Genomic DNA, 72089 nt, shown 5'->3' with positions numbered 1-72089 from the left:
TCGCCAAGGCCTTTGACACCATCCCCCACTCTGGAATCATAGATAAACTTACTAAGCTGGGCATTAATCCCTACATCACTGGATGGGTTGCCAACTGGCTTACTGACAGAACCCACACTGTAAAAGTAGCTGACTCTAAATCCAGCTCCAGACAAGTGACAAGTGGAGTACCTCAGGGTTCAGTCCTGGGACCACTCTTGTTTGGCATCTACTTCTCTGAGGTACAGGCCAATACTAAGGAACTCTGGCTAACAAAGTTTGCAGATGACTGCAAACTGGGAGCCATTATTGAATCTCCAAATTATGTGGATACTCTACAAAAGGGCCTTACAGAAACAGATGCTTGGTGCCAGAGCCATGGGCTCAAGCTCAATGCCAAGAAATGTATAGTTATACCCTTTGGGAAAAAACATGTACCCGTGAATTACCACATAGGTGGCAGTACACTAAACACCGAAAGTGTGATAAGAGACTTAGGGACACAGGTGGACAGTGGCCTCACATTCGATAACCACATCGCCACAACAGTCAGGAAATCCTTCTATGTGGCACACCTCATCACTAAGGGCTTTTCATCCAGAAAAAAGGAGGTCATTGTCCCACTGTACTCAGCCCTCATTAGACCCATTATAGAATACAATGTCCCATTTGGTATGTACCTCTCAAGACACCTGCAACAACTGGAAAGGCCGCAGAAATACCTTACTAAAAGAATCACAGGCCTAAAGCAGATACCCTGTGCTGACTGCCTTAAAAAACTCCAGCTATACTCTGTCACATATCGTCTACTCAGAGACGATCTCTGCTTAACATACAAGGCCATGTCAAACCAGGAGTTGTTGGACATGCTACATTTAAAGAAATCCCAACCCCTCAGAGCCACACGCTCCAGGGATCTAAACCTTGTCATCACAATAAACAAAACATGCTGGAGGGATAGGTTCCTGACCCAGAGTCTCCCCAGACTCTGGAATAGACTGCCCATACATGTCAAGCAGAGTGCCTCTTTGGCCCTCTTCAAAAGGAACCTTGATGATTGGATGAGAGAAAGGAAATTCACCCCGGGGATCACGTCAGTCGCCCTGCTAGACAGGGGTCCAGGAAGTAAATAGTGTGGGAAGAAATAGCCAGAGAATTATTATGGTTAGGCTTGTATAGGCCCTAGGGCCGATAGCCTAGTACCAACCTATGAACCTATGAACCTATGTTTTAGGGATCATCCTTTTGATTATTTATTTTTTTCTTTTATCAAAGCTTGTCAAAGATGTGTAGACTTTTAATATTCACAGATGTCTCACTGTTTGTATAAGACCACCGTGTGCAGTTTAAGTCCCAGTTTTAACCATACCTCTCAACCTGGAAACATCAAACATATGGAAAAAGGCCCGTGAAAAGTAGGTATGATGAGCCAAAAATCTGTACACTGATCAACATAAAATTTGCATACATGATTATGTAACCTCGCACACTCCAACTTTAGTAACAATGAAGGGTTACTAAGGCATATTATGTAAATGGTATATCATCAAGTGAATAAAAAATACTTCATACTAAAACTGGTGTTTATGCTGTGATTAGCTATAAATGGTCCTCTGGGAGGAAATAAAGGCATTGTGCAGCCTTGAGATGAAAAGCATTTTACAGCTTGTGACTTTTTAACAATATTTATGGATTTAAAAAAAGAATGAATGAGTTTATGGATGGTCTGTAAGTTATTCCACATTTAACTATGGATCATAAGATTAAAGAGATATTAAGAATGTAAGCACATGAGGCTGGCAAAGTGCTTCCATAAATCTAATTAGTGAACAGCTGACAAAAGCAATTTACTTTATTAATGCTCAGAAGGCACCAATATTAACAGCAGTCCTGAAGACATTAACAAAGCACCAACCAGATGATCATTTCAGGGCTGTTTTCCCTCTACATGACAGTTTGTGGCATTGAACTGTGGAATTTTGAGGGGTTACCATTCATATAATCGAAAGGCCAAACGTCGACTCCCGGAACATCAAGATGAAAATGTTGCAAATTCACAACAGCAAAATCCCAGAACATTGAGTTCCGCCTCTGGGAAAGTAATCACTTAGCCACCACTGTCGACCTTTGCCTTTTTCTCCACTGTAGTGCAAACTTGGAGTTGGAATATTTAAGTAGGGGAGTGTAGGGCGGCGAAGCCTCCCACTACATTGGATTTCATTTATGCAAGTTGTTTTAGGGAGTTCTGGCTAAGTTGTTGCTTTCCTGGAGGCGGGACTCGATGTTCTGGGATGTCGCTGTTGTGAATTTGCAACATTGTCATCTTGATGTTCCAGAAGTTGATGTTCTGGCCATTATATTATATGAATGGTTACCATTTCGAGGCACCTGTGGCCGTGATTACTGCCAAGTATGTAGTTCAGTGACCAATACAATGCATTGAGTCACAGTGGCTTAAGCAGCTGCACCATTTGAGCCATGCATGGAATCAGGCTGTCAAAACAGACAGCAGACACACATGCACACACACACACACACACACACACACACACACACACACACACACACACACACACACACACACACACACACACACACACACACACACACACACACATTGATGCGGGATTGATAGAATAATGTGACTACTAGATCTGATCCATAAATATAGTCTGGAACAGGGTGAAATAGCTGCAAATCTATGCCTGATGCCTGGAGTATGCAATTTATCAAAAGAGTATGTAGGATAATAATGTATATATGGAGGGAGAGTGGCAAACAGCATCAGCAGTGGCGCCAGAAATAAGGAATACAGGCACAAATAATTTTATTTTGATCACCAGACTACCATTCTTCCAGAAAAGGAAGAAACTTGAAAGTTAGGACACACATATATTACAAAGTCAGTAGGACTGTTAGGCAGTAATGACAAATAAATTGAGAAATGTCACACACTTTTTGTCATTTACAGTGCACCAAAAAAAACCCACTAAATTCAGAGCTAAACATAATTCAGGCCAGGGTCATTGAGTCATTGAATACACCAGAATTACCAGATGTAGTGCAAAAAAAGTTGTTTCTGTGTTTTATTTATTTATCCCCCCAGCTGCACATAGCCCCATGTTGTTTCCTTGATTTATCTGCTCACCCATCCCTGGATCTCATAATTGCTCCTACTGGATTTTCTGTAAGCATTAGCATATCAGTTTTTCTTCTTCATGTAAAAAGCACATAGATGATTTGTTTCATTCAGATCTCTCTGTCCATTATTTATGAATACAGTGGATCAATGTAGGAATGAAAGTAGCAGTACAGAACTTTAAGTGCTTGAAGCTGAAAACTGTAATGGACAGCACTAGTGAAGATATTACTGATATTGTTTGAGTGATATTCGGACTCCTACAGGTTTTAAACTTATCTACTGATCACGCACACACACACACACACACACACACACACACACACACACACACACACACACACACACACACACACACACACACACACACACACATACTAGGAAACTTCTCTTATCACCAGCACATTCAAGTAAAATAGACATCTCTGGAACCATGAGCAACTGGTAATGAAGAGGTTTATTGGACTCAAACAACTTCATTCAACAAGCAACAGATAGTTTCATCTCCTGTCTGGTTTATAAATTTGACATGAATGATAATACATACTCGAGCTAGGAAGACACGAATCACTTAAGCAGTCCATGGTGTATTGCTTAATAGTTGGTTGGTAATGAAAATGAATTGTGCATTTGTATATTTTTACAGCAGCGTTCATATTTTTCATATTTTTCATTTGCATATGAAGTATTTATGTGCATTAAATCAAACGTTTTAATGAAAAGAGTATTGGAAGGGGGATTTGGTTGTTGCCTTTAGAAACAGATCCATTTTCGTTAGCAAATTAAAAAAAATCCCTTGCCCAGATTCAGTGCCCATTACATAGTGATTTGGACTCATAGTAAATAGTGCTTTTTTTGTAGTATGGGGGCGGTGTTTTGTGACCTAACCAAGAGATCTGCCAGTGGTACTTGTAGTAGTGGCTGTTTTGTACGTACAGTTCTGATTTGCCACTTTTCAAACTAATCCTTGAATGTTTTAATAAAACAGAGAAAACTGGAACCTTGTCACAAAACAGGGTTAAAGGCCTACCAGCATGCAACACCACATTCAGTTTACGTTGTATTTTAAGTTTTGTGTTCTGCATGACTTTTGCTTGGTAGAGTTTAGTGAAATGTATTAGGTTTTGTTTACTGAGGTGGTTCTGAACTTCTGAAACTGGTATAGTGTGCTAATTTAGTGACGAGCAAAATGACCAACTTTCAGATGTCATCATATAAGAAGCATTTTGTAAAGATCTTTTATTTGTTGTGCAACATTTTGAAATGCGCAAAGAGATTTAAGCCTAAAGTCTTATGGGAGAGAGAGTTTTGAAAAATAGGAGGACATTGTACAAATATGTGGTCCAGTCCAGGCAGCTACTGATCACACACTCACTCACACACATCACATCATTCACACGAAAGCACTGCTATACTATAACTATTACTTTAGTTTACAAACAAAGAAGTTCAAGTGAAGATTCCTTTGCTGCACTTTCTGTTAGCTGCTAGTGCACTTGGCATATGTACGCTATGCACTTTTTAAAATTATTTTTACTTACCTGGAGGTCATGCCACAGGAAGTGCCAGAGAAAGTAAATTTTATTATCCTGCTGCATGCGAACATGGGACTGGGTGGTGGTGGGTGCTGAGTGGACTGTCTAGCAAACTTTGCTGCAGTAGAAGTTGAAGACAAGTTGAACTTAATTAAATTGTTATAATGTGCTGCTGTCTGACTGCCTGATTGCTGGTATTTCAGTTAATAATAGTTTAACCGAGTCTGATAAGCTGCAGTCTGCCTCACTACACTGATGTCATTACACACACCCCTGCACATTGCAAGATGAGTGGTGATGTCAGCCATAAGTTTAAAGTTGTATTAAAAAAAAAATTGGGAATTAAAGGGGCCACCCATGAATTCATGGCACCCCATTATTTTCCCCACAAAACTGGTAAATACTGAGGAATTTGGTATGGTTGAGAGGTATGGTTTTCACTCTTCTAACTGTTGTGTGACCATGCAGTTAGTATATGTAAATAATGGGGTAGGGGGTTAAAGTTCCCTAAATGGGGCTGCAGGGAACTTGCTCTCCTGCAAAAATGCTTTTTTGGTATAATTTTCGTTATGTTCAAATAATGGTGTATTTAATTTAGAGAACTCTACAAAATTATGCTTATCTGACAGTGATTCAGATGAACATGCAGAAAGCACAGAATGTTGTATGTACCATAAAAACACATATAATTGTTTTCACTGATAGATGTGTTAATAAATGCCTAATTAGCTCATTCTTCTATGGTATTCATTCTAATTACATTTAGCTGTTTCACGCTCACCATTAATAACACAAATGTTGACAAGAACCTTTCTCTCACCTAATCTGCTATTCATTTAATATTTTAAATCTGTATATATTGTAAATAATATAGGCTCATGTGTTCATAGGTGTTTACTAGGTTAATGACCACAGGGGCCTTTTTAAGCCTAGCCATACATCCCAAATCTCTGACAAGTTCTGATACCCTTGATAAGTGTAAGCATGGGCCTGGGAGATGAATCATTTACAGGTTATTTGTTTACATCAGAGACACCAGGTGCCAAACCAGTTATGAATTTCTGGTTTCCCATCCAACTGTCCAAGTTGCACTTGAATTGCATTAGGGAGGAACTCTGCTTCACATGGATGGGGAGCCTGTTCCATACATGGGGTAGTCTCTGGGATACATTCCTATCTCTCCAGCAGGTTCTAGTTATATCACAAGCAAGGTTTAAGTCTTTTGAATGGGTAATTCCTGTACTGTTTGTTTTGTGGATATGCAGGTGGTCTATCAGAGTGGGGTCTGACAATGCCCTGTATGCCAGGTATAGATCTCCCTACAAAAGCATGTAGGAGACAGAATACAGGGATAGGACCTTGAGACGGTCTGCATAGGACATATTGCTTAAGCCCTGTATTCTTTTAGTGAGGAACCTCTGTGGGCATTCCAGTTGATGGATATGCCTGGTTGGGTACATGCTAAAGGGGGGCATTGTACTCAATGATAGGTCTGATGAATACCAAATACAGTGAAACAATGACTTCCTTGGACTTAGATTCCATACCTTTGTTTATAAGTTGTGCAACATAGAGTGATTTCCTCACCACTGTAGACATGTGATGATCGAAGGCTAGATTACTATCTGTGTGTGTCCCTAAGTCCCTGACTACTGGGTCAACTCTAAGGGATGTGTTGTCAATATGATAGTTATCAGGGATGGATGACTTCCCAAAGGATACTATTATGCATTTCTTGGAATTCAGTTTTAGTCCATGACTCTGACACCAGTTGTTTGTCTGTGACAGCCCCTCCTGGAGAACATTTGTGTCAGTGTGAGATTCAATGACAGCTCCTAATTTGCAATCATCTGCAAATTTAGTCAGCCAAAGATCACTGACATTGGCCTTGACTTCTGAGAAGTAAATGCCAAAAAGTAGCGGTCCAAGGACTGATCCCTGAGGGACTCCACTTGTGATTGGCCTCTTTGTAGAGGTGGACTCCCCAATTCTAACTTCCTGGGTCTTGTCTTTGAGCCAGTTGGCTATCCATCGGGTAACATATGGGTTTGTATCTAACTTCCTGAGTTTGTCAACAATGTCAGAGTGGGGTATTGTGTCAAATACCTTGGCCAGGTCAAGGTAGGCAGTGTGAATGACTTTGCCCTCATCCATTGCTTTTGTGACCCTCTCAAAGAAGTCCACCAGGTTAAGTAGGCATGATCTGCCCTTGACAAAACCAAACTGGGTTGGGTCCAGTGTCTGGAGGTTTACTGTATCTCTATTGATTATCTCCATGATAATTCTTTCCATGGCTTTACATATAAGACTAGTGAGACTTATGGGTCTGTAGTTTGCCCACCTTTGTGCAGAGGGATGACTGTTGCCTCTCTCCATTCATGAGGCATGAAGCCTGTTTGGAGGCTATAGTTAAATAGTAATTCCAGAGGCCCTGATAGGTCATGTTTCATGCTATTTAGAAGGCATCCTGGGATATTGTCTGGGCCCATTGATGCAGTGTTCTTGGTCTTAGAGAGAGCATTTAGGACCAGTTCCCTAATGATAGTAGGGGGAGTTATATTTGATGATATTTCCTGAGGGAAGATTGATGGAGACAGAGTAGTAAAGTTGGAGCTGAATTTATCAGCTAGGAGGTTTGCTATATCTTCTGGCTCAGTATAGGTAGCTCCATTTACAATGAACTTTGCACACAATTGTGTATTGCCTTTGAGGTTGCGGACATAGCTAAAGAATGCTTTCTGGTTGTCCTTGGCCTGGGAGGCCAAACTTACCTCAAATTTGGCTTTGGTCAAATTTATTTGTCCTCTAGCTTGTTGATTTAGTTTAATGAGAGTGCTTTTATCCTGTTGGGTGCTGCACCTCCTAATTTTTGCCATGATTTTCTCCCTCCTGTTATACAGCCTGTTGATTTTGTGATTCAACCAAGGTGGCTTGTTTTTTGAGTTTGTTCTGTACTTCTTCCTGGTGGGTCCAGCTGCCTCTATGCAGCCATTAACATGCTTGTACAGGGTTTCTGTGAACAGTTCTGCATAGGCGGAAGTGTTCTCAGGGTTTATAGGGGCTTGAAACTTTTGCCAGTTTCTCACTTAATAGCAGGAGGTTAGCCTTAGAGTAGTTCCTGAATATTCCAGGTTATAGCTGGGGGTCCAGGTTTTAGTTTTACTTCAAAGGAGACCATTTTGTGGTTTGACCTTACCAGGGAAGGCATTACAGTAGGGGGTGTGCAGCATTCTCCCTTATTACTAAGGGCCAGATCCAGTATAGTTGAGCGCCGCCCCTGGTTGGTGTATTGACTATCTGATCCAGGGAGTTTGTGTTTACAAAATCCAGGAATCTCTGTGCATGTCCTCTTCATATTTCTGTAGTTATTTTACCCCAACACCCTCTGTCTCCCAGCGAATGCATTCTTTGTAGTAAATCCATTTCTCCATTTTGTTCACCTTCTCTCCTAGCAGCTGTCTAGTTTTGTATTCTATTCAGACCATGTGTGTAGTAAGTTTTCTTAATGCCCCTCGATCTCTGCCTTATCCTTTACATTTTGCCTCTTTCCGCTCTTAAAATCCACTTGTAGAAGCAGTACCACTGTCAACAGGTTTTGCAACTTTCTCTTGCAATGGAGCAAACATAAGCACATATCTCTCAACAAGCACTATGATTTTTTACCTCATATTTAACTGTGTTCCTTTTAGATATACTGGTTTTCTTCACAGAGTTATACCTGTTTAGGACCGCATACTGTATTAAATAATGGTATTAAGCCTGTACAAAGATTTCTTATCAGAATTGTATGATACTGAGTAACTGAATACCTCCTGTCCTGAAAAATAAAAGATTGATCCTCTTTCTGACCCTCGGCTATGCCTTTTAATGGATAGTATTATGATTTTTAATGATCAAAGCTTGAGAGGTATGTATAAGCAGCCTGACAAAATACCCCCCCAAGAGTCATTTTTCATCTTATCACTCTAGCTGAACTCAGCTGTACTCTGTCTGATTGACTGTCTCCATCTGGAAACATTGAGACATAATTTGCATCCTCCCATCCCCACAATGTACTCTTAAGCTAATCAGTCATGTATACTCCCTGCCCTCTACCCCACCTTCCCCATCAACCTCTAACTATAACTCATGTATACTCCCTCCCTTCTACCCCAACTACCCCATCAACCTCTAACTATAACTCATGTATACTTCCCTTCCACCCCACCTACCCCATCAACTATGCATCACCATACAGACACTTACAAACAGTGGTCCTGCAGACTTTGACACAACATGAATGTTGCCAGGTTATATTACACCTATTATTAGAAAGGTACAGTGTCTATAACTGCACTCCCCCATAAACACACAAAGAAATTGTGAGGAGTATGGTAGCTTGGCCATTAATGGGGTGCCAGAATCAGGGTATCATGTCATTTTTGTGCACATTGGATATTGTTATGATTTGTGATGTGTGTTGTCTGATAACTGCTTTTCAGTAATAGCACAGACTCCTTGCACTAATATGAGGAATACTGCACTACACATAGAGTGCACTGTGATTTACTAATAAACTGGATGCAAACAATACCTGCAAATGCCTGTTACTTAAAACGCCAATACAGTGTGGGGAAGTGCAATGCAAATGAGACCAGAAATGGTGCTATTTTAAATTTGAGATAAGTATAAGGTATGTCATGACACATGTGCCACATACCTTTCAAAATACTTATAACATTTAGATAACAAAATGAATCAAAGATGTGCAAAATGTTGCATGTAACCAGCTCTGAAACAATCCTAACACTTAATTATCAGGGGCAAATGTGATGCCACTCGCTGCTGCCTCCAACAAAAACAGTAGTGCTGAAATTCCAATTAACTGAGATTTCTATTAACTGGTCTTAATCAAAAGGTCATTACATCACTGGTTTTAATGGGAAATATGGGAAGCTGGCCTCTAGATCTGCTAATAGTTTAGGAAGTGACCGTACTCTAATGAACTGCAAAAAGGTATTACCACCTTCTTTCTTCTGCTGTTGGTTGCTCTCTCTTTGCTCAAAATCCTAGTGACCCCCCTAAATGTCTTGGCAGTCTGCTTGCTGGAATTCAGATAATCAGATATGGGTGCACTTAGTTACCCCAACTGCATAATGACCATTATATTATCTCTTGTCCTGCCTGGTAACTTTTCTATGTGGTTTCTGCAAATAAAATGATTAACTGCACATTTTTATACAGAAACTTAACATACTTTGGCTAAAACAGGAACTTATTCACAGAACAGGTGGACAATGTATGAAAAATACTATCATCAGATGTGGTGACAGTAGTCAGGAAGTCTTTCTACGTGGCACACCTCATTATAAAAGGGTTCTCATCTACTCGGCACCCATTAGACCCACTATAGAGTACAACGCCCCTTTTGGAATGTACCTCACAAGACATCTGCAGCAGCTGGAAAGGCCACAGAAGTACCTCACAAAGAGGATTACTGGACTCAAACAAATGCCCTACACTGACCGCCTCAAAAAACTCCAGCTTTACTCCATAGCATATCGCCTACTCAGAGGTGATCTCTGCCTAACATATAAATCTATGTCAAACCCAGAGCTGTTGGACATGCTACACCTAAAGAAATCCCAATCCCTCCGAGCTACACGCTCTAAGGGACCTAAACCTTGTCACCACAATAAACAGGACATGCTGGAGGGATAGATTCCTATCCCAGAGACTTCCCATACTCTGGAACAGGCTACCCATCTATGTCAAGCAAAGTTCTTCATTAGCACTCTTCAAGAAAGATCTTGATGAGTGGATGGGAAATAGGAAATACACCCCGGGGATCACTTCTGTGTCTCTGCTCAACAGTGGCACAGGAAAATAACTTTCTTGGGTGGCGTAAGCCAGGGAACCTTGTTGGCTAGGCTTACGTAGGCCCTTGGGCCGATAGCCTAGTACCTACCTATGAACCTATGAACCTATGAACCTATGAAGAAACAACATTGAGGTAGTTAAAAGTGTATAGTAGCTAAAGATAAAACAGCCTCAGTAACATGAAGAAGGTAAAGGCAGCTAAAAAAGTCACAATTTTTATGGCAAATAAGAAAATGAAAAATGTTATATATCAGTTGTCATTATGTTCTGCCACTGGCCAAATTTTGGTGTCTGTATAGAAACCCTCTTTATAAAACCATATAGTGAAATAAGAACCCTCTGTTAGCACATATGAGCCACAGCAAGTCTAATTCATAATACTGATTGGTGATGAATGTGCATTGTCCTTTGTTCAGATTAGTATTTAATGCTGGTAACCATTAAGTGCAAATAGTGTGAAGAATTTAATGGCAGAAGTAAGAAATAGAAGTCAGAAATGTCCTTAATATTTAATATTTTCTCCAAGAGAAGTCCGTTGTGGGGCATTTCTGAATACTATGGCCAATGAATTACTGAATCTTTTGTGACCTTGTTAAGATGAAGAGTTTGCACACCCTTATAATCCTGACAGCAGTCTTGTCTGGAGCATTATATTTATGTTAGGATCTCATTTGGTAACTTGGTCTGAGATGAGAGACCATACAAGCAGCAATAAAAATGTTCCCCGCAGTTGGTTCAGTTACAGAATCAGAAAAAACGACCCTTAATTGGAAGATCAATAGCAGAACCCATCCTCTGAGCCAGGATTGGGGATGGTGTCCATCGATAAGAGCCTGGTGATAGGTGACTCATGCAACCTGGCTGGGCTGTGCCTGTAAAATCTGTGTGGTCCACCGTGTGAGCTCACCACCCAAAAGGCAAAGGTTGGGAGTAGATGCAATGCCAGCCAAGTGTCAGGTAAAAGCAGGAAGGATTAAAATGGGCTATACCTGGGCAATGGAAAATGGCTGTTGGGACATGGAATGTCACCTCTGCAGAGAAAGATGAAACATTTGTTGCAGGATGAAAAGCTTTAGTTATTCTTATATCTGTACATAGCACTGGTTCTGGAACCGGACTTCTCAGTGGTCTTTTTCCTACTCTTGAGCCACTCTTGGTAGAGGCCCTTAGTAGGTATGACAGTACACATAACTTTCTACTGTGTGCTGTACAGCTGTGCTTTGTACCATTAAATGAAATGGTCATCCCAATACAACCCTGAGTTGCAGAAAGCAACCCTATCTGCAGTTTGAACATAGGCACCTAAGAGTTTTCTGTCATGTTCAATCTCCATAGAGACTCTGGGTGAGTGTTCAGTAGGGTCCCACGTACTGACTCTGTAGGTCTGCTGAAAGACTCCAATGCTCACAGATTCTTAAGATACCTGGAGGGGCATGACTGGGAGGAATGGGTTGTGTGATCTGAGCCTGAGTGGTGAATTGTTTTATGACATCTGTGCTACTTATGGATTGCCCATAAGAAATAACATGTTCAAACAGTAAGATACTCATAAATGAACTTGGTGCCAGAGCGCCTTGAGTCAAAAGTGGCTGATCAACTTTGTAGTCATGTCATCCGACCCGGAGCCACTTGTTATGGTACTAGGATCAGGAAAGTTGCTGAGCTGCAAACTGATCACCATTTGATATTAAATTGGGTCAGACAGCTGGTCAGCAGTTGGACAGAGCCAGGAAACCTAAATGCATAATGAGGGTGTCCAAAAATGTCTAGATAATATTTCTGGATGGGATGAGTTCTACTTCCACCATCAGAATGTCTTCTTCTGTATGCATTGCGAAGCTATAGATATGGAGTCTGAATGCATCTTGTTCTAGACTTTAGTAACTGAGGTGACAGAGAGGAGCTGTGGCCAAAAGGTAGCCAATTCTTTTCAAAGTGGCAACTCTGGGACCTACTGATGGACATCAGGAATGAGGGAAGCTGCCAAGTTAAATAAAAGGGACTTCCATGAAACTGACGGGAGAGTTTCTGCATATATTCAGTAGATTCTGAAAGTCTGGGAAGACAGCAGCTGTGTCAGTCACTAATGAGAAGACATGAGTCAAAGGTTATGTGGTATGACTTTTGGAAGGCCTCAAATAAATTCTGAAAAAAACATCCGCTGCCTCAAGAGGATGAAGCAGGACATTGTCCATGGTGTTTTCAGGAGGGGCAAAAATAAAGTGACCTTGAATGGGGGCAATGTTGGCAGATGAGAAGGAACTCCTTGAAGAACTCCTGAACCTGGTAGATGTGCCCTCCTATAAGAAGACTGTGCTAGAAGCAACCAGAGGGACTGGATCTGTTTTTGTAGAAGAGAGCACTGTGGTCACTAAACAGTTCTGCTGTGGCTGGACTGTGGGCGTGGATGAGATTTGGCCAGAAATGCTGAAGGCACTGGCAAATGCTAGGGGGTGTCATGATTAATACCCTTTTTCAATGGTGAATTTAAGAAGGGAAGGGATACTTCCTACTAGCAAACCAGGAAATTTTAGTACCCTGGTAGAGGAGATTGGGACAGTGACCATCAATCGGGTGCATCAGCTGCAGTACTGCAGTTATTGTACAGGACTGTGCTGCTGAAGGAAGAACTGAGTCAAACAATGATGGTCAGAGATTGTTAGTCAATTTATCATAGTTGTCAGCTTTGGAGGTGTGAGTTGACAGGGTTATTCATATGCAAAATATAAGGGCTGAAAACTACCATGGGAATGTAAGTCTAGACATCTTAAGTTTCTCACAGACCAATAGTCTAGTAAGTACCTATGAACCTATGATAGAAAGCATGAAGTCAAGTATACAAGCAACAGAAATGAGATTCCTTCACAGGCTGGGTGTCTCACACAGTATGATGATCTGAAGAATTCAGTAATCTGGAAGGATCATGGAGTATTCTCACTGTTGCTCTAAGCTAAGAGGAATCAGTTGAACTGGTTTAGACACATAGTGAGAATACCTTTATGGCCTTTCATGGCTCACTTGTATGAGGCCTCAGGATAAACCCAGGACATGCTGGAGGGATTATATATTTCAGTATACCAGAGCTTACCTAGGATGAGTTGTCTGCTATTGCTGGAGACAGGGAAGTCTGGGCTAATCTGCTAATTTTGCTGTCACCATACCCTCATCAGGACAAGTAGTTAAGAACATAGTTGGGTAAAAGGGTCTAAGTATTTTCCTCTTCCTTTGACTCAGCACCCAAAATAATGACACTGTTTTCACAAGAGTTGCCACATCCAGTATGCCAGTACAGTGCATACTTCTACCAGACAACGTAAATTAGTGGTGTGCACACAGACCTTGTTTCTGAGCTTAATCTTGAAGTTTGATCATTATTTCCTTATGCCAGCACATGACAGCATTGGGTATTAGCCACATCAGAGAAATAGTACATTGTTAAGAACTTGGCAAACAAGTTTGTCACTGAAGTCTACTTCCTTTTCAATGATTACAAGTGATTACTGTGTATTAAACAAATGCATTTGCAGTGTGCCAACAAAGAACACATTAAGAATAGTTAATCCGATGGGTATAAATATCTACATTTGCCAGAAGGCAGCACAGTTTGCAGAAGTAAGAATCAAGCACCTTCTACTGGTCTTATCAATAGCCTTCTGTTTAACTAAGCTATGGCCTTGTCTGATGCTGAGATCCAGAGTGCCCGTGGTGCCTGGGCAAAGCTCTATGCAAATGCTGAGGACAATGGAGCGACTGTGCTTGCTAGGTAAGGGCAAAATGTGTGTGTGTGTGTGTGTGTGTGTGTGTGTGTGTGTGTGTGTGTGTGTGTGTGTGTGTGTGTGTGTGTGTGTGTGTGTGTGAGAGAGATGTCTTATGTCATGTGCCATGGGATGCTCTTTCCAACTACACATTATAACTAAACATTTTAAGCAGGGTCCAGAGTTTCAACAATTTTTTTTTTCTGTGTTATTTAGCCCCAGCAATTTTACAGCATTGTATCTCAAGCCACAGTGGTTGCACTGTCCTGGAACTGGTTGAAAGTCAGTTATGATACTTGAACCTTTCCAGAATTCCAGTATAAGTTATATCATTTGTTGCCTATATCATTCAAAAGAAGTCATGATACAGGATATAAGAAGAAATGCATCAGTAATTTTTAGAATAAGAACCATTTTGGTCTTTTATTGAATGACCAGTATGACAGTGGGAAATGGCTGAGTTTTAGATCCCAGTCTTAGATTTTCCTTCTGCTGATGAACTAAATTAGTTCATGTTACTTGTTTTCTTAGATGCAGAAGAATTATAAAAACTTGTTATGGCTTCACACTCTTGCTACTCCAATAAGAAAGTCAGTTATCATGATCAATTTTGCATTATCTTGTGTATTTAGACTGCATAACCCTGCTTCTTCTGTTGATGAGGAACTCAAATTATATTGCTCTACATAATGCTGAACTGTCTTAGGTATTTGCTGAACTGAACTATTTGTATTAAGTACCAAGTCCTACTGCAACATCACTTTTTATGGTTGCCTTGCCTATAAGCCTGTGAACTATTTATCATCCTAGCAAATATCCATAATAGTCATTTTCTGATCATTGGACTAACAAGGAAGTATATACGCCAGCCCCAGATGCTGCCTATAAAACCATGTGACACCATTGTCACAGGAATTTCTCATATTATGTGATACTGCAAAAATAGTATAGTGCACTTAATAAAATAAAAGAAAATGTACAATTAGGTAACAGCAAACAACAAACAAAGAATGTAAAGTGAACAAATTGTTAAAATATTCACATCGAGATGTTAGAAGCGGCACATGGTAAAAATATTAATTTCTTGTGAAACAGGACATCTGGTTGTGTCACTAATTTCACTATGAAGGTGAAACTACAACATTTGAAGTGATATAGAAAAAGAAGAAAATGAGGTGAAGGACTGCAAATGAAATTAATTCCATGATGGAAAAATATTTCTTGCTTTTTTTTTTTTTAATTTTATGGAAGCAAATTATTAGACATAGAACATGATTTGCAAAGAAGGGAACTCCACAACTTGAGAGCAGCGAAAGAAGATAACTTTGTCCTGATGTTTAAGAAGAAGAGTGCATCAAGGGGTAGTTGAAAGGATAGACAAGGACCGTGGCAAAGGAAATTCAGTCCCAGGAAGTCATATAGACTTAAAAGTAGAATGTGAGAAAAGACCAGTCAAGTATAACATGATGTGGAATGCCATAGTCTCCATTTATATGAGAGTAACTCTTTAGAGATGAAATAGACTGGTGGTGTTAGCTAGAGGCTAAATGCTAAAAGCAAGCAAATAAAGTAGTCTGCATGCTTGCTTTCAGTGCCCCTGTACAGATGACCTGGAAACACTTAAGATGGCGTTACCACCGAACCACTTCTCCCCCGCAGCAATGGAAGAGAAAATGTAAATGTCTTGCATAAGTAGAGTGAAGTAGACTTTCAGGTTGCTGTTAATATGTAGTTACTGCTAGGAATGTGCTGAAAGAGAGTTAAGGGCACAAAAGTACACCCAAGTATTGAAAGGCAACCACCAGTATTCTGTTAAACCATCCTCTGCACAGACGCCAAGGTCTGGGCCTTCTAGGAGAATTCTGTACCTTTAGTCAAATAATGTGCATTTGCTTTTTTGAAAATTAGGATCTTACTTGTGTTGGGGTACATTTTATCAGTAAGCAATGACACTAGTACTGAAGGCATAATATTGGAGCTCAGAAGGGTAGCTAAAAATATGCATAATATTAGACCTCAGAAGGGTAGTTATAATATGCACCAGACACATGCCTATTTGAGTAGAAAAGAATTGTATTGTCAGTGTATACATGAAGACAGAGACCAGGAAAATATTTGTGTTAGGGGTATATTCTATCAATAAGCAACACAGCAAGGATACAGGTATGGTTTGCAGCAGCACCCAAGAGAAAAGTTCCAAGCAATGAAATATAAAGTACATGTGATGTTGAAAATCTGCAAACCATAATTAAGCATAAGTACAATGTACAGTACTCCTAAAAAGTTACTGTCCACCATGCTTTTGTGCGATGCTGCAAATGTTGTCAGAGGCAGGTAATGCGAACAGCAGGAGTAACAATTAGTTGTTTTAGGGATCAGAAATTGTAAGGCCACACATCAGCTTGGAATGCAAAACCATTTCAGAAACTGGAACATTGGCTAAAAGAATACTTAAATGGCCAAGTTCAATGATGCATAAATACTTAGACCACCAAAGTTTTGTGTACTTCTTAGGTATGTTGATAAGCGCATGGGAGACTTTTGAGCATGTGCAGAAGGTCAGACAGAGCACTAGAGCAAAGAAGAGCCAATAACTAGCATGCAATACAAATACAAAAATGGAAACTATACCCCAAGTAGAGAGTAACAGGCTAACAGCTTATTAAGTGACTGCACTACAGGTCAAGGCAGATATTATGAAAAAAAAAACAGTAGCCACAGAGGAAGTGTATCAGAAATATAAAAATATAAAGTATAGAGAAATGATAATCTTCTTGACAGCTGTCTTGCATCACCAAAGAGATAACAGTATTTTAAGTACATTTTGTTTGTTGGAGCAAGCAAGCAAAAACTGCTAGTCACTATCAACATGACTAACACACCAATAATAACTTCAGGCTGAGGTGGCATATCGAAATTGTTATACTTAGGCGTGATTCACTCTATGCTCCATGCACATTATTGCCTGTTGCTTGTTGCAAAACATCACATATGGGGCACTTCAAGAGTAGTATAACCTGCATGGTGTGGGATGGTCCGCTTAATGAATTTGAATGTGAGCACCAGAACCTAGAGACTGTGATGAGTTTGAGCCAACACTAGAGTGCTGGGACTTTAAATTAGGCACTAATCTCCTTAAAATTTCCATCTTTGACACAGGTTAACATATCATAAGGTTCCTAGGGGAGCAGAATGAAGCAGCAATGTCTCAGTGACAATGAAACAAAAGACATCAGCATGTCTGATCTTAGTGTTATCTGTATGAGAAGTCTCAGCTAATTACATAATGAGACAGAAGAAACAGATTTAGTAATTATGCACAAAGTACTTTGCATATTTTGTATCTTAATACTGCAAAATGCATTTCATGGATCATTGGAGGATATGCATGAGCTGAGATGTATTAGAAATCTAGCAAACCACGTCTTGAATGTTGACAGTAATTCCTTCTAATCCAATTTTATAGTGTTAAACTGATCTTTTATTAACAGTGGCTGTCTGACAACTGACACATTCAGTTATTTAATCAAACACTACATTTTACTTGGGGAATAAACATATTCCCCTAAATATAGTAGAATTAAAGGCTAGTGAGGAAGACATCTACTCATGAAAAGCACACGAAAGAGAAATATGATGATTTGTTTGCTTTAAAAATATCTGGGCTAGTAGTTCAGTCTAGTCCCTAGCATAATCAGCTGTTTCTAGTTTTATACAACAGTTCTAATTTGAATAGATATGTCCTGTGCAAAAACATGGAACAACATTTTTTCCTAACTTTTCTGTACATACTGTATTGAACAACACTGCAATTGAAATAGATTAACATAAGAAACAATTATCAGTGATGAAAATTCCACAAGACTAAGTCAGTTTTGATAATAAAGTGGAAGCAATTCCTTTTCTTTGTCTGTAGATGTGGATTGTTCCACAAAATCTCATGTTTCAGTAAAGAGTACTCTCAATTTGGCATCTGCAAAACTATTCAACCTAATTAGCATTTGCACGTTTGCTAAACCAAATGCAAAACGGAATTGAAGAATGCAAAGTCTTTATTTGTATCAGAAACTTTCCAAATCAGAAAAACATAACTATTTCTGATTGTCAGTAATTGCTGAACCAGAATGCCACTCTTAGGCCTGCCCAAAAATGATAGCTTGTATAATCAAGGCCATAACCTCCATCAATTGGTTGCAGGATAAAAACAACCTTTTAAGTGATTACTTCACAGACTATTATAATTTAAAACCAGATGGAGATTATATCCCCTTTGGACTTTGTTGTCTTTCTGCCACTGAATTGCCCCATCTGAACTGTCACTTAAAACTAATAAATTGCTGGGTTCTAATAGACGGATATAGATAATACATTTTTCCATCAAAGCTGGTATATTTGTTCATGACAAAACAGACTATGTGGCCAAACAAAAGTACTAACTGCTGAACCCCTGCATTACCAACACTTAAGTATAGATTGCTGTTATTACACTAGAGGCTTATTTTAGAAGGTTTGCTTGTTCTTTTCAAACAAGACTGCTGTTGTCTGGACTAGGTAATTTATTTGTATGCAGTTATTAATGTTGTTATTAAGTAATGTGAATTCACATATGTCCCAGAAGAAAACATGGCTGTACAGTGCATGCTGTATTGCCAGGCTTCTCAACCTCCCTTAATTTTGCATCATCATATTTTTGCCCTGTCCCTGGTAAAACGTTTAATTTTTCTGGTAAATTATTACGCATATTGCAGTCAGTAAATAATGCCAAACATTCTTGCTTCTTATTGTTAAACAAATACATGTTAATGCAAAACCTGCTTTTAAATTAACTTTTAAATGAATTAGAGTAATATTTAAAAAATTGTCCCTGAATTTTGGACTTTGTCCTCTCGCCCCCATTATTTTTTGCTTTGTCCAGAATTCTTGAGAAAAGAAGTTGTGAGGTATGTTACCACAGAGAATGTAGGACTTCAAACATTTGTTTACTTTCCTGGGTTTGGATGCTTTCAGTATTGTATTGTACCGTGAAAGAGGTGTTCAAACAAGTCTGGGCACTTAAGCAGTCTGGGAGATGTGTGCTTTGTTTATTTGTAAATCATTTTTAGTGGATTACACTTTGCAGATCTGGGGTCGGAGCAGCTACCCAACACGGAGAAGATTAAGTATATTACAGTCTTACTCATGAATGAAGACAGAGGGGGATCAGAAGATTTCCCAGCAGATATGTAATAGTACTGAAGGCATAATATTAGACTGTTAGAACTGACATAGGTCAAGACTCTCAATTCACCTGTCAGTGTACACTTTCATTCTTACCTGTGGTCATGTGTTTTAGGTAGTGACTGAAAGGACGAGATCATGCAAATAAGTGGCAGAAATGAAGCTACTTTGCAGGGTAGCTGGACTCACTCTACATAACATGATGGACAGACTGGCAGTCCTGGAGGGCCTAAAAATACAGTCCTTACTCCTCCAGGCTGAAAGGAATCAGTTCAGGTGTTTTGAGATCTGTGTGAGGATGAACTTTGGGTACTTTTTGTGAAAGGTGTACCAGGTACAGCCCACTAGGAGTAGGTCCATGGGCAGACTGATGACATGCTGGGGGCATTGTAGCTCTCATTTTGCCTGAAAATGCCTGGAAATCCCACAGGATAAGCTGGTGACTGTTTTTGGTAATAGGGAAATCCAGTCTGCTTATACAGCTTGCTATCACTGTAGCCCTCACTAGAGCAAGTGATTTAGAAAATGGATGCATGGTAATTTTTTTTTTTGGAAAGTGTAGTTTACATGTTAGCCAGTAGCAATTTCAAAAAAATCAGAAGAGCAATGTTTAGGTGTGTTTAGGTTTGTTTCCAAGTTGTAATTCCACTGAGAGGTTGACAATTACATCAGTGTATTCTGGTTTCATTAATGCCTCCCATTGTAATATATGCCATACAATACATGCTCATTTGTATTCAAAAACAAGCAGTCTTCTTGGACAGCCCAATCAGCTTTCACATTGTAAATTGAACATATTCTAACAGAAAGAAGTTTGTCCACTGAATAATATACTCTATGACAACATATGTGAGATATTTTACAAGGGTAAGGGCTAAATATGAGAAAAATCAAGGCATTCTACAAAACTATACATAGTTAAGAAGTATGTTTAAAAGAAGTACAGTTAATCATATTGCTGGTAACCATTCCCCTCAATGTCCACATTGTTGCAGAATGTCCTTAATTATCAGCATATTTTGCCCTTTTCCTCATAATAATAATAATAATAATAAAACACACACACATTTCCATACAGGGAGTGCTCCTACAATCATCTCCATGGTATGCATCACAACATCTTCCTTTTAAAACAGTCATTATTTAGTTACTTCAGTCCAGATTGATATGCCAGAAATCCACATCTTTTACGAAGAGCAGTCCAGTAATATGATGCAAGCAACTGAATATTCTGCAAAATCTAGACAAAGAAAAAAAGGCAGAGACAACAACATACTGTGCATTCACACATACAGACAAAGCATGTGTAGTACATATCTTGGATGCTCCAAACAGCCAGAAACCTGTAGAAGAGCACTAAAGTCCTTTTCTACAATCACATTATTTAGAAAAGGTAAGACTTTTTTAATAATATCATCATATAATAGCAATAATCCATTCCTGGGTCTGGGTAATGCAGGATTTACACATGGTTGGCTTTGTTTAATCAGTTGGGCATCACCCTCATGATCAAACCATGATATCTGTGGGTAAATCCTATGATACCCACATCCAGTCATGGGTTATCGCTGAATTACACCACAAAGACTGCATTCACAGCCTCTTGCTGGTATCACTGTCTATAAATAGGTAGCTATACCAGGATGAGAACTCAGACCTGACTGTGTTGGATAATAGTGTATCATACAGCTTAGCCTCTAGGGAATGAAGTTCTGACCTGAGAGCACTTTAGTCCCGGATAAAATTCATCAAGCAAGGACAAATGACCTACTGTTTTAGAAGACACATGTAATTCTTAAGCTTGGTGAGAGTTCAACGCACTTTCAAAAAGAATACAAAGCTGGCTAAGATTAATCTGTCACATGTCAGGTGATTCATTTATGTCAAAGTGAGCTTTATGAAACCAGCTTAGCAAAATTACATGGCCTCTGTTACTGAATGAATTTCTTTCCTTACACAACAGATATACAGAAGACTTGCTACCACTTTGATGCTCCAGTGCATGTTTCTTGATGATCCAGTATTTATCTAAGTACAGTGCTCAGGGCATTTGGCATGCATCATGTAGAGATAACATAATGTATCTGATGGGCTATAGCACAAGGTGAAGGCAAGTACTTCCACAGCACTAGGACGTCCATTAAAATGTGCAGTTTCCTTTCCTGGATATCTTTATTTGAATATGAAATACAAAATCATGACAATAGCTTAATATTAAATATTATTCTATGTTTGCTCTAATTAAAAAACTGCAAAGACTGTGAATAAATTACAGATCATAAATGTAGTCAGTGCCTTTTCTAGAAGTGGCTTGTTTTTTCTTCAATAGGATCCACAACACTCTTTACAAAATTTGATACCTAGACAGACTTACGGAGATGCCTCCTTTTTAGGAAAGACGTAGGAAAAACAAGTAGCATCACATATGAGGTACATACAGAATGAATTGTCAAAGAAATGCGTAAGCAGAGAAGTGCATAGACAATGTAATCAGACACAGATAAGCAAACATATACAGATAATTATATAATGACAGGTCATTGTTATTCAGAAACAAGCACATTGATTGGACAGTTCAACCAGCATGCCCATTGTAAATCGAGCACATACCAATAGGAAAAAAAGTCCATCTGCTAAAGTACCATTCAGTGTCCAATCTTTTCTATTGGAATATACTAAGGAGAGACTGTGTAAAGCAGAAGAAAAAATCAGGTATGTTCTTAAAAATAAAGACACAGAAACATTCCTGATTTTCCTTCTTTTACTGCACTGTCCGTCTGTAAAACTCACTACACAGCTCGTACCTCTCAACTGTACCTTCACAGAATACCCAGATTTGTGCCTCAAAAAGCAGCAACAGAGATTCTCTTTTCTCCATTCCTACTCTTCAACCAAAAAAAAAATGAAAATTCTCTTTTCTCTGTTGCTTGTCTTCAACAACATTGATATACTGTGCAAGCGTGGGAACGTAGTCACAAATACATGTGCAGTACATCATAAACTGCAGAAGAACAAGGAAGCAGTGTGAAACAACACTGCAATGCCATTATAGAAAGACATTATTTAAGAAAGGTACACAATTTCTTTCTTAAATAATGTAATTGTATAATAGTAATAACCCACTATTGGGTGTGGGTGTGGGTGTATCAGGATTTACCCACAGTTGACTTTGTTTAATCAGTCAGGCTTCATCCTTGTGATCAAACCATGCCAACCATGGGTAAATTCTGATATACTATCACACAATTGTGGGTTACTGCTTGAATACACGTTGCATAATTACTGACACTTAATCATAGCTTTTATCACTACATAGCATATCAGCCTGTCCTTAGGTATGATGATGAACAGAATGGACGTTGTTCTATACAAAATCATGAATAACATTTTTCTTTTATCACTTCTTAACAGTCACATGACACTACTACTACTGCTGCTGCTGCTGCTACTACTACCAATACTATGACTACTACTACTACTACTGCTGCTACCAGTACTACTTTTATTATTACTACTACTACTTCTACTGTTGCTACCAGTGCTACCAGTACTACTACTACATTAAAATCCCAGTCCAGCATGCATAACTAAAAATTGCTTAATTTGCATATAAGTTTCTTATTATCCTCTTCGATGTCTAAACTGCTAGCTGTAGCTAAGCAATGGGCAAACCCGCACAAACAAGCGCAAATACGGGCAGCTATATCAGAAATAATTAAAAAAATAAATAAATGTTTTACATTTTATAATTGTACTGGGGTTTAGAATGTGGGGGAGTGTAGTGTTGGGTATGTACACATTTGAGCGAACTCGCTCATGTCAGTTGACATTTCCCAATTGAGAGACTTGCAGGGGCGTGGATTTTTGGACTGCTCGGCAGTCCAACACATCCCCTGCACTCGTGCACACTCCATGCTAGCCTTAGAGTTGAGGCAGCATGCCCTCATGAATATGCATGGTGCACTGACATCTTACTCTTAGACTGCAGTTTCTGTGTAAGACTAAGTTAGTGTTACACGGAAGGTTAGTGAATCCTGGGGACTGACTATAAAGTGCTAAAGTTTTTTTCTCTCCAATGCTTTTAACCTTAGCACTGGGGTAATGGAGCTATGCTCATTTATCCCCGGTCAACTGTCGGCCTGCAAAAAGATTTGCCATCTAAGTTCCTTAGATTCTAAAAGTAGCCCCATGGTTTTTTGTCATTAATTTCAACCTGATCAATGACTAAAAATTGAAACCGATGCTCTAAATTTTCACAAACATGTTTAGCTAAGGCATTATTTAAGTTCTGTTTTCTTATAGCATAGTCATATTCATAAATTCGTTGACTAAATTTCCTCTCTGTTTTACCTATGTAAAAGGCTGGGCATGAGTCACACAATGCTAAGTAAATCACTGCTTTTGAATTGCAATTATATTTTCCTTTTATATGGCATGTAGAATTTCATACCATTACATTTTGTTACTTGTATTTTATGTCACCATGCACATGTCCTACACTTAAACATACCATACGTACTATGATTATTCATAAACTGTTTCTCCTTAAATATATCTTTAAAATTCATGCCCTTTCTATAAGTAATAACGGGTCTTTCACCTATTTGTTTTCTAATGTTAGAGTCATCTGTTAATATAGGCCAGTTCTTTTCAAATATGGACCTTAATTTTCTAAAGTCTTCACTAAATGTAATGGTTGAAGATCTTGAAAAATCGAAGACTTGTTTAGTACCATACTTTTGCGTGTCTATAGTTATAACAGGCTCTACCATAGAATAAACAACCTCTGCTACTATTGCATCTGTAGAGTGAAGTTCATCTCCCAGAATGGGTCGAAAATGCCCATTCATTCTTTTCCTTGTGACTTCCTGAATCAAGTCATTGATTAGTTCTACAGGGTATGCTCTTTTGAGGAACATCGAGCATAAAGTGTTACACTCCTGAATAAAATCTTCTTGTCTGGTGACCATTCGAGCTGCCCTAACTAACTGTCCCTTCACTACAGACCTTTTATGATGCTGGGGATGTGAACTACTGTAGTGAAAGAAACAGAATAAGTCTCTTTCCTGTGAATTGTGGTGACATTTCTCTTTCACTTCATCCTTAAATAAGTGAATATCCAAATAATTAATAAAACTGAAGTTCACATTTGAAGTAAATTTAAAGAATGAAGTGGTGTTATTTATGTATTCCAGGAATTGCTCAAGTGTAGCCAGTGATCCCTTCCATGTAAGGCAAATATCATCCTGGAACCTATGGTATGTCCTAATGTGGTTATTGTAGGAGGACTGAAAAACAAAATGTTTTTCCCAATATGCCATGACTGCATTGGCATATGCCCCACCACAAGGTGAACCCATGGCAGTACTTGTTATTGAATGTTATATAATTATTACTAAGTACTAGCTCTAATAGCTCCAATATTAGGGTAATAGTATCATGGGAGGGTCCTATGTTCTATAAGTATTTTGTGGACCCACTGCAGTCCAATATCCTGCGGTATAACTGTGTAAAGGTCAGATACATCTATGATCACCAGTATATCTGTTTATCTGTATTGCATTTTGTTTAAAGAAACAAAAAGGTCCATGAGTCCTTACAAATCTGAAGTTCTTCTTCTAGTATTTTCTTTAATTCGAAATCTAAATATTGTGCACAGGCTGAGGTTATTGAATCCCTCCCATCCACTAAAGGTCTCATAGGGAGATGGTGTAGACTTTTATTGATTTTGGGGATTCCAAAAAACACTGGTATTCTATGGGTCAGAATGCTGAGATAGTTGTATAAGTGTATATCTATCCCTCTTTTGATGAAAATGTCACTTAACTGAGTATAGATCTTCCTATATGCTTCATTTAGTTCATTAAGTATAGTCTCCTCATATGTGTCGGTCTCTAACAGTTCATTCATTTTGTTATTGTACATGTCCAGACTCATAATGACTACCACAACCCCCTTATCAGGTTTCATAATTCTTATTTTTTCTTTTTAGAAATTCTTTACAAAGTTGCCAGTCATTTTTGTTAAGCTTCATCTTACAGTCTGAGAGCCTGCTTTTATATATATGCACTTTCATTAAATCTAGTTCACATAATTTTTCATACATGACTAGTCTAGGATGGAGGGATGGGTTAAAAGTCGAACTAATCCCGTATGTGTTCTTAGTGTGGCCATTGTCGACATTATTTTGATACAATAAGGAAAGGTTCAATTTTCTCAAATACAACTTTAAGTCTATCATGATGTCAGTAAACTTAAATGAATGGTTTGGAACAAATGTCATGCCCCTGGATAACAAGTTTGCAACATCAATATCAACATGCACATCAGAAAAAGTATAAACTTTAAAGTCATTTTGCACGTTCAAAATGATGGTACATCCACCAAATTGGCTTTCATGGTAATTTAAAATCACACCGTCGTGGTCAACGACCTGATGAAAAAAATTTATGTCCTCCAGTTTTTGTTCCTTGGTCTGGCTCCCTGAAACACTGCTCCTTGAAACGCCAGTTGTTGCTCTTGTCTGTCTTTAGAGTCATTCTTATTTCTAATTTTCTTTGATCTTCTTAGCCCTGGGTATTCATTGTCATAGTCCGATGTTGCTCCATGTTCTTCTAAGTCAGCCACATTTCCCAAATCCTGGTTATTGTCATAATTGTTTACAGGAAAGTTTTTCCTTTTATTATAATGTCTATGTTTGTTCTGAAAGCTGGGTGACTTGGGGTATGCTAAGCCATTCGCATACTCATTTAAGTCCCTGTTAATTTTCTTTTTTCCAGCTTTTAACTTTTCTATGTATTGCTCTGTGCTATTGTAAATTCTCAGATGCTCGTACTTAAATTGTTCATAAGAAGCATCTTCCCTTATGTTTTTGTCCAAAACAGTCAAGTCTTTACTGAGGATTTCTACCTCTTTATAATTATATTTAATAAGCAATTTGAGCAATTGAATACCAAACCTGTCAAAAATGTTTAACAGGTCAACATGTAAAGCTGAATTATTAGACAAGCCAGTAGGGTATTTCCAAATGCTTAAACCCTTGGGAAAAATATTACACTGAATACACTCCCTCAGGTATGCATTTTCAATGTGCAGTTTTTTACATTTCAACAACTTATTGTCAAAATCATTTAGCTTACCCTCCAAGGTGGAACCAGTCCATTCCTGTCCTGGAATAAAGAAAAAAAACAATGCCCAACCAACCTTTAAGTAATGGAATTTCTCTCCTGTTGGAAAAAGCAGTTCCTTGTATATGAACATCATTAGTAGCAATTCCTTGTCCAGGCGCAGACTGTGTACTTCCAGCTGCAGGACCGGAAGGTTCCTGCAAGTTGAGTTGTGAGGCAGCAGCAAGACAAAATGGTGTAGAGTTAAAGTCAAACACTGATCTCCTGGCTCCCCCTGTGGCTGATTCACAATGGGAGGAATTTCTCCAGCTAAACCAATCCATTCATATAGGTAGACCATCGGTTGGTTACATTGCATTATTAAAGCTGTTAAATTACCAATGCTCTTCTCAAAGCCATCTTGTCCACTGAGAATGGAGAGCTGGGCAGAATCTAGTGCACTTCCAGAAGCCATAAACCACCAAACTTGAAAACAAACACAAAATCTAAATAAAAAAACAAAGTAGTGAACTAGTCTCGCAGACACACTCCAACAGTGTTCCCAGAATGATCGAAGGAAGCAGTGGAACAATAAAATCCTTTTTTTAAGCGATAAAAACACTGATAAAATAACTGGTAAGCACTTTCATTTAATAAAGTATTAAACTTCATCAGACACTATGTTCTTTGCATCACTTCCTTATATACTCAAATAATTCTAATTCATTGGATGAAAGAAATACAAATCAATCAATACACCCACCACCATAGCCTGCCCAAAAGGTACCACATACACAATAAGACCCAAAGAATTGTATATGTGTATATGTGTTTTCTAATGGAAAAAGCTTAATAAAATACTGAATAACCATTACTAAAAACTTGTGTATAAAATATACTGACTATAAAGTGCTAAAGTTTTTTTCTCTCCAATGTTTTTAACCTTAGCACTGGGGTAATGGAGCTACGCTCATTTATCCCCGGCCAACTGTCAGCCTGCAAACAGATTTGCCATCTAAGTTCCTTAGATTCTAATAGTAGCCCCTAATGCTTTTTTTTTTTGTCATTAATTTCAACCTGATCAATGACTAAAAATCTAAACTGATGCTCTAAATTGTCACAAACATGTTTAACTAAGGCATTATTTAAGTTCCGTTTTCTTATAGCACAGTCATGTTCATAAATCCGTTGACTAAATTTCCTCTCCATTTTATGTAAAAGGCTGGGCATGAGTCACACGATGCTAAGTAAATCATTGCTTTTCAGTTGCGGTTATATTTTCCTTTTATATGGCATGTAGAATTTCGTACCATAAAATTTTGTTACTTGTATTTTATGGCACCATGCACATGCCCCACACTTAAACATACCATACGTACTATGACTATTCATAAACTGTTTCTCCTTAAATATATCTTTAAAATTCATGCCCTTTCTGTAGGTAATAATGGGTCTTTCACCTATTTGTTTTCTAATGTTAGAGTCGTCTGTTAATATCGGCCAGTTGTTTTCAAATATGGACCTTAATTTTCTAAAGTCTTCACTAAATGTAATGGTTAAAGATCTTGAAAGTTCAAAGACTTGTTCAGTACCATACTTTTGCGTGTCTGTAGTTATAACAAGCTCTACCATAGAATAAACAATCTGTTCTACTATTGCATCTGTAGAGTGAAATTCATCTCCTAGAATGGGCTGCAAATGTCCATTCATTCTTTTCCTTGTGACTTCCTGAATCAAGTCATTGATTAGTTCTACAGGGTATGCTCTTTTGAGGAACATCGAGCGTAAAGTTTATGAATATAATATCCTGTATGTTTATCGTTATTCCCCTTAAGGACCTGCATCCAAAATCCAGTCTCTCCTTATTTCTTGAGCCCCCCCCCCATTTCATCAACATCCCTCTCCACTTTGAATTATAGCTTTGTTATTGTGCTATGTATCGATGTAAATATGTTGTTCTATTAACTTTATAATTAAATTAGAGTAATACTTACAAATCGTCATTAATGTTTAGTCTTTGTCTCCCCGTTATTTTTTGACCATAATTCTTGAGAAAATAAGTTGAGAGCTTTGCTTATAAGTTATTGTCAAGATCACACAAGACAACTCTTTATTCAAGGCAACAGAGCTTCACTAATTTGTGCTTCATATGCAGAAAGATAAAATAATCAAACGGCTTGTTTTAGAACATCTATTTAAATTATATATTAATCAAGCTATTCACTTATTTTATCTTTATCCAGTCATACTGACATTTACAAAAACACACTTTAGTGAAGCTCTGTTGACAAGAAAGGAGTGGAGCCCCACATCATCTTGCAAATACCCCATTAGATATCAAGACACTCTTCTCTAGAGGGGGACCTGTCTGCAACCAGAGGCAAACTTTGGTTGTAAAAATTATGAGTCGGTTCCTGAAACTCCCACTTGTTTTTACAAAGGAAAAAAAATGTCAGTGATGGTAAGGGGAGGTTAGTAGTGGTAGTTGCTCTCACAAACATTTACAAATTACAGTTAGATAATGACACTACTCAGTCCTAACTAACTTGCAAATGGATGTGCATAGTGGACACATGCACAGACTGGTGTGGATTATATTAACTGCAGCAAATGACAAAATATTAATTTTAATTTTTAAACTTTACACACCATTTCATCATGGATATGTTACAGACAGTTGTGAATATGCACGTGGCTTGCATTACTAGCATACAAGTTTACTGTGGCCATGAGATGAATAGACGTAGCTCTGCAGAAAAGGGATACCCTCTGTTTTCAGTCTGGTTTTGCAAGTTCGGTCTTTGTTTGCAAGAAGCACTGGTGTACTACAGACTAGATAGGAATTTTAATCTCTTTTCTGAAGTGGAAAACAGATGGTGATGTAACTCTGACTCTCCTCTGTGTAGTAGGTGACCATGAGTCTATGCAACATTTCAAATTAAGACTATGCCTGGAAGAGATAGTAACAATTTTGAATTCTGAGACTTGTAAATATGAGTTCAAGAATAGTTAAGAATGACTGAAAATAGGGACTTAGATGCTAAGTGCAAGATTGCTGTGTCTTGGAGTATTCCCTTCCTTTGAGGTATGCTAATTGCTAATCTCAGAGTTAGTGTGCGTGTGTGTGTGTGTGTGTGTGTGTGTGTGTGTGTGTATATATATATATATATATATATATATATATATATATATATATATATATATATGTACAGGGGTATAGGGTGTGCAGGAGTCTTGCCCTTACAAAAAACAGATTTAAAGAAAACAGCAGTTGTTTTCATTTGTTGTTTTTCTGTAATTTCTCTTTTTTTTCTGTTTATGTATGTATTTATTTATCTGTAATTACAGGGTTCACACTTTCAGGTCTGAGAAGAATTACAACAGCCAGGCAGAAGAGACAGACACTAAGACACGATGAATGTCAGAATAGCTCTCCTGCTTTCTGTTCATTAAAACAGTAGACAGAAGATTGGAATGCAGATTTGATGTGATGCTATTTATTGGACAAACATTGTTTTCTACAGTTACTTCCTCAAGAAATTCCACTACTTACCAATGCCAGATCATGATTAAACGGGGCCCTAGGCAGGCTAATAGACCAGGCATCCCCCCACAGCCATTCTAGTGTCCCATTACTTGTCTCTCTCCCATTTACCAATAAGGACTGTTCAAACCTGTCAGTGTGTACACTCTTTTCCTCTTTACTTTTACTGATTAGAAACTTTGGATTAACTAATTTCAAATTTTATAATATAAACACTGATGACCAATTGCTATAGCATGACCAATAGTAAAGTTTTCTTCCCTTGAAACTCTCATTCATTGAAAATGCATTTAAACTCACATATATTGAAAATGTATCTAGTTTATGTGAACCTTGGGCCCCAGGCTGTTTTCTACCCATGGGCCCCCTGCACATTTAGAACCATGCATAAATGCATGTGTTCTTTGATTCACCTTCCTATTTTAAATTAAATATCGTTTAATATAGCAACATTTCTTGTTTATTACATCAACATTTGTTAGAGTGAGTTTTATATTTGCAGTTTTGAACTTTTTTCCAATAAGGAGCGCAAACAAAATGTATGTACCTCACAAGACATCTAAAACAACTGGAAAGGCCACAGAAATACCTCACAAAGAGGATTACTGGCCTCAAACAGATGCCCTACGCAGACCGTCTCAAAAAACTCCAGCTTTACTCTGTTGCATATCACCTACTCAGAGGCGATCTCTGCCTAACATACAAAGCTATGTCAAACCCAGAGCTGTTGGACATGGTCCACGTAAAGAAATCCCAATCCGTCCGAGCTACATGCTCTAGGGACCTAAACCTTGTCACCACAATAAACAGAACATGCTGGAGGGATATATTCCTGTCCCAGAGACCTCTCATACTCTGGAACAAACTACCTATCTATATCAAACAAAGCTCCTCATTAGCACTCTTCAAGAAAAATCTTGATGATTGGATGGGAAATAGAAACTTCACCTCAGGGATCACTTCTGTGGCTCTGCTTTACAGGGGCACAGGAAAATAATTTTCTTGCATGGCAAAAGCCAGGGTACCGTTTGCCTAGGCTTATATAGGCCCTAGGGCCAATAGCCTAGTACCTACCTATGAACTTATGAACCTATGACCAATAATGACAAAGGTACCTATTTCAAAACATTTCAGACTTAAAAGGCTACCCAGACTGCTGTCATTGTAAAGCACCAATATTCATACTCAACAATTACTGCCACTTTATTGACTGTGCACACATCACATTTCCAGTTGTGATAACATTGGACCCTACCCAGTTTGGCTTTGTTAAGGGCAGATCATGCCTCCTAAACCTGGTGGACTTCTTTGAAACAGTTACCAAGACTTTAGATGAGGGAAAGGAGGTCCACACAGCCTACCTAGACCTTGCAAAGGCTTAAGACACCATTCCCTATTCTGGTATTATAGACAGGCTCACCAGCCTGAACATAAATCCCTACATCACAAGATCGGTTGCCAATTGGCTCACGGATAGAACTCACACGGTGAAAGTTGCAGGCTCTAGATCCGACTCTAAATCAGTTACAAGTGGCATCCCCCAGGGCTCAGTCCTGGGACCCCTCCTGATCAGTATAAACATCTCAGAGGTACAGGCAAGCACAGGAGGACTATGGCTGACCAAGTTCGCAGATGACTGCAAACTGGGGGCCATAACTGACTCTCTGGCTGATACAGACATCCTCCAGAAGGGTCTCACTGAGATGGATACCTGGTGTCAAAATCATGGCCTCAAGCTAAATGCCAAAAAATGCATAGTCATCCCCTTTGGAAAAAAAAAATACCCATGAACTACCACATACATGGTAGTCCCCTAAATACAGAAAATGTACTAAGGGATCTGGGGACCCAAGTAGATAGTAATCTCTCTCTTTTGATAATCATATTGCCAAGGTGGTTAGAAAATCCTTTTATGTGGCCCACCTAATCGCAAAAGGGTTCACATGTAGAACAAAAGAGGTTATTGTGCCCCTCTACTCATCACTCATCAGACCCATCATAGAGTACAACGCCCCATTTGGGATGTACCTTACAAGACACCTGCAACAGCTGGAAAGACCACAGAAGTACCTCACCAAGAGGATTACTGGCCTCAAACAGATGTCCTATGCAGCCAGATTGAAGAAACTCCAGCTGTACTTGGTTGCATACCACTTACTCAGAGGTAATCTCTGCCTGACATACAAGGCCATGTCCAACCCAGAATTGATGGACATGCTCCACCTAAAAAAAAAAAACAAATCCTTGAGAGCCTCATGCTCTAGGGATCTAAACCTTACCACAATGATGACTAGGATGTGCTGGAGGGATAGATTCCTGTCCCAGAGACTTCCCATGCTTTGGAACAGGATTCCAATCTACATAAGGCAGAGCCCCTCACTAACACTCTTCAAGAGAAACATTGACGAGTGGATGGGAAACAGAAAATTTACCCTGGGGATCACATCAGTGGCATTGCTGGACAGAGGCACAGGAAAATAATGGCTATGCTGGACAGAGGCACAGGGAACTAATCTAAGGGGGTGGCAAAAGCCAACACATTCTGGCTAGGCTTATAGATGCCCTCGGGCAGATAGCCTAGTACTTACCTATGAACCTATAAAAATGGCCATAGTAAAGTCCTTCAATTTGCTTTGCACAAATGCACATTAGTCCTGCAAAGACAAACTAATGGCTTTTTAACTTTATCAGCTCAGCAGGATCAGTTATTTGTATCCATAAACTGTGTAAAAAAAATAACTGTACTAAGTCACATATTTCAAAAGTGTTTCACACAAACACACAGTAGCCAATATATTACAACTTTCACACAAACACACAGTAGCCAAAGTATTCCAACTTAATACAAACACATGTATGCTAGTCCTGCAAAGTCAGATTAATGACTGTTTAAAATGACCAGATGATAATAGCATAAGGTGCTTTCATCTACAGAGCCCTCATCAGCAGTTATAGACACTTTGTTGACTGTGTACACACCCCTTATTGTTATGAAGAAATGAATTACCTGTATTTTATTTGTATGGACTACATGAAATTATGCAGAGATCACTAGCCATATCATAAGATCCAACCATGTGTAGCACAACAGCATAAAAAATATTAACCATGTAATAGGATATAAGAGCATAAGAATTTTTAAGCACAGAATAACACATATGAGCTTAAGAAATATTAACCACGTAATAACATATAAGAACATAAGAAACATTAACCATGTAATAACATATACGAGCATAAGAAATATTAACCACATAATAACATATAACAGCATAAGAAATATTAACCACATGATAATACATTCTAAGACAATATGCTCAATCTCTGCAGAGGTAAAAGTCATGTGAATAATTCCACATTAAGGAGAATTATTAGTAATGCAGAGATTGCGACTGACAAACAGCTTTTCATTTCAGTGCTTCATCTACAAATGCACTGCTTGCCAACCTTGAAGAATAAATAGTTTAAGTTGCATTAAAAAATTGGTATGCTGGTGATATTATCATAACATTTTCTGAACTAGATCGGCTATGCAATAGGGAATAGCTGGCTAATGACAATAGGGTCATAGCTACTAGGCATTCAGTCCTGGAAATCATTAAGGATCCCTGCCCAAATTCCCAATTGCTCCGAAGCACTGTCTGGTTAAGTGACTTGCCCAGTGTCACACAACAGGAATGTGAAGGGGAGAAAGATTCAAACCCTACACCTTTGTCACAAGAAACAGCTCATTAATAGGTCAGAGCTTTAAACTTCTGCTGAGCTAGATGACCAGTTCTTAACTAAATGCAGAAATCCTTTGCAATCTGATCTTATAGAGAAGACTGTATCACAGTAATATATGACAATGACTACATAATGTCTGTTAAACATGAGATTGTTCTGATCATCTCTCCAAATAATGCTGACAATACAACCTAATAAATGTAAACCACTTTGTAGTTGTTGGATGCTGTAAAGAAGGTATTACAAAAATATATTACTAAAATGCAACATGTTTAGAGTATATTACAAAATCCAGGCCTGTTAATTAATTAATTCCATTCTTGTGTGCAATAAATAAAGCAAAATATTTAAAGACAATATAAATTTTGCTTTGGCTTTTGTTCAGCTACCCACAAGTCATACAAAAATCAGAAATATTACTGCATGCAATATACTGTTTTTTTTTGTGGGGGGGGGCCTTACATGCTTACAGGACACCTACATTTCATTTCTAACCTCCCCATGTCTTCTATACATCAAGCATAGTTATCTCCTTTGACAACACTTAGTACAGGTCTGATCTACTTGAATGGCTAATGATGCTATATTGTTGCAGCACAAACCTGCATGGTACAATACTCCCCCTGGCAGCCATACCAATTGTCCCTCTCCAGATTACCATAAACATTGTTCAAACATGTCCATACTATTTTCTTCTTTACTTTTACAATTATCACAAAGATTTGGACATCATTTAAAACTTATTTTAAGTTATACAGCAAAACACACCAACAACAATTTCTAAACAAAACAAAACATTCATCTCTTCCCTTGAAACTCACATTTAGTGAAAAATGCATGTGGCAAATCAATAAAATAAAACAGACATGCAGGGATTCTTCCGCAGATAGCATATAGTGCAGTACTAATTAACATCTAAGTGAAGGGTGCAGGAATTCTAAAAACAACTGTATAATGCATTTGCAAACAGCCTGGGACAGCAAACTGAACACAAGTGTGTCTTTTCAGGAGCAGCCCAGGAGTACTGTCTGATGAAGTAACTTAGCAGAGTCACACAGAAGGAAATGACAACTGAGGGAATCAAACCATGCACTACAGAAAGCAACTTTAACACCTCATAGACTTACTAATCTGCACTATGTGCTAGACAAACTGTTGCAGCCCAAACATAGTGCATTTCACACTTGTATGTCTGCAGAAAACAACAGAATAAAAATGAACTCATAGTTAAAATATTAACATTGCTATGAAGCTTAAGAACATTTGTGAGAAATAAACAGCTTTCAGCAGGGACTATTACTTATAGGTGGGGACTGGAACTTGGTTTCTTATAGTCAGGATGTATCTGGGGGAACTAAAGGGAAATTTAACAAAAGAGGGTAGATTTCTGGAGAAATTTATGAAAATATTTGGTATGGAAGATATGAAATCTGTAGTAGGAAACTGGACAAAATGTACGTATTATTCCTCAGGGTGCAATAACTGGGCTAGGCTAGATAGAAATTAAATTTCAAAGGAACATTTTAATTTAATTGAAATCTTTGATCCACATCCAATAACTATTTCAGGTCATGCACTGATAAAAACTAAGATAAAATGCAGGATAATAAAAATGAAACACTGGTGCTTTCCTACCTATCTGCTAAAAAGAGAGGAATTTAAGGAATGGGTAGTGGAAATTATTTGAGAGTTATTATGGAAGATAGAAATTTCTTCAGGAGTTATAGATAATGAGTGGGATAAAATAAAAATGGAGTATAAAAGAGTAGACATAAAAGAGAAAGAGATATAATTAATAAGTAGTAGGAATTACTTAGAGGGGCTGACAATGGTTAAAATATAGCAGGATAATGGGAGTGTCACAGAACATGAAGAGGAGCAATTGCAGAGAGCTAAAGAGGAAATAAGGGAATATCTGGATAATATGTATGAGTTTAGAAAGATTGCTGTTAAACAACTATTTTTATAATAAGTCCAGAGCACAAAACGTTTAGCAAAACAATTAGAAAACAGAAAGTAGAAAGAATTGTCACCAAACCTAGGGAGCCTATAACAAGAAAAATAACCAGAGGTCATCTAGAGGTATTAGAGATATTTTGGAAATGTAATGAAATATTGTACAAAACAGAGAGATGTGGAAATCAAGAAAGAGCACAAATGGAAATATTTAAGGAATATTTAAGGAAGCCTTAATTATGCCAAGGTTAGAAGTAAAAGAAGGTCAGCAATTAACAGTTAAGATAGAAGGAGATCAGATAAAGGAGTGTATAACCAAGATGCAGGAAAGTCTCCAGGAACAGATAGTATTCTTGTGGAAGTGTGGAAGTTAGGATGAAAGAAAGTGATAAAGATCTTTTTAATGGTATTTTAAAAGGAGGGGAAGAACCAACAACTTGGAAGAAAGCTGAGGTGACTGTATTATCTAAAGATGGTTAAAACCAATTAGACCTAGCTTCATGTAGACCCATTTCAAATTTAAGCCATGATAATAAAGTGTGTATGTCTATAGTAGATAAAAGAATGGTTAAGGTGTTACCAAAATTGATAGTTATGGATCAAAGTAGTTTTGTGGAGGGGAGGAAAACGTTTTACAACATTAATAGAACAATGATGATTCACAGGGAATCTAATACCACTGTTGTTGCTAAGTCTTTATGCAGAAGAAACATTCTACAGCATTAGCTGGGATTTTATGAGTAGGGTATTGGAAGCACTTGCATTCCCTGATACAATATTAAGGTTAATTAGGAGGATATATGAAGGCTTGGAGGCAAGAATTAAAGTAAGATGGTTCCTCTCTGATAAGTTGTGTTTGAACAGTCGAACCAGGAAGGAGTGCCCTCTTTCCCCTTTGTTGTTTGCTTTATAGTTATAGTAATTGACAAAGAAAATAAGGGACACAGAAATGCAAGAATATAATCGCTATGGTATTTTAAAAAGTTTTCTTTATTTGCAGATGATATTATTTTGTACCTGATAAATCCAGAAGGGACATTTCATTGTTGGGGGACATCTTGAGACTTTTCAAGTCCTTTCTGGATATAAAATTAATGAAGATAAAACAAAGCCTATATTCATAAATTATGTACCCACACACAAATTGGTTTGGCAAGTCCCGTATTTATGGGGACACAATAAGATTAACTATTTTGGGGTATGGATACAAAAGGCTTCTGTTATGGCAGCTAAAGATATGTGGGAAGAGACTAATCAAAAGATAATACAAAGACTGAGAAACTGGAAGCTTTTGTTTTTGGATATGGATAGTAAGATACAAGCAGTGAAAATGTTTTTAGTTCCTTTAGTTTTATATAAAGGTCAGGTATATTTTTTATCACCTAGATAAGAAGTTGTGGACAATAATTAATAAAGGTTGAAAAAAATGTATCTGGGGGGGAGGCAAGAGTTAAATGGGATAAGCTGATATTTCCAATAGAACAAGATAGTTTAAGATTACCTAATTTAAATGGTTATTTTAGAACTAGACAGTTAAGGCTCATATAAACAACACAAGCATAAGGTTATAATTCAAAATGGAAAGGGATGATGATGAAGTGGGGGGGGTAGAGAGAGAAAGAGAGAGAGTGGTATTCTGGATGTAGATTCTTAAGGAGAATAATAAAAAACATACATCATATTATATTCATAAAGTAGCAGAAAGTATCCTAAGAAGTAAGACAACATGAGAAAGAATATTTTGCCAGTAGGGGTACAGAAAATAGGCAAGAGGAGGCAGGAATTTTCTGGAGAAAATTGACAAAGGAGCCATAATATTGGGAACAAATAACTGGAGAAGGAAAGGTAACAGAGTGTAATGAGGCCAAGAAGAAGTCTGTACTGCAGGCTAGAGATTGACTTCCCTATCAGGGATTGATATCAAAGTATAGGCAAAGAGAAAGGGATGTGGGAATCTTAAATGAAAGGCCTCTTCTGGTAGAGTTTTTAGTTGAATCTAAAACAGCCAGTGCTATAAAAAAGGGATAATTAGTAGGGCATATAAAATATTGCATGATAACTATAAGAATCAGACAAGGTTAGGAAAAATTGGGAAGAGAAACTGGAAATGCAATTTACAAGAGAACAATGGGAGGATATATGTATGGTTCCCAAGCAGAGCTGGATCATGGTCAAATGGGACCTTAGGCAGGGTAATTGACTGCCCCCCACAGCCATTCCAGTGTCCTGTTATTTGTCTCCCTCTCACACAATTACCATAAAACATTGTTCAAAACGATCAGTGTGTATACTATTTTCCTTTTTGTTTTTAAAATGATTACAGATATGTGAATTTAAAACTTTTTATTTATTTGTCCATTCTTGACCAGGGTAGTCTCAGCAGGCTAGCAACCTCTTTTCGGAGAAGACCTGAAGTGTCTTTTATAGTACGAGGTGAAATTTAGCCAGGGCAATGGGGAACTTCCCCTACTCTTTTCAATAGGTGCTGTGGGACTTTTTACATCCACTTCAGATGCCACAAAGTCAGGCAGCTGGGGCTCCAGTTTAATATCTTATCCAAAGGATGACACAATTTGGAGTGCGGAACCCTCCATATGCTGCACTACTGTATCATCAATCCATTTACCACATGTGGGAATAGAACCTGCAACCTTATGCACCAAAGGCAAGTATGCTACCTGTCACACAACAAACAGTACTTTCAAATTTTATAGCACACACAGTCATGGACTTTTGCTAAACAAAACAGTTGCACATTGAAAACAGGCTTAGCAAGAAAAACAGTAAACGTCTTGTCCCTTGAAGCTCACATTAATTGAAAATGCACTCATACTCATTGAAAATGCCCATGGCCAGTGACAGATTACATGCACCTTGGTCCCCAGGCTATTTCCAAACAAGGGACCCCTGCATACAGTTTTAGGATCATGCATAAGTGCATGTGTTCTTTGCTTCACCTTCCTGATTGTTTTAAATGTATTTCTTGTTTAATACAGCAACATTTGTTTAAGTGCATTTAAATTTGTAGTTTTGTACTTTTTGTCCAGTAAGCAATGAAATAAAATGTATGAAGCAATAATGAGAAAAGTACCCATTTCAGAACATTTTAATCATTCAAATGACCTGACATTGAAGGTCTGACGGTTTGTGTAGAGTATTAAGGCTCTTGCTTCCTGTAACTAAGGTATAGGTATGTTACTTTACTTCCCTCTCTAACTTGGGGGTGTCTCACACACACACACACACACACACACACACACACACACACACACACACACACACACACACACACACACACACACACACACACACCAGTAAAGTTGACTAGCTCTGTCTGCTCTGTTTCATACTGTTTGAGCATGAAAAACAAGCTTCTCCATAGGTTCTTTGGTTTGAGCCTGGGAAACAAGTAGATTCTTCTGTCTGAGTCTGGAAAACAAAGCTGTTGGGTTCCCGTCCACTTAGCACTATGTATTCTCATTGGCATGTAGATATGATGTAATGCTTAAGATATTTAAAGCAGCAGTTTAATTAAACAATTTTTTATTAAATAAATGTTAGGGCTGCCCTCCTCCCAGCCAGCAACAGGCTGTAGGCAGCTACTTAGGTCGCCTATTGTTAGATCCAGCCCTGCTCCTAAGCAGGGTACCTCTCAACCTCTAAGCCCAAGAAATCTGGATAAAGCCTGACATAAAGGGAGGACAAGGCCCCAAAAATAAAGACAGATTTTAAATATTGCCCTTATAAACTTTGAAAGTAGCTAGAATAACAGCATTTGTGTTAAAATGCATGTTTCTAAAGGATGTGACAACTGAAACTCAAATTTATGTCATTATTTAGTGATTCAATTCCTTAGTTCATCAGAAAAACACAATTTTTATAAGGAACAGACTGAAATTTTGAGGCAAAAATCTGGATAGTTGAGAGGTATGCTCCCAAGTATGCAACAAAGTCCAGAAGGTTTAGGATCTTTACTCAGAAGTGTTGGCATAGATATCTTTATACCACAAGCAGACTTCAAACAATTTTTCCTCAGGTAGATAGTAAATGTTGGAGGTGTGATGAGGAAGAAAGAGATAACTGGGAACATATGTTTTAGGAATGTAATGATTTGGCAGATTTTAAAAATTCCCCTAGAGAGTACTCTGTCAGAAATATTGGGTGAGCAAATGGCTGTAACTAAGGAAAAGATTCTTTTGAAGCAATTATAGAAGATGGAAATCAAAGTCTAAACCAATTGTATTTAAAGTGCTGAATATTATAAAAGAGATGAATACCTAGTAGAGGGATTTTTAGAAAAAGGGAAGGAGCAAATTACATAGAAGTAAATGGAAATTGTGGGAATGATATATGCAGAATAATGTTCAGGAAGAGGAGGAGGAATAAGGGAAGGCAGGAATTCAACAATTTATATAATGCTGGACTGATGACCATTGCAAAGACAGAAAAGACGTGTGATATATAATGTAACACAAAGCACAAGGCTCCTTAATGAGGCAAAGAACCAGGACACCAGGCAGAGTAAGGTAATTAGTGCTTTTGTTCCCTTTATTCACCGTAACAAAACGGAACTCCATCTTGAGTCTCGTGCTTTGTTTTTCGAGTGTGGTTACAGAGTTTTTATTGTTTTACAGTTTTGATGTATAATGTACATATAAATGGAAAAAAAATGTTAATATGTTTTGCTCACTTTTCTGTTAATGTATGTGTGCCTGTCTTAAGTGATAATTTAATAAAGGTGTTTGACAAACCCCATCAAACCCAGACTTCATGCTATCCAGTTTATTTGCAGCTAAAAATAAACACTGTCAACATTCAACAGAACAAAGAAAAACAAGAATCACATCCAAAGAGCATGGCTCATATGATGATTACTACAATCAGTTTCCTTGCTTTACACCATAAGTACTCCAGTTTATAGGTGGCTACTAGGCTTACAGTCTAGGAGTCCATTGAGAAGCCTTGCCCAAACTACTAGTTGCTCCAAAGCTGTCTGGTTAAGTGACTTGCTCAAGGACAGGGCTTAAATCTGAGGCAAAATTGGAGATGTTTTGCAGAAACAGAGACAGATAAGAGCAGATTATTTACCTTCTTCTTCTTTTGGCTGCTCATGTTAGGGGTCGCCACAGTGGATCATCTGTTTCCATTTCTCCCTGTCCTCTGCATCTTGCTCTGCCACACCAACAACCTGCATGACCTCTCTCACCACATCCATAAACCTTATCTTAAGTCTTCCTCTTTTCCTGTTACCTGGCAGCTTCATCCTTAGCATCTTTTTCCCAATATACTCTGCATCCCTTCTCTGCACATGTCCAAACCAACGTAATCTTGCCTCTCTGGCTTTGTCTCCAATCCTGCCAACCTGGGCTGACCCTCTAATATACTTATTCCTAATCCTGTCCACCCTCATAACACCCATTGCAGATCTTAACATCTTTAACTCTGTCACGTCCAGCTCTGAATCCTGCCTTTTTATCAATGCCACTGTCTCCAACCCATATAACATAGCTGGTCTCACTACCCTCTTGTAGACCTTCCCTTTCACTCTTACTGGTACTCGTCTGTCAGAAATCACTCCTGACACTCTTCTCCACCCACTCCATCCTGCCTGTACTCTCTTCTTCACCTCTCTTCCACACTCACCATTACTCTGAACTGTTGATCCCAAGTATTTAAACTCATCCACCTTCACCACCTCTACTCACTGCATCCTCGCCATTCTTCTATCCTCCCTCTCATTCACACACATATATTCTGTCTTAGTCCTGCTGACCTTCATTCCTCTTCTCTCTAGAGCATATCTCCACCTCTCCAAGGTCTCTTACACCTGTTCCCTACTCTCACTACAGATCACAATGTCATCTGCAAACATCATAGTCCACGGGGACTCCTGTCTGATCTCGTCTGTCAACCTGTCCATCACCATTGCAAATAAGAAAGGACTCAGAGCTGATCCTTGATGTAATCCCACCTCCACCTCAAAAGCATCCATCACTCCCACCACAGACCTCACCACTGTCACACTACCCTCGTACATATCCTGTTCCACTCTTACATACTTCTCTGACACTCCCGCCAGAGCAGATTATTTACTCTAAATCTCTTAAAAAATAGAACAGAACAACGCATTTTGCTTTTACATGTATTTTGTGAACCAAATTGTGAAAGACATTGACTGGCTGTAATCCTCAGAGATTTACTAAAGGAAATAAAGAAGACAAGTAAGGTCTAACAGTTGATGTTGTAGAGTAAGGCTATTACCTCCTTTAGCTAAAGAACAAGGTTTGAGCCTGAGGAAATCACTTAGCTAAACTGCCCTCTCTAACTAGGGCATTATTAGGCACGCAAACACACACACACACACACACACACACACACACACACACACACACACACACACACACACACACACACACACACACACACACACACACCTGCAATGTAAAAATACTGAACTGAATCTCTAAAGTGAAAGCATTGTACTGAAAATTCATTCTACCAGGTGCTTCTTTCCGTTGCTGTGTAAACCTCTTTTTGTCCTGTTCCATTCTCACATCCTCACTCATAGCTGTAAAGTAAAAATTCTGCTGCACACTAACTTAGAAAGTCAATCCATTCTGTTCTGCTGCTGAATCTTGTGTTAGGTGCATCTCTTCTGAAAATCAAATTTTGTGTCAGGTGCTTGCATACCTCATTGGCTGCTAGGATGCAGGGTAAAGCAAGAAAACCTTTCTTAAAACAGCAGTACACAGAAAAACCTTTCTTTTCTTTTTTTATAATTAATCTGTTGTGGCTGCCCTCACTCCCCAGTCAGCACCGGGCCCTAGACATCTACCTAGTTCACCTAGTGCTGGATCCAGCCCTACCAGTAACTCAACAGGACCCACCTCTCTATTATCTCTTGGAGTACTTGACTTCAACTGTTACTTTTCCAAATGTTCAACTTTCTTGTTAACTTGTTCATATTTGTAAACACAAACTGTCAAACCATGATAGGTGGACGGTGCTCACCTTAACTAACCTGACTGCATATCACTAAAGTGAGCAATTGCTAGAAAAAAAGGATGAAGGGTCTAAGGTAAAGTGTAGACCACCACTGACTAGCCACCTTCCAAACAACAGACAAATATTTAAAAGGATGAAACCTAGACATAGCCCTCAACATGCAGACATTGAAAATAGGTATAAAGTCCCTTGAAAATTAGGTATATCCAACCAAAAAAAAAAAAGGAGCATCTAATTAGCATAAAATCTGGATACCAAATAGTGCATAACTCCACTTGCTTCCAGCAAGAATATGGAATACTACTCCGAAACACATTCAAAAAACTGTGAGTGACAAGGATGATGGAAAAATATAAGCACATTATCAAAGTGACACTGAAGACTTTAATGAATTGTATCACAAAATTCTGCTACATAAGATCATTTATTTTTGTTTTTGAAAAAGTGAATTGTAAGATGTGTCCTCTTTCTTGGTAATTATTGGTGCTACTAGTATGTTGATCACATAGTGTGGTTTTCTGTGTACTTGACAGCTTCAAAAATCACTTGTGATTATGGAAATTATGTACTAGAAAGCTTCAAAAATCACTTTTGATGATGGAAATTCAGAAAATTGTTTGAAGGGGTAAATCTAGCCTGAAAATAAGGACACACCTCCAAATATGGGTTCATCTTGTGCAGGGATAAATCAGAGAAAGCAGGGCAAAAAACGGCTTCCATATCTAGTAGCTGTTCAAAAGTATTAATCTGCTGTTGATCTATACCCTTAAGCCTAAGATATTCACAGAACCTGTTATTTTTCAAACTTTAATAATGTCAGAACGTGGAGATATTTGGCCTCTTTTAATTGAGAAAGCAGAATTGGCAGCTTTGTTTAAATGCATGCTTTTGGCCAGGGCTAAATGATGCAGATTATAAAATGTCTGCTTAAACTAAGAGCTCTAAACAGATAGAATGTATCTTTTTTTCCATTTAGTTGAACTTCAGCTTTAGAATGTTACAATTTTGTATAACATTGTTGCATTTGTTCTATGAATGAAGGAGGGTGTGTGTTTCTTTTACTATGCTTTGTTCCCGCTATGTTATTTGATGTGAAAAGGGTGTGTTCTAATTCTTTAATGTGATTGGTATAAGAGTATTTAAGAAGTTTAATGGTGTTTTATTCACTTATCTGTTTAAGTTCCTTTTAATGTGTTAGTGGAACAAAAGCACTTATCTTTTGGATTTCTTTTAATTCTTGTGTTGCTATTTTATGTACTGCATTTGACTGAATCAGTTTTTAGCTGTATTATGTGGAATAAATGCATTTTGGAGTTGTTGTGTCTTTCGGCTTTTCCCAGTTAGGGGTCGCCACAGAGGAACTCCAGTCCGCTAATGATTGGCAGTAGATTTTTACGTGCCAAGTTGCCGTCCCTGATGCACAACCTTCAACGAAGGTACGCCCATTCACGCATGTCTCCACACAGAAAACGCTCTAGCTTAGAATCGAACAGGACAACGTCTTACTGTGAGGCGACAACACTACCGCAGTACCACCACCACAGTCTAATAAATGCATTTTGGAGTGTGGAAGCCATTTTTTTGCCCTGCTTTCTTGGATTACTAGTACTGTTTTTTTTTTTTTTTGTGATGTGGGGGTAAATCAGGCCTGAAAATAGGGATGTTCCTCCAAAATAAGGGCATTTGAATGGTCTGCACCAAGCTGATAGGCTCTGAGTCACAATTTGAAAGTCTGCTTGGATTCAGGAATCTTAAAGTCAAGAGGCAGTTTGGATGTTTAGAGGATGAATATCAGCATGGCATAACTCTGGTTTGATTCATTATCCTTGTGATTTGAATGAGTGTGTACTCTGAAGATTTATAATATACTTATATATAAATATACTGTATACCATATGCTATATACTTGTATATTTCAATCTTGTTTTGCTATACTGTATTGTGCAGTTAGATTTACAAATGCAGTACAAATTAAGCTTTTACTTAGGTTTCTAAAACCTTCCTCGATTACTATTTTTCAAGTTTTTCCTATACTGCAAGTTTATTTTTATCTCTGTTTTACGTTTACTATTTTTCAAGTCTTTCCTATACTGCAAGTTTATTTTTATCTCTGTTTTGCTGTTTCCTCTATCACTTCTGTTTGATCTTATAGCTCTATTTCCCTTCTAGTTTTAGTCTCTTACTTGAAATAATTTTATTCTTCTCCTAATTTTTACATTTTATCTTCTATATTGACTATTCCTTAATGTAAATGTAGTAAAATTGATTAGAAAACTGATCAGTTTATGTATTTATTCATAAATCCTACCATTTTTGCATACTCAGAATACTGTAGTACATTTTTGTATATATTTTGTTTACCTTATTTTTGTTTCTATATGTTTGTTTTGAGTTATCTCTCTGAGACTCAGTTAAAAATGGGACTTCTCAGCCAGACATTCCTGGTTAGCAAATGCAACTAAATAAATGATACTAAATAAATGATAGATAAATAAATTTAAAAGTATGGGCCAGCATATAGTGCTTAGTGCTTAGTATGGATCCACATTCCAAAACAGGTAATACTTGGATCAAGATGCTTCCCTGAGACTACTCTCACAACTAAGATGACAGTGATTCTAAAAGAAGGCAGGCATAATTGTATATACATACTGTATGAAATATTCATGGGTATTCCCAATACCCCTAAGTGATTTAAAAAATATGCTATGCAAGAGCTGTCCAAAACATCTGGGCAAGTGTAAACTGGTGAACTATGTCTGAGAAGTCAGGCAAGTTGTGTCAAAAGCCACTTCATGCTAACCCTGTTAGCCCCCACAGTATTAAAGGGCACCAAAAAAAAGGCCAGTCCCTATCCACAACAGAAAATAAATAGTTAAGTAGTACTGAGTGCTAAATAAACTGTTTAGAGATTATGTTTTCTCCCTCTTGAGTGTGTGTGTGTGTGTGTGTGTGTGTGTGTGTGTGTGTGTGTGTGTGTGTGTGTGTGTGTGAGTGTGTGTGTGTGTGTGTGTGTGTGTGTGTGTGTGTGTGTGTGAGTGTGTGTGTGTGTGTGTGTGTGTGTGTGTGTGTGTGTGTGTGTGTGTGTGTGTGTGTGTGTGTGAGTGTGTGTGTGTGTGTTTTATATAATTTTGCGTAAAACATGTTTGCTGTTTTCCTTACTTATCTTAATATTTTTCTAAGATCTCTGAGTATGTGTTTTCTGTATGTGCCTCATTTTTCTACTGACATTATTATTATATTCAGTCAGAAGTAATCCTCTATGTATCATTATGGACCTGCCCACAATATTCCTTTCTTCACTCTTCCTCCTTCCCTCCTTCCCACAAATACAGGCACTAGGATTACATAGTGGACAAAACTGCTACACCCGTCAAAGGTTGTGGCATACTGAACTGCTTCACTAATACTGGTTCTCTATTCCTTCAGTCTGTCCCAGCAGCACATTGTTTGTGATGTTTAAATACCTACTTCTTGCAGATGTCTGAGCAACAGGTTGCACACTCTTTGTGATACTCTTCTTTCAAAAACATTTTTATTTTGTTTTCATTATAAACATATGCAAATGTACATGTAACAAATACAATAAAACAATAACAAAACTATTTACAATATTTACATTCATCCATGATAAACAATCATTTTACCCATGAGAAGTTATCAGTATTTGTTCAAAAGGTTTTCCAATTTTTGCCATGCTGTTTTTTATGAGTAATGTTATGAGTTCTATAACAAATGGTTTGCAGTTTTTTACAAATAATTTTTGCTAAATTAATAAAATCTTTAAACATCCAATCTTGTTTACTTTTCCAGTTCAAAGTAGTAACTTTTCTGTCAATTGCAAGAATTCACCAGAGTAACGGAATCTGAGATTTAGGTATTACATTTGGTATAGGAACATTGAATAGGATTACTAAGTTAGAAATATGACAGTTATCAGACCTTAAATGATTTACAATATAACTGAAGTATTTCCAGTGTTGAGAAACATTTCTACATTCAATGAACATGTGAACCCAGTTGGCCTCCAGTAATTCATCACATTTCCAACAAGTACTTTCACTGTTTTTGAGTATAAGATTTATTTTATGTGGAGTATAGAAACACCTATTCATAACTTTCCATGTATACAATCTCCAATATAATGAAGAAGAGGTACTATATGTAGAATTCAATAACAATTTTTTGGATTTGTCAGATAATTGTTCTCCATTAATCTTTACATAGTAATTCCAAAAATCTGAGTCAAACTTTAGAGTGTCTTTTCTTAGTATCTTATAGATAGGTGAGATACTTAATTTTTGATTATTTGTCTTTTCAAGATACCTAATAAAAAGCTGAATCAAACTAGGTAGAGATTCAAATCTCTAGGTTGACTGATACTCTCATTTTGTTTTCTATAAACGTGATGAGTGTATAAACAACCAACTGTATTGACCTATTATCAAAACTACATAAAAAAGAGTTTAGTGGTTTAATACTCTTATTTTTAATAAACTGATGCCAGAATATCAAGTTATTTTTCTTTCATTTTTGCATCGCATTGATGTTGAAAGAATCTAGGCAATCGGGGGACTATGCTATAGGGAATATAAGAAATAGAAATTGTTTTAATGTTGTAATTACAATCAATTATATTTATTAAATGTTTGATCAATGCCATAAGAAAAATGATCAAACTTCTTATTAAATAAACAAAATTCATGTAAAAGCCAATGAACTCTACTTATTCCATATTGTTCCTTAAATTAATTTTCTATAGTTCTGACATCAGTTATATGAATCTCATGTATTGTTTTCCAGCCAGATATATAGGTAGGTGTGATCCAATGTAATATTACTTTAATTATAACTGATTTGTAATAAAGATCTAAGCTAGGGAATGCTACTGAAGCTCTAATGTGCCATTTATATGCAATCCTAGGTTTTAAGGGGAACCATAAAAATTTAAGTAGCATGGAATCTAATTTTTTAAATAAGTTTTTGGGAGGGTGTAGTATCAATGACTGTATGTAAAACAAAATTTTAGTCAAATTATTATTTTAATTAAAGAGAACCTATCCTCCATTGTGAAGAACATTTTATTCCATCTTTTGATTAGTTCACTAATGGTGGTTATTAAATTATTGTAGTTCAGTTTAACAGACTCTTTCCATATACTCTTTATACTGACACCCAAATTTTCTAATACACCATTCTCCCAATTAAACAGGCTATTCTCTCTTAGGTTTTTGTTGATCTTTTTGCTAATTAGTAATGTTTTGGATTTCTTATGATTAAATTTAAGCCTTGAAATTCTTTCAAACTTGCTTAAGGTATTGATAACATCATGCAAAGAACCATCAATATTACCCAACGTTAACAACCTATCATCAGCAAATAATTGTATCTTAGGACAATAGTCCTTATTAACTTGAAAGCCTTTTATATTTTGCTTGTTACTGATATATGGAGCAAAAGGTTCCATTGAAAGAGCAAACAATAATGGTGACAAAGGACAACCTTGTCTAGTTCCCTTGAGGATTTCTAGTGGTGAGGTTAGACATGATCCAATTTTCACATAAGCTTGTATCCCACTATGAATTTTCAATAATAAGTTGACAAAATCTGAGGAGAATTCAAAACCAATCAGAATTCTTTGTAGATAAGACCAACTAATAGAATCAGAATTATTTTCTTTGTCTAGGCTGATAATAATTAGTTGTTTTTGTATTTGTATGCTATGTCTATTAATGATAGTAATTTTATAGTTATCTTGCACTTTTCTATAAAGAATGAACCCTGTCTGATCATTACGTATTAGATTAGGTAATATTTTCTTTATCCTATTAGCTAATTTTGTCATGAAAATTTTATTGTGATACTCTCCTGATTATATGTATGTGTACTGACTGTGATTGTGACTGAATTTCTGTCTGTGCTAGTGTTATTATTCCTACTGCTGTAATAGTATGAGCATTGTTTTACTCACTGAGGATCATATGGCTCCAGTTATTGTCAGATGAGGCTGTGCATAGGGAATGGGATTCATCTACATTACCAGTTTTAGAATCCATTTATGTATGCCCTGCAGAGTGATACATTGGAGCATTGATATTAATGATGTATATGGTGCTACAAAACATCTATAGTGCAAAGTTATGCATGTGTTACCCCCACATGATTCTGTAGCTCCTTCCCTGTATCATGTCAATGTGGGGATCGGATGTAATCTGAGTGTCAGCATAATATTCGCTCATGGTAGAGAGACTGCACTCAGCTAATCCTGCATCTTTGGAATCCAACTCACAGTTTGTCAAGTAAGACAATAAGTCTGACAGGTGCTGTGAAAATGTGATAGGCCATCTGAAGCCTGAGTAGGTCAACATACATCATGCAAGTAAAAAGAACTTCATAGTAATAGGTTCATAGTTATATACTAAGCTAATGACCACCAGGGCCTTTATAAGCCTAGCCATGCAATCCAATCCAATTATGTCCTTATGTATCATGGGCATATAGGAGGGGGTACAGTAGCTAGAATGTTTCTAGAGGTTATGTGAGGGGTTTGTTAGTTTTTGAAAATAAATATAAGAAATACAGACAGAGAATAGGGCCAGAAATATGAAAAATCTAAACATTGTATGTTAATGTATTTCTCACTTGTAACATGCAGGCTCAGAGATTCCTGAACTTTGTCAGTGAAATGCACTGGAACAGCTGGTCTGCACTCCCACTAGGGTCTCAAATATCCTTGACATAATACTTATAAACATGGGCGAGCATTGCACCACCCCTAACATAAAGTCTTCATTGGTAAGATCAGATAATAAATTGGTCTTCTTTGAAATAAATGTAGCAGTGCAACCCCCATCAAACCCTAAAACCTAAAGAATTTTTCCAAGGCAAATTACCTTCTGTTAAGTGATTCAGGGTATAAGTCCTTTGACCAGGAGTTGTAAAACAAAACAAAAGGAATACACAATCAAATGTTCACCACAGGCTGGTACGGTCTCCCTTGACCCGAGAAGGAGAAACAATTCAACGTTTGTTCACAAATCAGAATTTATTCAGAAGTCTCCACAAATACTAGCGAGTACGTATGGTTAAGCGCTTTCATCTGGTACAATCAGATTTCATCAGAACCCATATTCATTAACAGTTCACAGTTTATATAACCATTTTGGCGCCCATTTTCATAACCTTAATTGAATAAGCACTGCTAATTGTTTAAATACATTTTCTTAAATACATTTTCTTAAAAAATCACTAAGAAAATATCACTTTATAAAAGGACCAGGAGTCACAGGCAATAACTATCACTTCTCTCAGATCGTTAATCCTCATTTCAATGAGGTTACAGGAGCTAACATGCATTTTATACATCTGTTTTTTAAGCTTTCCGTTCAGTGGCAAAAGTTGAGTGGTACAAATTAGAGCATGCTTAAAGAATTATAGTTTTAACATTTTGCCTTGTGTGATCTTGTCTCTGCATTCGTTAAGTTCAAGATAACCGTAGATCTCCCAGGGCTTTATTTGTCCTTATAAAGTATGCTGTTCTTGTTAAATAAAGCTTTTGGGTTGTGCTCTAATTTGTACCACTGAACTTTTACCACTGAATGGAAAGCTTAAAAAACATGTAAAAAACACATGTAAGCTGCTGTAACCTCATTGAAATGAGAATTAATAGTCCAAGAAAAGTGATAGTCATTGCCTCTGACCACTGGTCAAAGGACTAACACCCTGAATTTTGTTGCTGAAGTTGCTCAGATGCCCCCAAATAGGGACTGGAAGCTCACTGATAACTATCACACCACGGTGCTTAATATAAGGTGAAATCTTTATTTTTTTTTGTAGTTTCTTCTATTAAGTGATAGGATATGTAATTTTAAAGCTCCCTCTAACCCCCAAAAGATTGAAACATATGCAGAAGTATACATGAATGCCCCAAACAAACACTTAAGCAACTGCATAGAAATGTTAGTACCTGACTGAAATAAACCCAGGTCTAGATGGAAAAACAAGTCAGTCTGATGGACCCCTGGCATAAATAGATTATACAAAAGAAGGAAGAAGATCCTGTCTAAATGCAAGTGGAAGGGTGCACAGTACAGAAAAAAATCCCTCATTAGTCTCAACAGGCAAATCAGGGAACTAGTCAAGTCCTCAAAAGCTGAATATGAGACTAAAATAGCCTCCCAAGCAAAGGATGACCACAAAGCATTTTTAATTATGTCTGAAATCTTAAAGGAAACACTCAACAATGTGCTAAGTTGACTGTAGATGACACTACCTATACTCAGACAGAAGAAATAGCAAACCTGGTAGCCGATAAATTCAGCTCAAATTTCATCCCCTCATCACCTCCGGTCACTCCCATGAAATGCCACCTACCATTCCTTTGCCTGTCATCACACAAAAAAAAAAAAAAAAACAAGTCATCACTGTGCTCTCTAAATCTAGAAACATGGCATCCATGGGTCCTGTCAGAATCCCAGGGTACCTATTTAATAGCTTGAAACATGACCTATCGGACCCATTTGGATCTCTGTTTAACCAAACAGACTTTGTCCCAGTAGAGTGGAGGACAGCAATGGTCACTTCTCTGCACAAGGGGGGACCATCAATGAACCTGGAAACGAATGACCCATAAGTCCTCTAGCCTCATATGCAAGACTACGGAAAGGATAATCTTGGACCTGATTATCAACGACATAGGAAATCCCCAAACTGTAGACCCCACCCAATTTGGCTTTGTCAAGGGAAACTCTTGCCTGCTCAGCCTGGTGGATTTCTATGAGAAGGTCACCAAGACCATGGATGAGGGTAAGGCAGTGCATACCACCTACCTTGATGTGGCCAAGGCTTATAACACAATACACCATTCTGGTATTACAGTTAAACTCACAAATTGGGTATAAACCTCTATGTCACCAGATATATAGCTAAATGGCTTGCAGATAGGACACATGTTATTAGAGTGAGGGAATCCACATCCAGCAAGAGGCCAGTCACCAATGGAGTACCACAGGACTCAGTGCTGGGCCCCCTACTGTTTGGCATATACTTCTCAGATGTCAAGGAAAATGCAGATGGACTTTGGCTGACCAAGTTTGCTGATGACTGCAAGTTGGGGGCAATTATTGAATCCATAAATGATGTTGATATCCTATAGGAAGGACTGATGCAGACTAATGATTGGTGTCACAGCCATGGCCTCAAACTAAATGTGAAGAAATGCATAATAATGCCCTTTGGAAATCAAATACCCATGCAAATTGCAACATTGATAGCACCCCCCCAAGAGTGGACCCAGTGGTGAAAGATCTGGGTACTCAGATAGATAGACAGTGATATGAACTTTGACCACCATGTGTCCACGGTGGTGAGGAAATTTTTCTATGTGGCTCAGTTTATAAGTACGGGCATGGCATCCAGGTCTAAGGATGTTATAGTACCACTGTACTCGGCCCTCATCAGACCAATTATTAAGTACAATGCACCCTTAGGCATGTACCTCCCAAGGCACCGGCAACAGTTGGAGAGTCCTCAGAGGTTTTTCACCAAAAAATACAGGGTATAACCAACATGTCATATGTGGTCCGATTAAAAGTCCATTGCTGTATTCCACTTCCAACCGATTACTGAGAGGTGGTCTATGCCTGACATACAAGGCAGTCTCTGACACAGCCCTGATGGAAATGTTGCATATTCAAAAAACTAACTGCACGAGGGTTACCCACTCCAAGGATCTAAACTTGACCTCTGCTACAAATAGATCATGCTGAACAGACAGATATGTGTCACAGAGATTGCCCTACTCTAGAATAAACTTCTTATAGTCATTAAGCAGAGCCCTTCATTGACCATCTTCAAGTGCAATCTTGACCAATGGATGGGAGATTGCCATTTCACTCCTGGGGTGTTGCCCATGTCCCTTATGGACAGAGGCAGTCTGCAAAAATGATTAAAACCCCACTTGCTGACCTCTGTTATCTTTCCTTTAGGGATAGAAAATTGGGTAAAATCTGCATAACACTGGCTAGGCTTGTAAAGGCTCTTGACCCATTAGGATAGTAATCTCCTAAGAACCTACGAACCTATAATGTAATGTACTACCCTAGAATACAGCACATTGTCTTACATATAATCCTGAACATAACTTACTTTTTTTAAGTTTGGGTGGCACAGTGGTGCAGCGGTTAGCATTGTCACCTCCCACCAAAAGGTTCTCCAGTTCTATTCTCAGCTGGGGTACCTTCTGTGCAAAATCTGTATGTCCTACCTGTGTTCATGTGGGTTTCCTCTGGGTGCTCCGGTTTCCTCCCACATTCCAAAAACATGCATCTGGAGCATTTCTCCCCAGCCCTCCACTGAAAATGGGCTCTGTCCCAGTCTGACATTCCCAGTAAATAAATGTTAAATAAAATAAAGTACAATTAAACAAAATCAGCATGGTAAATGAGAATGTAGGCTTGGCTAACACAGAACCAAAACAAATTGTCTAGGTCTTTGTTTTGCAAAACAGCTTATGAACTTTCACAATTTTTAATATCTCTGTTTTTTTTTTTTTTTGCACTAAATTACTTGCTGTCTATATTACCAGCTCAACTTGTCTGTATAATGCCAAATAAATGTTGCATTGAAATTAAACTGTTAGAATCCTGCTGAGAAGTTACCCTATATTAGTCTAAAAAGAGTTTTGGTGTTCATGAGAATGTCTTAGGACATAAGTATTTAGAATAAAACAAAACCACACAACTGAAGGTAAGGACCACATCGTTTACTGCAAAAACACTCAGTAAAAATCACAATGTGACACACGACACAATGTTTTACTGAGTGTTTTTGCAATAAACGACATGGTCCTTATTTTCAGCTGTGTGGTTTTGTTTTATTCTCAGTTGGTTTGTGTTACTTGCTTGTACATAAGTATTTAGACCTGAAAAGAAAGTATAGATATCTAAAATTAGAGAATGGACAAACTGTACATCAGCACCCTGATTGGAGAATGAACGTTCTCCAGCAGGGTCTTAATGTACAAGTAATGCTCACTGAAAAATGAGTCTGCTGCTTCATGGCAGAGTATCAAGCTGCCGTGGAGCCTGGACAGAAAAAAACTAATGGTTGCCATTACTTTACACTTGCTAAGCAGCGCTTTTGCTGTTTATCAAGTGTAAAAAACATAAACAGAAAAAAGTGTATGTGTGTATGTATGTGTATGAGTATGTTTATGTTTCTATATGCGTGTGTGAGTGAAAGTGTGTATGAAAGCAGAGGAGACTGTGTGTGTGTGTGTGTGTGTGTGTGTGTGTGTGTGTGTGTGTGTGTGTGTGTGTGTGTGTGTGTGTGTGTGTGTGTGTGAGAGAGATAGAGAGAGAGTGGTCTTGTGTGAGTGAATGCGTGTATGAACGCAGAAGAGACTGTGTGTGACAGAGATCGAGAAAGAGTGAGAGTGATCCTGTGTGAGTGAATGTGTGTATGAAAGCAGAGGAGATTTTGTGTGTGTGTGTGTGTGTGTGTGTGTGTGTGTGTGTGTGTGTGTGTGTGTGTGTGTGTGTGTGTGTGTTAGATTGAGATTGAGAGAGAGCAGTTTTGTGTGAGTGAAATCATGTATGAAAGCAGAGGAGACCGTGTGTGTGTGTGTGTGTGTGTGTGTGTGTGTGTGTGTGTGTGTGTGTGTGTGAGACTGAGAGAGAGAGTGAGAGCGATCTTTTTTGTATAGCTCTCAACTGTCCAAATTTCACAGAATGTCCAGAACTTTGCCTCATATTTTTGTCTGTTCCTCATAAAATTTGTGGTTTTCTGAAGTCTTGTGGCAAATCAGTGAGGAGTGAATTCACTAAATAATGACAGGCTTTATATCTTTCAGAAAACGTGTCATAATACAATACCTTTTATTTTATCAACTTTCTAAGTTTATAAGAACAATATTTAAAATGTATTCCTATTTTGGGGGTTTGTACCCCTATTCTTTTTGGCTTTGGCCAGAGTTTTTGTGCTAAGAAGTTGGTCATTATACTTGTGTGAGTGAGTGCAAGTATGAAACCAGAGGAGACTGGAGATTGCATGTGTGTGTGAAAGCAAAAGAGACTGTGTATGAGAGTAAGAATGGGCTCTGTAAAATTTATGTTTCACTTACTCATTTATTTTGTAACTACTATATTATTTTTTTATATATTTTTGATGTAAAATGCTTCCTCCAGCACCATTAGCATATACTACAGAAAGTTTGAAACATTAATGGAGAAACTATTTTACATCAAAAATATATAAAAAAAATAATATAGTACTTAAAAATAAGTAAGTAAAACACAATTTAACAGAGATCCCAGTTTCTAAGTGCAATAATGGCCTCCAGAGTGTGTGTTAATGTGTAATTAACACCTTTCCAGGGGTGTAGAGGCCCTCCACTGGACATTAATTACACATTAACACACACCCTTTCGGGCATTATTCCTTACATAAATCAATCTACTGGAACTCATTATCTGAGCAACCGATGATAAATATAGATAATTCCCTGTCAGTTCAGGAGAAAAATGCTGGTAATAATGCTTTTGCATAACTAGACCCATTTTATTTCCAGAATCTTATAAGTTCATAGGTAAGTACTAGTTTAGCTGCCCTTGCTGACCATTTTAAACCTACCCTATTACCCTTTTTGTACTTAAAATAACCTATCCTATTTGATTATAGATTGGCCTTACCCATCATATGGTCAATAATTATATATTACCCCTAATGAGAATAACTAGGATCATACAACAGATAATTTGAGGGGACCCATGCATGGAATAATGCATTTAAGAGTGCCTCTATCCATTTTTAGTACAGGAGGCAGTCCCAGGGTAAATTTTCTGTTTCCCATCCATAGATCTAAGTTGAGCTTAAATATGGACAGGAGATTAATTTTGTTTTATGTGGATAAAGAGTTTATTCACAGCACCGGTATTATCTCCAAGATATACCTGTCACTCCAAACCATTCTGTTGATGTTCCATAAGAGGTTTAGATCCCTAGAAAGAATTGATGAAGTGCAGTAAATCCATCAGTAATGGGTCAGAGGATGCCATGTATGCCAGACACAGGTCACCTTTTACCAGTCTGTCGGTACAAAGCATATTGACAGAGCTTTGAGTCGGTCCATGTAGGACATGTTGTTCAGGCCTTGTATCCTTTTAGTAAGGGATTTCTGTGGGGATTCCAGTTCTTGCATATGTCTGGACAGATAAATTCCAAAGGGGGTATTATATTCAATGACTGGCCTAATGAGAGCTGAGTAAAATAGAAAAATTACATCCATAGAGCTAGACAAAATCCCTTTGTTTATAACCTGTGCAATAGAGAAGGACTTTCTTACTACAACTGGCACATGTTAGTCAAAAGTTAGATCATTGTCCTCATAAGTTCCCAAATCACAAACAAATGGGTCAGTTGTTAGGGGCATGTTGTCAATTTGGTAATTTCCTGCAGTAGGTAACTTTCCAAAGAATACAACAATGCATTTTTTGGCATTTTGTTTCCATCCATAATTTTGGCACCAGTTATTTATTTGAGGCAAACCTTCCTGTAGGATGGATAAGTCATCTGGGGATTCTATTATTGCTCCTATAGTCATCTACAAACATAGTCAGGCAGAGCCCTTTAGTATTGGTTTTTACTTCAGAAAAGTAGATGCCGAGCAGTAGAGATGGGTTTTTATACTGGGTTCTGAGGGACTCCACTGGTGACTGGTCATTTTGTGTCTTTATGTTTGGCCTTTTTGTCTCTTTATCTATAGCAACACCATGGTCAGACACTTATTCAAACAGATTACACTTTATATACACTTTTACAAATGTGTAATCTTATGGTGTGCATTATCAACTATTCATTTCTGCAAAATGTGTGCAAAGTCAGGCAAAAATTACAATATTCAAACAAGCAGAATTTTAACAGAAAATATATAATTTTTTGTGTTCTTTCATCGGAGAGCTCTTCTTTATGTGAGCCCTTGCCCCACCCCCATAGGTTTTAATTATTTGCTCTTTAATTCTTGATCTGGTAAAAATTCTACCAACAAGATTTGCAATTAGCTATTGTCATAAAGTCTAGGATGACTTAATGAAAAAAGGTGTTGTGTTACAAACAAACCATTATCAACACAAAATAATAATCAAATTAAAATTATCAGCACAGAGTGGGAAAAGGAAATAAGATGTGAATATAAACAGCTAAGCACACATTATAAATATTGCTTGAAATGCATCAAAAATAAACTTCTGTATTCTAGTCTCATTAATGTTCATGTTCTAAAGGCAATGATGTGAGTGTAACATTAATATTAGTTATTCTTTCTTACAGGATGTTTACAGACTATCCTGAAACCAAATCTTACTTCTCCCATTTCAAGGGAATGGGGTCTGCTGCAGAAATGGAGGGGTCATCTCAAGTTCGAAACCATGGAAAGAAGGTGTTTAATGCTCTGAATGACATGGTGCAACATCTGGACAGCATGGATGCTTTAAATGGAATTGCCAACCCTCTAGGCAAGAAACATGCCACACAGCTCAAAGTGGATCCGAAATACTTCAGAGTAAGTCATACAAAAGTGAAAAACTTAGGATAATTGCAGTAATAAGATTTGCCTTTATCCAGTGTTGTTTGTATGGCTATCTCAAATAAATTTATCAGTTGTAGTAGTCAGGATCTGCATTTTACACAGCTAAATTGGTTTGGGGTAATAGCTTGTAAGATGACAATATCCTTATTTTAGAGTTCTGTAATGATATTCCATTACCTTACAAATGATGAGGTTAATTGGTCTGGAGATTCCATGTTCAATGGTAGAGCCGTGTTTGTGGATAGACACTACTATAGCTGTTGTTCAAGTAGATACCCAGTGGTCAGACTATGACTGAAAGGGTCAAAGACAGGTCTGTGAGGCAATGCTTTGTGCTAATAAGGAGACAGCCCAGTATGTTTTGAATCATAGAGCTAGTGTTTTTGGTGAAGCTGTGTAGGATGTGTTCAGAGGTAGTTATAGTGATGGGCAGACTGGATGGAGTGCAGGAAAAAAAACAGGAAGGGGACAGAGCTAAATGTGTCCTCTTGTATATTTACAATATCCTCAGTCAAAGTGGATGGTACCATTTGAGATTAGCTCCATTCAGAGTGGAGTATTGTTTTAGAGATTCCTGACATAGTTACAGAAGGCTTTAGTGTTACCTTTAGAAGAGGAAGCAATGTTTAATTCAAACTTGTCTTAACAGCTTTTTACACCTTTATTGAATTATTATTTAAAACATAGCCAAACATAAAACATAGCCAAACATAAATTTATATAAGAGAAAAAAAAAACTTTCTTAGTTGCAAACATTATACATCTTTATTTTTTCTTTTGTATAACTATCATCAATCCAACATTATGGAAATTGCTCAATTCCTGCCTTGCCTTAAGATTCACTACTCCTCTAAAGCATTATTTGCATGTACTGTTCATTGAATTTCCTTTTTTTTCTATGAAATTTGTTCCTGCCCTTTCCTAAATATCCCATTTCCATTCCTTTTATCTCTGTTACAATATTCAATACTTCAAATACAAATAGTTTTGACTCTGATTTCCATTTTCTAGTAATTGTTTTCTTGGCAGCCACCAGAATTAAATTTAACAAGACCTTGCTGTGTCTAGGCGATTCAGATCCATTGTCCCAGCTCAAAATAATAATTCCTTTAGTTACACCTATATGCTCACCCAATATTTCTGACAGAGTACTCTGTAGGGAATTTTTAAAGTCTGTCAACTCATTATTGTAAAACAAATCCACCGAACAGCCAGAAAAAGTCCAATAGCAGCCACTTTTAAAACACACACAAAAAAAGTAAAAAACAGTCTTTGCAGTAGTACCCAGTACTTTTTTTACGCTTATAGGTATCGCAACTTCCTCATTATTGTCCCAAAACACGTTCCAAGTTGCCTGTTTCTGTCCCATCTCACCTCCAACTTTTGCCATCTACCTGAGGAAAAATTATTTGGAGTCTGCCTGGGGTATAAAATACCTTTGTAAATGCTTTCAAGCAAAAATTCTAAATCTTCTAGGCTTTGTTACATACTTGGGAGCCATGTACATGTCCTCCTATTGTTTCCTTTTGAATTGCTTATCCAATCAACTTCCCAGTCTTTTCTAACTCCTCTGATTGATTCCTATAGTTATTGTGCAGTATATTTTATATGCCCTTCTAAGTATCCCCTTTTTTATCAGCAGCTTCTGTTCTAGACTCATCTAAGAATTCTACCAGAGTAGGTCCTTCACATAATATTCCCCTATCCTTCTCTTTGCCTATATTCTGATATCAGTCCTTGATATGGATGGCAGTCTCTAGCCTGAAGTCCAAATATTTTCTTGGCTTCTTCCCATGTTATTACCTTTTTCTCTCTCTAGTTATTTGCTCCCAATACTTTGGTTCCTTTGCCCGTTTTCTCAGTAAATTCCAGCCTTCTCTTGCCTATTATCTGTACCCCTAATTGCAGTCATCCCTGTCTGCAAAATCTCTTTTCTCCATTCTCACACTGGCTTAGTTCTTAGTATACTTTCTGCTATTTTATTAATATAATATTCCATATGGCTATTGTTATTTTCCTTAAGGATCTGCATCCAAAATCCCACTCACTCTTTACTTCTTGAATTTCTGCAATGTTTCATCATCATCCCTTTCCACTTTGAATTATAGCTTTCTGTTTGAGTTATGTAAATGTAACTTAACTGTGTAGCTCTAAGATATCCCTTCAAATCAGGTAGTTCTTAACCACCTTGTTCTATTGGAAGGATCAGCTTATCCCACTTGACTCTTGCCCTCTTCCCCTCCCAGATAAATTCTATCAACTCTTATAGGTTCATAGGTAGATACTAGGCTATCGGCCCAAGGGCCTAAGTAAGCCTAGCCAACAAGGTTCCCTGGCTTACGCCACCCAAGAAACTTATTTTCCTGTGCCACTGTCGAGCAGAGACACAGAAGTGATCCCCGAGGCGTATTTCCTATTTCCCATCCACTCATCAAAATTTTTCTTGAAGAGTGCTAATGAAGAACTTTGCTTGACATAGATGGGTAGCCTGTTCCAGAGTATGGAAAGTATCTGGGACAGGAATCTATCCCTCCAGCATGTCCTGTTTATTGTGGTGACAAGGTTTAGGTCCCTAGAGCATGTAGCTTGGAGGGATTGGGATTTCTTTAGGTGTAGCATGTCCAACAGCTCTGGGTTTGACATAGCTTTATATGTTAGGCAGAGATCACCTCGGAGTAGGCGATATGCTACAGAGTAAAGCTGGAGTTTTTTGAGACGATCAGTGTAGGGCATTTGTTTGGGGCCAGTAATCCTCTTTGTGAGGTACTTCTGTGGCCTTTCCAGCTGCTTCAGATGTCTTGTGAGGTGCATTCCAAAAGGGGTGTTGTACTCCATAATGGGTCTAATGAGTGTCGAGTAGAGGGGAACAATGATGTCTTTTTTCCTGGATGAGAACACTTTTATGATGAGGTGTGCCACGTAGAAGGACTTCCTGACTACTGTGGCGATGTGACTATCAAAGGAGAGACTACTGTCCACCTGGGTCCCAAGGTCTCTTATCACACATTTGGTGTTAAGTAGATTGCTGCCTATGTGGTAGTTCATGGGTACAGAGTTTTTACCAAAGGGGATGACACTGCACTTTTTGGCATTGAGCTTGTGGCCATGGCTTTGACACCAGGCATCTGTCTCAGCAAGGCCCTTCTGTAGGATGTCCACATCATTTGGGGACTTGACTATGGCTCCTAGTTTGCAGTTATCTGCAAACTTCATTAGCCAGAGGCCTTCTGTGTTAGCCTGTACTTCAGAGAAGTAGATACCAAACAGGAGAGGTCCCAGGACTGAATCCTGTGATTCTCCACTTGTCACTGGTTTGAGGTCAGATTTGAATTCTGCAACTTTTACAGTGTGGGTTCTGTCAGTGAGCCAGTTGACGACCCATCTTGTGATGTAGGGATTTATACCTAGTTTAGTGAGTTTAGCTATAATTCCAGAATGGGGGATGGTGTTGAAAGCCTTGGTGAGGTCAAGATAGGCTGTGTGAACCACCTTACCCTCATCTACGGCTTTGGTGACTGCCTCAAAGACATCAATCAGGTTCAGGAGGCATGATCTGCCTTTCACAAACCCGAACTGGGTGAGATTCAGAGTTTGGAGGTTACCAATGTCTTTGTTTATGAGTTCCATGATGATACGTTCCATGGCGTTGCAGACCAGACTTGTCAGGCTAATAGGGCAATACTTCCCGGGATCAGTGGTAGCTCCCCCTTTGTGGAGGGGGATAACTGTTGCTGTGCACCATTCAGTGGGCACAAAGCCTGATGTGAGGCTATTATTGAACATGGTGCTTAGGTGGGGAACCAGTTCATTCTGAAGTTCGTGTAAAACGCAGCCTGGGATGTTGTCCAGTCCCATGGATGCTGTGTTTTTGGCTTTAGAGAGTGCAGCTTTTACCTGTGTAGTTGTGATTACAGGGACTCTGCATTCTTCCTGTATAGATATGGGCCCTTTAGAGGTGAGGGGGGTAAAGTTAGCACTGAACCTATCTCCCAGGATGTTGGCAATATCAGTTGGTTTAGTAATTTTCATGCCGTTGTGCTGTAGCTCAGAGCAGATCTGGGTGTTGCCATTGAGATTCTTAACATAGCTATATAATGCTTTGTTGCTGTCCTTAGAATTAGTGGCAATTTTGTTTTCATAGCTAGCTTTGGAGGATCTTATAAGGGATCTCAGCTTCTTACTGAGGCTGACCAGGGATCTCATCCACTCATGATATTTTACTTTCTTTTGCAACAGTTTCTTCCTTCTGTTGTACAGTTTGTTTATGGCAGGGGACCACCAGATTGGCTTCCATTTTTTGGAGGATAGCATCTTAGTTCTGTTTGGGATAGCACAATCCATGCAGTATTGTCTGCAACCATTCCTCTGGTTGATTAAAATATGCCTGACCTGTATAAAAACTAAAGGGACTAAAAGCATTAAACTGCTTGTATCTTGCTATCCATAGCCATAAACAAGAGCTTCCACTTTCTCAATTTTTGTATTATCTTTTATTTAGTCTCTTCCCACGTATCCTTAGCTGCCATAACAGAAACATTTTTAATTCATACTCCTAAAAACTTCATTTGATCATGCCCCCATCAATATGGGTATTGCTGAACCAATTAATGTGTGGGTAAATAGTTTACAGCTATAGCCTTTGTTTTATCTTCATTAATTTTATATCCCTAAAAAACTTGAAACGGGGTCGAAATGTTCCATAACATTGAGATGTCTTTTTCTGTTTTAATCAGGTACAAAAGAATATTGTCTGCAAATAAAGCTAACTTTTCTTGATCATCATATCAATTATATCCTTGCATTTATGATCCCCTTATTTTCTTTGAAAATGGCTCTAAATGTAAGGCAAATAACAAAAAGGAAAGAGGACACTCCTGTCTGGTTCCTCTGTTCAAACACAACTTATCAGGGAGGAACTCTCCAATTTAATTCTTGCATCCAATCCCTCATATATCTTCCTAATTAACCTTATTATTGTATCAGTGAATGCCTTCCATTGTCCTAGTCATAAACTCTTAGCCTGCTCTGTTGAATCTTTCTCTGTATCAAGACCCACCAACAATAGTGGTGTTTTCTTATATTCTGCTTCTCTCTGGATCATCATTGTTCTATTAATATTGGCAAATGTTTGCTTCCCCTCCACAAAATCACATTGATCCATATCTTCAGTTTTAGCAAAACTTTTGCAAATCTTTTAGCTATTTTAGACATAAATACTTAATAATCATGGGTTTGAAATTGAAATGGACCTATATGAAGTTGTGTCTGATGAGTCTTTAATATCTTTAGGTATTACAGCCACCACAACTCTCTTACAGGACGATGGTGCTTCCCCTCCTTTTGCAATACTGTTAAACAAAACCTTCCAAATCATTATCACTTTCTTCTCTCAAAGCTTCCAAGCTTCCACAGGAATATCTTCTATTCTTGGAGACTATACGTCACCATTTCTATTTCATCTCCTCCTATCTTAACTGTTAATTTTTTGTGCCTCATATACCTCTAATCTTGGCATACTGAAGTCTTCCATAAATATTTCCATTTTTGCTCTTTCTTGATTTCTGTATTTCTCTGCTTTATACAAATTTTCATAACATTTCATAACATTTCCAAAATATCTCTAATACTTCTACAGGATCTGTGGTTATTTTTCTTGTTATAAGCTCCCTATGTTTGGCAACAACTCTTTCTACTTTATGTTTACAAATCATTGTGCCAAAAGTTTTTGTGCCCTGGGGTTATTATCATAAACTCATACATATTATCCAGATATTCCCTTAGTTTCTCTATAACATTCTGCTGTTGTGCATCCTCTTGCTCTATGATGACCCCTTATTCTGCAATTATTTAACCTTTGTCAACCCCTCTAAATAATTCCTGATACTTCTTAACCATATTTCTTTTTCTTCTATTTCTACACTATTCTTAAACTTCACTTTTGTTTTATCTCACTCACTAGATATAACTTCTGAAGAAATGTATATCTTCCCTAATAACTCAAATAATTTTTACTACCCATTCCTTAAATTCATCTATTTTTAGCAGGTAGGTAGGGCAGTGCCAGTGTCTCATTTGTCCTTCATTACCCTACATGTTTGTCATTGTTTTTGTTGGTGCACGATCTGAAATAGTTATTTGATGTGTGTTGAAGCTTTCAATTAAATGCACATGTTTCTGTGAAAACTAATTTCTGTCTAGTCTAGTCCAGTTATTGTACCTTGGGGAATAATATGTAAATTCTCTCAGAGTTCCTATTACTGAGTTCACATCTTGTGTACCAAATATTTTCATAAATTCCTTTGGAAATCTACCCTTTTTGTTATATTTTCCCTTATAGGTCCCCCAGATACAGCTTCACTGTTGCAAAGCAAGTTCTAGTCACCACCTATAAGTAATATTCCCTACTGTAAACTGATTATTTCTCAAAAAAAAAATCCTTACACTAGTTAACAGCAGTTTTAAGTGGAATATTACTACATGCCAACATAATCCTCCTCCCTTGACAGTAGTCCCTTAGTGCCACAAATCTACCATTATCTTTTGTTTCCTCTTCTAACACTATTGAAGCTCCTCTAGCAATTAGTATAAGCACTGTCCTTTTCCATTGTCTCTGATATTCTGCTGAATATCGATCCTGAAATAATTTCTTTATCAAATTCACATGCTCATTTCTTTCCAAATGTGTCTCCTGTAGCATTGCTATTTGAACTCTGCATTTCTTAATATAATTCAATACGCTTATACTTTTTGTCTAAACCTGAGAAGCCATTACATTTTCAAAATTATATGGAGAGCATAGCCATTATGATAAGATGTTTTTATTCCTATCTATTGTGTAAGACAGCTTTTTCAAGTGACTGTTTCCAACTTTTGAGCTACATGCACTCATTAATGTTTGGCAGGTTGATTTTTCATATAGTTATTACTTGTCATCTCCTTTTCAATCTATGTCACATTTTACATCAAGTTTTGTTTAAAAGAAAAGCAAAAAAAAAACCACTACCAGAACCCCAGAACATATTAACTTAAAGCAAACACACAAAACTATGTACATCTTCAAATAATGAAATTTAACCCTCCTGATAGGAACAATTGTCCCAAAATTGACAATTGCACCCACAGGCATCACCTAACCTAAAATTAAGGTTATTCATGCTAAGACACATGTTACAGCCTGTGCTCCTACATGCGCTAACTGTTGTCTGTTCTTGTCTTATATCTATTTCCCCTCACAGATGTGAAAAACAGCTTGTATGCTTTCAGAAAACATTAACTTTTAGCCCTAAAAAAATGTGTACAGACTTTAAATAAAGCTAAATTTTACACTGTTGTTGTAAATGCATTTAAGTACTTAGGTACCAGGAAAGCTGCTATCTTTTATTTACTTCCAATAATTTCAAACGTTTTTTTTCTTACTGAGCTGTTTGCTCTGGTTTGTTTGTTTGTGTCTTTTGGCTTTTTCCCGGTTAGGGGTCGCCACAGCGGAACTCCGGTCCGCTAATGATTGGCAGTTGATTTTTACATACCGGCTTGCCAGGCCTGATGCACAACCTTCAACGAAGATACGCCCATTCATGCATGTCTCCACGCAGAAGACGCTGTAGCTGAGAATTGAACCGGACAGCGTCTTACTGTGAGGCGACAATGGTGCATTTTAATTTTATGTTTCCCTTTGTAAACAATGCCCAGCCTCGAGATATATTGCCTGCAACTGTGATCGGCTTATCTCCATGGAAACAGGATGTAAAACTGCCCTCAGCTGCAGACTTATCAACTCACACTGAACATTTATTTGCTAAAGAAAAACTTTTCACTGCATTTGCAGTGACCTGTTATTTTTGAAGTTCACATGCTTAAATGCAATTTTTTTTTTAAATTAAGTCAGGGGGCATTTATCCAGATATTCATCTATACAAAAGTAAGAAAAACATCTCAACTCTACATATATTATAACAAGTTCACTTTTATTCATGATCTCCCAGCACAACAGCTCATGATTACAACATATTTCAAGATGGTTTTTTAGATACCGCTGTCTGCATCCAGCACAAATCTGCTTTGCTGTATAATGTGCAATTTATATCATGAAATGTTTTATACAAATACTGTTAAGAACAAAACATGTTTTTACTTACAGTTGTTTTTTTTTCTTTTTAGTTGTACTTCCAAACATTAATGACATGAACTGTGGTATATGCTATTCAGTCCACACACAAGTTTAACAAAGTCAACAAAAGTTCACTCTTTCTCAGCCTCTCCACTTTTTGTTGTAAAGCCATATTTTACAGATGTGATTGATGCTTTATAGACTCAGATTTATTCACTAATTTCAGTGTTGCTGGTCTTCTGCCTGTTCTTCTCCATCTCCGCACCCCAGACCCCGATTCAAGTGTAAGGTGCTCCCTATTCTTCTAGTCAACTCCGGTGCTTTTTTCTATCTCCCAAGCATTTTCCTTTGGAACATTGGAAAAGGTTTCACTGGCAAAGTCTCTCTATGCACTTAATTATCAGAAGAATGAAAAGCAAAGTCCCATTCTGTTTGATAGGTCACTTTTGGTTGGTCAGACTTTATTTCCTCCTTAGCCTGTTTTGCATAAAAAAATATCTTTGATCCTCCAGGAAAAAAATATTCTGAAGATAGCTGGTACAGCAGCTTGAAGCTCACATCTACATCTCGACCTTCCCTGATTGCTAGGATGAACATGCTTCTCTTCTGCCTAGTATACTATACAGTGAATAAAGATTCTCCACAAATACTCTGCTGTTTCTAGTTTTTAATACTTTGTCCTTCTGCCATAGTTTTAGGATCAACTCTTTTATTCTGGTAGAATTGCATCTTTACTAATACAGGTCTTGGCTGCCTTCTCATGGCCAGGTTTGCAGCATACACATGATGTGCCTTTTAACTAACAAATCCTTCTGTGGAATACAAGTCCAGGTGCTTATTTGTGCTTTCATAAAGTTACTACAGTCTGTTCCTTCCAGTTTCTCTGGTACAGCAGAAAAGCTCAGGTTTTCTCATGTGCTCTTTCCTCTAACTCTACCATTTTTGAAACAACTCTTCTTGAGAAGTCTCATACTCAGCCAGCCTTTTCTTCATTTTGACCTCTGATATTTGCAGTTTTATCAGTTCATCTGAATAGCTGTTTAAAGCTTGAGTTGATATACTCCTTCAGTGTTTCATTTATTTTAATCAGCTATTTATTTTTTCCTCTAAATTACTGGAAGCCATCTCTTATACCAAAGGTGAAGTTTGAACTGCTTTTTGCTGAACAACTGCAGGATTCTTCCCAGTCAGTATTTTCTCTTCACATTTTCTAGCTGATTTTCTTTCATGCTCTCTATGTTTTTTTTGGGGGTTTTTTTGCTGGTATCCAGGCAGTGTATGTACTAGCTAGTACATGAATTTTACTGCAACTGGCAAAATTACTAGCCCTTATGTCTCAGTTTCTGTTTTCACACTGGGAGAGCTGAGATTAACCTGCTTGTCAGTGTGCAGATATCTTAGACATCTCTACTGGTTTTGACTCTTCATCTTAATACTTTATTTACCCCTTTGAGTACACTTATAGAGTTTGGGGATCAGAGTTTATTCATTAAGGCCAACATATTTTGTTCTTACTGTAGAGTTTGTTAATACTAGGGTTACACCTCAAGAGCCTGTTTCTAAAATTGGTACTGCATTTGATTCACATGGGGACAGATGCCTCAATGCAATAGTTAAGATAAGTGTAGGAGTAAGTGGTACATATGGCTGCCTTAACAATGGGATCATATTAAGATGGAGAACTTTTGAATCTCCTTAAGTCATTGAAGAGAACTATACAATTGACTTGGGAGAAGTCCCTGAAGATAGTAGGACTGAAGACACTTCTTGGGCTGGGTCTTTATGGAGAATAAAATTGCCCTGTGGTTTGCTTTAACCAGTAAGAGGGCAACTACAGGTACAGAGTATGTTGTTCCTGCATTTGTAAGAGCCAGATTGAGTAGATTTGACCCTAGTAGGGGTAGATACTATCTAGTCAAGAAAATTAACATTAATGATGTCAGGAAACCTCTGGGCATATTTATTTGTTTGCTGGTTTATGAATAGGTAATTGAAAAATTCTGAACTGATTATTCTGGGTTCAGTAGTTAAAGACTCCAATTTGCTTAGATAGATGTCATGAGCTGTAGGAAACATGGGCTTTGGTTAGCAATGACATAGCAACTGGACTTTCCTCTAGGTACCAGGGTATGTAGTTTTAGATTATTATCCTGCTGAATTATATGTGAGAGGAGGAGATGTTTGAGTGAGTATGCAAAACAACCAACTCTTGTTATATGATCTGAGCAAGTGGTATGCAGTAAACCCAGTTATAGAACAAGTGTTGTTGCTGTGTGAAACCAAGTTTGTATAATTATACAAGCAGTTTTTAAGGTTCAGGAAGGCCTCAAATGTGTGCATTTTCCTTAGTCAAATGTCTAGTATTGAGCAGTGCCTAAGAAATACACCATGGAAGTAGAAGTAGAGACTGTTTTAGCCAGTATGCATAAGCCCTAGGGGGAGAGGCACAGACCATTCCCCAGTGAAGCAGACAGGACTAATCATCTCCTTTCAAGCTGGAAAACATTGGTTTCCTGTGGAATGATACTGGTTACTAAGCCAGTTGTTGAAGTCAATTACTTTTTATTTGTGTTGTGGCATAATTTACAGTAATAGCAGGATACTGCTTAAGACCACATTTCCAGCTTCAGACACATACATTGAGAGCTCAGCCATATGACTCTTCATATCTCCTAATATGAAGCATCTAAGGTTATTCATTCCCACATACAATGACCACATTGTCTGCATACATGCATTGAAGGGAACTGAGTGCCCTGAAAACATCAGAAATGCTACCACTTCAGAAATGACTCACAGTCACTCTACCTTGATTAGCCTAATAAATGGTGCATCAGTATGTATGACTATAGAGTCATCTGTGCTAAGTACACTATCATGTGACACAACAAGCTGTGGTGGCCATAAGGGCATAGGCATACAACATGAGTGACCTTTGTGTGTAGCAGTAGAAAGGGCAGTTGAGCATATTGCACTGAGGTGTGATGACATTGCTGAAGTTTGGGTGTGGCATTGTGCTGTCTCATAGGTATGGGAGACTTTGGAAGGGGATTTGTGCAGTACCTCAGCATATGTGAATTTAGTGTTTGTGTTATACTGTGGTGGTGCACAGGGATGGTGTGTTTTGTCAGACAGTTAATTTGAAAGGCTTGCCTCCACATTAAATGGTTATCTACACCACTCACAAACACATTCAGTGTTTGGTAACACTAATGAGCTATCAGTGAACATGAGACTGTTGCTGCACTGCTTTGGGGGTTCTAATTTTAGTAGCTTGACAGCAGATGAGGTAAGAGCAGACTGTGATCCCATAACATCTGACAATCAGAGGTTTTGTTAAAGTATACTAAAACTATCTAAATTAATATATCCATTGCATTGTTGAATAGGTGGTACCATGCTATGCAACACTGACCTTTTCAGTGCTGACTTGGAGAAGCAGTCTTGTAGATGGTGGCATTAATGAAAGACAATAAGAGTTTGTATGTTTGAAACCATTCTTTTGATTTCCCCTAGAAGTCTGTAGTGAAAAAACGAAAGATATTAATAACTAAGTTGAATATGTCACCAAAGGACTGTAGTATATACTTATAAAGGCACAGGTGAGGCTCGGATTCCAGTCCTTATGTGCAAAAGACAAAAGCTAAAGGGCTTTCTTCTAAATTCTTCACATTAGGTTTGGAGACCCTAGTCAATCTATTGTTGAAATGTCTGGGTACTAGACAGTTGTCATTTATACTATCAAGCAGCACCTCAATTGGTCTGATATGTCGATAGTCTCTTCACAACTTCCAGGAGCAAAAAGAGATCTTCACATTACACAGTTTTCCAATTTGTAATTGTTTCATTGAAAACTCACGTAAACATCTTGTACTGAACAAGTACTGCTAGCAATCTATTCTGACTAAAATTTTCATATAGTTTCAGATTTCCTGAGGCTAGCAATCTATTTTAACTAAAATTTTCATATAGTTTCAGATTTCCTGAGGCTAGCAATCTATTTTAACTAAAATTTTCATATAGTTTCAGATTTCCTGAGGGTAAGGGATTTGAGAATTCCTGGGCAGATTACAATGGTCAGCTGTCAGTTTTGGTAGCTTACAAATGCAGCCAGTGGCAAACTTTTTAAAAGTACCTTGGTAGACTATTAAAAAGGCTTATTTAGTTGATAAAGACACATCTCTGCTTATGATGTTGTTGGTAATAAGTGCAATTATACACAAAATAGTAACTCACATCCTGGCTTTTGATGCAGTCATGCTAATAATATGGAATATATATATCCTTACAAAGTTACTTCCAATATTTGTATAGAGTATGTTACACTAGTTTTCAATAACTGAAGGATAGCTGAAGAATGTAGCGTTTTCCATTCATGCTTACCAGTTCATGTAATACAGATCTTTAATAAAATAATAGAATCTGTGGCACCATTGTGCCACTTCAAAGAATAATTAAACATTAGATAACACCTGATGGAACTGAAAAGTAAAATATAGAATGGCAATTGGATAACATTTGTCCACAACTTCATTTCTATCCATATCAAAGTATGGAAAGAAGGCAGGTGACAATTGTGATTATTTATTTACTTTTGTTGACTGGCTTATTCCCACTAAGCATAGCCTATTTTCAGGGGAGACCCATTATGGTATTCATACTGACTATGGAAAATTTGTCCAAAACGTGGGATAAATTTCCCAACTCAATTCAATGTGGTCATGGGTCTTTTGCATTTCTCTATGAGCTACCATTCACTTTCAGATGAGACTTAGGTTGACATCTCATCTGAAGGACTGCACCTCAGGAGGGCACCATTTCCTTATCTTATGTTATAGTATCATTACTGAAAAATGAATTTAAATGTCTAGTGTGAGAATAAAACCACTGCAACTTTCTTATCCGTCAGCTTCAAAGATTGATAAGTAACTATCAAAAACTAACAAAATGGTTAAAAAGTCTTGGTTTTGTGGAAGGTTCAAGCCAACCTGCAGCAGCACTACCTTGTTGAATTATTCTAGCCCAATGGTTGTTTGATGTCATAAATAAAAGTCCAATATTTGCTTTTTTGTGTGTCAGTATAAACATTCTCATTTTTTTCAAAACTGTGAACTTCAGAACTGAAATTTTAAGTAGGGCAACAGAGCGTGGAGATGCAGGGAGGCTTTTTCCTGTATAGAACTGTCATTTGAGAGTGTGTTGTGTTGAATTTATGCAGAAAAATAACTGTTTCATTTGGTATGAACAGGTTTAGATTGATAGGTTTCAGTTAGGCTGATGTCTTTTCAGCCTTATAGTTACTCCATGTTTAATGTTTGCTGTATTACTTTTCTGTCCCTTTACAGTCGGTATAGTGACATAGAATGCAAACAACAATATAGCTCATCCATCATTGTCTGTCCTGAAAGGGCCTTTCATCTGGTATACCATGGATGTTCCAAAACAGAACAACCAGCCTTTGGTGAGGTGCAATCCCTCACACTGGACAGCAGAGTGATGCTATACATATGTTATCTTCCCAAGGCCATGTATCTCCTCATGACTTTAAAAGTATTACTTAAGTGAAAGAGTCTTTAAATCCCTGAGGTCCTTCATGATGAATAAGGACATACAAATGCTGTTCATTCCTTCACACTGAGCATGCTAATAGAATTTTAATTAAAGACAAATAATTTAAGGATCTGTCATTGTCATCATCATCATCATCATCATCCCCTGTTTCCCATTTTTACATGAGATTAGAATTTAAAAATTAGTGTATCTTAACTTTTCACAAATTATTCATAAATTTTGAAGAGACATGCTCACTCTCCAAAGTTTTATTGCATGGTCTGTGTGCCTACTGTTTATTGTACTGGTTCTTGTATTATAAACACTAAACAAATCTTTAATAGGTACACCTCTGGATTGCTGCTTTATTTAAACTAAATTGCAACCTATACTTCACATTTTCAGGTCATCTGCGATGTTATTCTGCAAGTCATGGAGGAGAAATGTGGTGGGGATGCCAGAGCAGCATTCGATAAGGTGACCAATGTTGTGTGTTCCCAACTGAGTGCCGCCTACTAAGGGTCTGGATGGTGCAATTACCCTGAGCGCTTTGAAAATCACTGGTGGACTAGCATAATATTATTATCATATTCAGTGCTAACGATACATCTAGCTATATTTTAGCTCAGAAATCATAATGTAAAACTGCAATTATTTAATAAACTGCATCAACAAGCTTTGAACCTTTGAGTGTCATGGATTTAAAAAAATGATTTATAATGCCTTATGAGAATCTGAAGAATAAGGATCTAAGAGCTGGTGCATAGCTGTCAAAATGGTGGTCATACTCAAGAAAATTCATAATGTCCCAAATTATACTTAGAAATGAAATGTTGTTAAATGCAGCTCAAAGTGATATATTAACCTGGTAAAACATGCCTTATACACATCTTATCTAGCTGTATCAGGAAGATTACCTGGGACTAGCTTGAATTATTAATGAGACATTGCTGAGATAGTCAGGACTGGGGCCATTCAACCTTTTTCTTACTGGACACTAAAAATCTTTTTTCATTAGCAGCTATTT

General features: G+C 37.7%; 1 protein-coding gene across 1 annotated transcript; it reads left to right on the top strand.

Annotated features, from left to right (window-relative positions):
* The first annotated feature begins 14180 nt into the window (after positions 1 to 14180).
* On the top strand, positions 14181 to 71581 carry LOC122814429 (cytoglobin-1-like). Its single transcript, XM_044087013.1, has 3 exons — positions 14181 to 14275; positions 57147 to 57378; positions 71468 to 71581. Exons 1-3 carry the CDS (start codon positions 14181 to 14183, stop codon positions 71579 to 71581), a joined length of 441 nt encoding a protein of 146 aa, XP_043942948.1.
* The last annotated feature ends 508 nt before the right edge of the window (positions 71582 to 72089 follow it).

This window comes from Protopterus annectens, chromosome 1.part1 (assembly GCF_019279795.1).
Source record: "Protopterus annectens isolate FY-2018-M chromosome 1.part1, PAN1.0, whole genome shotgun sequence".
Classification (NCBI taxonomy): domain Eukaryota; kingdom Metazoa; phylum Chordata; order Ceratodontiformes; family Protopteridae; genus Protopterus; species Protopterus annectens.
Note: the sequence above shows the minus strand (reverse complement) of the source record. Positions and strands in the feature narration are given on the sequence as shown.

What these genes read in the sequence shown, in the direction of transcription:
- LOC122814429 (XM_044087013.1), top strand. Translation starts at nt 14,181, where the DNA reads ATGGCCTTGTCTGATGCTGAGATCCAGAGTGCCCGTGGTGCCTGGGCA. An exon ending in GGAGCGACTGTGCTTGCTAG is followed by an intron (nt 14,276 to 57,146) that starts GTAAGGGCAAAA and finishes TCTTTCTTACAG; the next exon opens with GATGTTTACAGACTATCCTG. An exon ending in TGGATCCGAAATACTTCAGA is followed by an intron (nt 57,379 to 71,467) that starts GTAAGTCATACA and finishes TCACATTTTCAG; the next exon opens with GTCATCTGCGATGTTATTCT.